Genomic DNA, 72,089 nt, shown 5'->3' with positions numbered 1-72,089 from the left:
CTGTGCCACGCCGGGTCCTACGATGCAAGAGCGTTGGCAGTGCACTTTCCCGTGTCAGCGTCAGCAAGCTCAAGCGCTCATGCTGCATGGCATATGCTCTCTATGTGTGTGCTGGGTGCCAGCAGGTGCTCATGTAGTGCCCTGCCTGCTTCTGCCTTGTAGCACAATGCAATTATTGGCTTCTATCCTTGTCTGTACAATCCAACAGAACCTGAATCATGGCAAATAACATTGCATTCTGATGAGTAGAATGGCGCTAATGATGACAGCAATTTTCATGCTAGCGAATGAAGAAGAACAGTGTTCCTCCTTGGGTGCATACCACTGCCCATGCTGTTGTGAAATTTTCCTATTCTACTTCTTTTTTGAAGTAACTTTAATATCGGTATAATTGTATTGCACAGACCCAACTTGAGCGTTGTGCATGTAGAGATGTGTGTACATCTGTGGTGGCAACTGAAATGTGACCCCTGTATTTTACGTACGCTTGGTACCGAGCTAAAACGAATTGTAGCGAGTAGTGTGCATGCCAGCAAAGCGTGAAGATCGCTTTTCTGGGCATTTGCTTTCTGGTCTTGTGTCTGCCTGTGCACTACTGCATGTGTACTGTTGTATTGCGAACTACCCGGGCCGCATTGTTTCTGGCGTAAGTGCAAGCTACGGCATCTGTACTGTACAGTTGCAGATATGAAGGCATGCACTGCCCTTGCTTTGAGGCCGGTGCGGCCCTGCACTATGTTGGTGCAGAGCGAGCGCACCGCTCCTGGGGTAGGATTTCACGCACAACCACTCTAGTATCTTTGACTGAAGAAATATTGGTGGGGCCATCGTACGTTGGGAATCAGGTCTTGATGGTTGCTTTGTATAATGAAGCGCCAAAGCTGTGGCAGTGGCACACAACAGTGCTGCTTTGCCACTCAATACAAATTTGCCATTCAAATCTCAATACACTGTATAAAACTAGCACTGCAGTCTGCTTTCCACTCCACGTACACCGTGCAAAGCATATGCAATGACCTCATTCGCATAGCCTCTTATACACATCTCACTGAAACGATCTGTAGACAACTGTCCTGGCCAGCGAATTGAACACGAAATCCCACGGGATAGTTTAATATAGCAACCTTGGCACAAAGTGAAACGAAAAATATAGGCGACCAGCGCTAAAATAACCGGAGTTTTTTTTAAATCGGCGTGAAATTTTTAAAGACGGTGCAACAGCACCTGTTGAAGCTAGGAATGCTAAACTAGAGCACGCAATCTACACAGCAGTACGGTGCCACCGAGACTGGCACATCAAGCCACTTTGATCTACAAAGCCGCCCAAATTATGAGAGAGCCAAGTTAATTCGTCACGGGGACGACAACTTTGATTCGTCGAATCATGCTACTGCTTGAACACCATTTGGTGAGTGTTTCCAGATCTTCACGACTCCATCCATGGCAGAAGATACCAGCACGTCGAGCTCTGGGGAATAAGACACATCCCTTAGCATACCGGTGTGCCCGACTAAGCGCGCAACTTCTCGCTGAGTCGCCACCTCCCATACAATGATGCACTTGTCTTGCGAAGTGCAGTAGATATACATACCGCTTGGGTGCCAGCAGTGGCGTGGTTGTGAGTACTCATCATTGCTGCATCCATACAGATTGGCAAGCTGCTTGCCACTGGTAGCGTGGACAAGAATGACACGGTCTTTGTCTGTCGCTACCGACAGCAGGTTGCCGCTGGGATCGAATGTGATGTCGAGCGCCGTGAAACTGACATAGTTGTCCCCCAGCGCATTGAGATTCAGCTCACTGTCCTTGCTGATCGCATCATCGCTGCAGCTGAACGTGTGAAGCATGTGATCGTTGCGGACTGCCACGACAAGAAGTGGCTTCGTTGGATGCCAGCACAGAGTCTCGGCTGAGCCGCGGAATGAGGTCTGTTTTCGTAGCTGGAAGAACGTAAAGTCGTCGCTGTCAGCACTGTAGATACACACTGTGTGATCATATGATGCAGTAGCTAGCCATCGACCACATGCAGAAAACACGGCCTTTACAACATACTTAGAATGATCGGACAGCACCTGCAAGTCCTTTACGTCGTCCACTTCACCCGAGCCCTCTTCGGCAAACAGAGCCGTCATGTCCATAAGGCGGCATGATTTATCCATGCTATTGGAAAGCACCAAGTTTGCCTTCTTCGGGTGCTGGGCAACGCCTAGAACGCCTCCACCATGTCGCAGCATCTTTGACGGTATCCCAGCTGCAGAAGACCCGATGGGCAGCTTGAGCTGGCCAAAGAATTGCAGCTTGCGCGCGCAGGACAGAAGCAGCCATCCTTGCGGTGTCAGGCGAGAGCACAGAACAGGAACGCCTCCCGTCCACGAGTCCAGTGACAAGCACTCCTGGTTGGTGTGTACACCGTCGCCATTCTGCACATAGTCCACAACTTTCTCCTCTGAACGTAAATGAGATACCTCAGCCTCGGCGTGAAGATCGAAAATTTCGTCCAGTGCTCCTGTCTTGGCAGTTGTTGAGTCTACATTCAGCGTGCACTCTGCCTTCAAGCTCTCTGCTGTCTGCTTGTATCCATGTTCCTTTAGCCACTGGAGAATGAGTTGGGCTTTCCTGCTGTTGTCCATTGTGCTTGTGGCGATCTTCTATTTCAAATAATTCCACCCACGGGGACCAATGCTAGATACCGCTAGAACCAACGTATCCAGAGAGAAACACTCCTGTGTGCGATGGGACTTCACGCACCACTTCCCCTCCAAAGCAGCAGAGCAGAGAGAGATATAAGTGGCATCGGTCATCTAGTATCAATCGTTATGTACTCTTCCCGATCTCCCACACAACGTTTTCAACGTTGCAGATTTTTGTTTTGTTTTGTTTGATGGCTTTTTTTCTTTTTTTGACACCAACGAAGTGACGCCATTTTCGCGTTCATTGGAAACCATGTTGTTGCTATGCACGTGCATGGCTTGGGAGACTAGACTGGGAGTGGGAGTTCCCCTGCTATGCTGTCATCAGTTGAGTTCGAGTGGCGTTGATCTGATTACTGGAATACCGGCACATGTCATGATAGAGCCTTAGACTAGAGGTTCCGCATAACGTAATTACGTTTAATGTAAAAAACGTAGTCGATCTACGGAAACACCCCAGCTAGTCAGGGAAATGACGCACGCAACCGTTCGCATCACTGATCACTGCAGGGAAGACCGGTACGGCGGTAGGGCCTTCCCTATCAAAATAATAAATTCTACTACTACTACTACTACTACCGGAGCAGCGGTTCGAATGCTGATGGCCAAGAATCATCCACGGGCTCGCACTCCCTGAACGACATCATTGACGGTCAATCAGTCCGAGAGGTCCTCATCTCCAAGCACCCTCCGGGTGAGCCACTCCATGAGGCAGTGCTTATACCGGGAATACCTCCCGAACAACCACATGCCATCATGTTCTCAGCCATCACGAGAGACTGGCCATCATGAAATGAGTCCTCAATACCAACGGTGCGGCCGGACCCTCAGGCATGGACGCCAATGGCTGGCGAAGAATCTGTTCGTCCTTCCATAGTGCCTCTGATGCTCTCTGCGATGCGCTCGCCCCGTGTGCCCGTCGCATAGCGACCACTGCCATCGACCCTTCCTCCCTTGAGGCCTATACCGCCTGCAGGCTGATCCTATTAGACAAGCAACCCGGAGTTCGGCCCATCGGAATTGGTGAGGTCGTTCGACGTGTTATCGGCAAGGCCATATTGATGGTAGTAGGCCCAGCAATTCAGCAAGCCACAGGGTGCCTCCAACTGTGTGCAGGCCAACAGAGCGGCATCGAAGCAGCCATCCACGCTATGCGATCCGCATTCGCGCAAGACGATACTGAGGCCGTGCTCCTAGCCGATGCATCAAATGCGTTCAATCGTATCAACCGCAACGTATGCATTCGCAACATCCAGCATCTGTGCCCAGAATTCTCCACCACCATCGTCAATACGTACCGGTCCCCATCCCGGCTGTTCGTCGGTGGCGAGACCATTCTCTCCTGTGAAGGAACTACACAAGGCGATCCGCTCGCAATGGCGATGTATGCGTTGGGCACCGTGCCTCTCATCCGTCGTGCTGCCTCTAGCCAAGCCGTACAAGCGTGGTTCGCAGATGATTCCACAGCAGCAAGCACTCTCACCAGGCCACTTCATAAGTGGTGGTCCATCCTGGAAGAAGAAGGTCCATCCTGTGGATACTACATCAACGCCAAAAAGTCGATACTTTTGGTGAAGCCCGAGTGCTTAGATCGAGCCAGGGAAATCTTCCAGGACTCCAGCATAGACATCCGGTCGGATGGGTGTCGCCACCTAGGTGCCGTCCTCGGATCACCAACATTCTGTTCGGCATATGTGTCAGGCAAGGTGCAAGGTGGATGAGTCGGGTGTCGCGAAGTGGATGTTCTGGCTGAGGTTCGCCCGCACCCAACCACAAGCGGCATTTGCTGCCCTCGGCCAGGGAGTTCGCCATAAGTGGTCCTTTGTCGCCCGGACAGTGCCAAATACGGCCGACCTGCTCGCACCCTTGGAGGAAAGAATCCGTAGCAAATTCATCCCTGCCATCACCAACCGCGTCCCGCCAGGAGACATCGAGCGTGCCATGCTGGCCCTACCGTGCAGGGACGGAGGGCTGGGGATCGTCAACCCATCCTCCCTTGCCTCCCAGTTCCAGGACTCTATGCATATTACCAAGTCTCTCGTGCAGAAGATCCTCCAGCAAGATCAGTCAGCAGAAGGCGTCCCAGCTGCCACCATCACAGCGAAGGCAGAGAATCTGATTGTTTCCCAGTCCCGGCGCCTGGCGAAGGAAGCTGTTGCCTCGGTCATTGCCACCTCCACCAGCACCACAGAGCGCACCCTGAATCTTGCTGCTGAAAAGGGCGCCTCCAGCTGGTTGACCTGTCAGCCCCTTCGTCAGTATGGTTTCAACCTACACAAGCAGGCGTTCTGGGACGCTCTCTGCCTACGGTATGGTTGGACCCCTCCAGGCCTGCCAACAGAATGTGTGTGCGGCAAAGCGTTTTCACCGGAACACGCGCTGTCTTGCCCAACTGGTGGCTACCCCGCCATGCGGCATAATGACCTTCGGGATCTCACCGCATCTCTCCTGCGTGAAGTGGCCCATGATGTCCAGGTCGAGCCACATCTCCACTGGCCGCTAACCGGTGAGACCTTCCGTCACCGCTCCGCCATCTCCGAGGATGGTGCCCGCCTGGATGTGGCCGCATCGGGTGTCTGGGGTGGACGTTTCGAACGGGCACTACTGGACATCCGGGTGTTCAACCCGCACGCCCGCTCCAACCGCCAGCAGTCCATCACGGCCACCTCAAGCATGAGGCCGAGAAAAGGCGCGCGTACGAAGAACGCGTCCGGGAAGTTGAACACGCGTCTTTTTCTCCCATTGTGTTCAGCGCTTCCGGCGGCTACGGCAAGTCCGCATCCGCTTTTTTCAAGCGTGTCGCCTCTATGCTCGCCGACAAGAGAAAGGAGCCCTTCTCCTCACTTCTTGCCTTTATGTCAAGGGTTTCCTTTTCTCTTGTTCGTGCCTCCAATGCCAGCCTCCGTGGTCACCGCAGGCCACGGTCTCAAGATGCCCGCCAGAGAGTCATTGACTCTGATGCTTCTGTGGTCCTTGCTGCTGCAGAGTGCTTTCGGTAACTATCCGTGGTGTGTTTGGCTACTGTTCTGCTTCATTCCCCCCCCCCTTTTTTCATGATTTTGCATGTTATCATTTTCTCGGATTCCGGTTTTCCACTCTGTTATGTTCGAATCCATAGTCTGTCTGTACATGATTTGTACGCAACTTCTCATTGTTTTTTGTTTTTTTGTTTTTGTTTTGTTTTGATCTACGGAAAGTCTTACGTAAACCAGGGAGCCCTACACGTATGTGTAGGGCTCCCTGACGTAAACTGCATGCGCATTCTGGGTTCCGCCATACGGCCTTGGCAACTCCGAACGCGGCAGTGTACGACCAGATCGACCTGGGGAGAGAGTCATAAATTTGTACCCCTATCCACTTACGGACCAGCTACGTTTTTTTGTTTTTTTTGGCGGAGGATTGGAAAACAAATCACTTAAAATGATGACGTCACATGTGATCAGAGAGCAAGAGAACTTGAGAAGCATAGCACAGTCCGCACAATCACGGGCAAGGCTCAACGGGACACCCTAGCCTCCACGACAGCCAGGGAGGCACAGCCATCCATTGGAGGCTGCCAAACTCGGCGAGCCCCACGCAGACACATGACACTCGAACGCAGCAGGGCGAAAGACAGCCTGCAGCGGAGGTGGGCGCCTCCCTCCCACGTAGCGACTGGAGATGTGCAATCCGGCTCACCAGTGCAGCGGCACCCTTGCCGCATCCTCCGGTGGAAGAGAGCACAAAGGGGAGAAAAGTGGATCGCTCCACTTCTCAGGCGGGCTCTCCGATCGTATCAACGGCGTTTCTCTTGCTCGTGGTGCCGGTAGCAGGCGGAGAGAGAGGAGGAGGTGCGGTTCGAAGACACATAAGGGTTGAACACCCGTACATCAATAAAAGTGCGTTCGAACCGACCCCCCGACCCCCCCCCCCCCCCCCAAACTCCACTGGCCACCACATCCAAACGAGCTTGATCCTCGGTTGATGCAGATCGGAGCTGAAACTGCTCCCCAGTCAGGGGTTGGAGATGTGGCTCCACTGCGACGTTGTGGGCGACACCCTTCAATGAGCTTGCCAGTATGTCGCGCACCTCGTTGTGGCGGATCGAGGGGAACCCACCGAAAGGACAGGACAAGGCGTGAGCAGTGGTGAATGCCTTCTCGCAAACACAGGTGGTGGGCAGGCGAGAAGGCGTCCAACCGTAACGGAGGCAGAGGCCATCCCGGAATTCCCCCTTCGACAAAGCGAAGCCATGGCGAGCGATGGGTCGGCAGGTGAGCCAGCTTGATGCTCCCTTCTCCTCTGCCAGACTGATAGCGAGATCGAGTTCGCTGTGCTCGGTGCGGAACGTATCGGCAGCTATCTTCATTGCCTTTCTGGCCTCAGAGCGAGCCTGACTCTTGGCTCTGCGGACACAGGCAAGAGCATCATCGAGGTGCTCCTCTTGCGCCATGATCTTGTCGTACAGGGCAGTGGTGATTAGCCTGGAGGTGCCGTACTGTGAGCCAAAAATGGTAGGGTTGGCCACGCCGAGGCCTCGATGCCGGCAGGGGAAAGTGAGCAAAATGCGCTCAGCTTCACTGGGCGCCGTCCGTCCACTAATGGCAGGGAGTAGGCGGCGGTGGATGATGTCCTCCAGGGGTGCCAGCTGTTCTGCAGCACCATCGAGAACCCGACACAGGAAGGACCAGCGGTGTTGGAGGCTGTTCACCAGTGCAGAGTAAGCTGCTTGAGGCTGTGACCGGGCGAAATCTGTCAGCTTGCACAGCTCCTGCGACCAGGTGGCCACCTTGGAAGCCACAAACTCCTGCACAAACTGATCAGTTCCGATGGCTGATCCAAGGTGGCGGCACCCGTCAGAGGTGATAGACACACCCGTGCCGGCAAAGATGGTCTCGGCTGCCTCTAGCTTGTCCCGCTTGACGACGAGGACGGACTTGCTGGGGTTAATGAAATACCCGAACGCCGGCCCATCCCCGACGAGTCCCAGCTACGTTATCAGAGCCCTATCTACGTACTCTCCGTAGACAACTTTCCGTAAGTTTATTTTATTTTATTTTACTTGAAAAAGCACATAACCACCAGGAAAGCTGACAAAGAAAAAAGAGTAAGAAAAGACAGATAAAAAGAGAGCTGAGAGAGAGCGTTGGGGTACGGCTAGGGGAGGACGAGACATTGAATGGTGGTCGCCACAGTCACAGATAGCAGCAGTGCTGGTGAGGCTACAGGCACTTCACTGACCATTACAACATGTAGGTCTCAGTATCGCCATGCCGGTAACGCACCAAGAGACAAAAACGGAAGAAAATCTGAAGCGCAACACATGAATGGTAATTACAATATAGGTAATAGGGAGAGTGGTGACCAAGAGAGGACAGTATAGACCGTTAGTATGGGGTGCTTCAATGCACATCCCCAAACCGAGAGGTGCGATCTGGAGAGAACAGTGAGGCGATCAACATTATGGGCTTCAAAGCACGTCCCAAGACCATGGCTGGTCTGAGATGTGTTTGTTGACACCTTTTTTTAAAGCTGTGAGTGGAGAGTGATTGGCCAGACGGGGAAAGACGTCCTCGGGGAGGCTGTTCCACAATTTAAGGAAACAGTACGGGAAGGAACGTCGAAGGTAATCGGGACTGGTGCCGGGGGGGGGGGGTGTTTAAGAGCTGTTCCCGGTGCTGGCGCTGAGCATAATGCTGCTGGCGGGTTCGAACAGTATCGGCCCGTGGTTTTGGGGGAGGGCGCATGCGTGTCAGACGGGGTGGGCCCTTGCAGTTAACTACCTTGTAGAGATAGGACAGCCCTGCGACCGTCCGTCTGGCCCGCAGACTCTGGAGGACGGTGGTGGGTCCAATCATCTGCATAGCCTTGCGCTGTGCTGTGTCCAACTTCCCAAGGTGGGTCTGGGCAGCACCAAGCCAGGCTAGTGGGGCATACTCAAGTATGGGCCTTACAAAGCCCTTATAGACGGTTAGACGTCCAGCAGCGTCCAGGATGGGGGCTGCCTTCCGCATGAAATGGAGGCGTTGATGTGCGCGCACAGAAAGCTGGTGGAGGTGGGCCGCCTGAAGTTGAGCTTCTCGTCGAACACCACCCCAAGGAGCTTCAACTGGCTGCTGACAGGAACAGGGGTGCCAAGGAATTGGACAGGGGGGAAGTCTGGAGGGGCCCAGCTTCCTGGTCACGGACATCAGCTGTGACTTAGAGGGCTCAAAGGTAACCCTCCAAGTACTTCCCCAGGCTTTCAGCTGGTTTACGGCTGTCTGAAGTACAGCTGCGGCGGCCTCTGTGGTCTGTCCAGGCATGACAGACGTGTATAACGTAGTATCATCAGCATACACGGCAATGGAGACGCTGGCAGGTAGCTGATCTTCGACGTCGTTTATGTATACTAGAAACAGTGTGGGCCCTAGGATGCTGCCCTGAGGGACGCCTGACCGGATGGTAGAGGGGGTAGAGGTCTGTCCCCCAACAAGAGCTTGCAGCTTCCGGTTCTGGAGGTACGATGTTAACCAGGCCAGCAGTTGCCCACCAATGCCATAGCCTCGAAGCTTGCAGAGGAGCCCAGGGTGTGAAACCCGGTCAAACGCGCCTGCTATGTCTATGGCGAGGGCCTTAATGGTTCCGCCCTTGCTAGTGGTTAAAGCCCATTCATGCTGAAGTGACGTTAGTAGGTCAGCTGTGCCGATTGATTTCCGAAAGCCAAACTGGTTGGCAGACAGGAGGGTATTGCTGTTGAGATGGTTGACAGGCGCGTGCCCCGTATGGGTAACTGGGTGCCCGGAACCCCCCTTTTTTCGCTCAAAATGCCGGATTTTGCTTCATTTTTTGAAAATCTTCCCGGGGGAGGACCCCCTTGAAGGCCACCGGCGCACGCGCCTGCAGTGCGTACTACTACTGCTAGAATTACTGAGTCACTACGAGGTGGTTTGGCTTTTTTTTAACATGGTTGTAAAATGACGTTTTTCAGTCACTTCTAGACAAGCTACGTCCAAATGAATTATTGCAAGTGGAAGTGTTATCCTTCATGCCGGTTGTGTCCAAAAATGGGAATGATCCCACTTTGGAAAGTGTCTTGAATCATGTCCTACATTCATAGTATTCTCAGGATTCAAATAATTGGTGTGTCATTTTTTAACAAATTTGTAAAATGGCATCACAAACTGGGATATTCGGTCATCAATGTTCTGAAGTTGATAGATATCACTTCAAGGACTGCTAGTGGATAAAATTAATCTATCAACAGAGGAGTGAACTGCATTGTATGCTGCGAAAGCCGTGTTTTTGTATTTGTAACTAGTGGCTGTGTTATACGGTGGAATTGGATAGGTAGCATAGCATCGCAGCCATGTTTTCGTTCTCACAGAGTGTATTCCGTGACCTACTGTTCTTCATTACTGTCTTTATTGATGGCAAGACGGCCTGATGTCGTCCAAAGGCCCTGCGGAAGCAATTCACTGCCCTCCTCGTCCATTCAGGGGCTCATTTTACACATTTTACACAAAATGGCAAAGCACCAACCACTAGTTATACCGACATGGCAGGGGGAATTAAATTATATGCACCAAATTTTCTGGTCAATGTTGATCTACGATAAACTGGCTCTCATTTGCCACCACCCATGTTTCGATACAGCCATCCGGAGCAGAGAAACAGCCAGAAGAAAAGCAATATTTACACATTTGTTAAAAAATGCCAAATGTTAAAAAAAGCCAAATCACCTCGTACTCACTAGCACTCGAAGTGCGTTAGTGAAAGCAGCAAATAGAATAGCAACAGCACGGTATGCAAAAGGCTCTCCTAAAGATGTTGATGTGTTCCCCTCCCTTTCTCTCCCTCCCCCGCCTGAGCCCTCACGCCGAGTACCTACATGTACCTGAGTACAGGCACAAGGCCGGGAATACTTGAGAACGGGTTTATTCACAACACCAATCGGGCCAATCGCGTGAAACCATGAGGTAAGAACCAAAGCAAAAAGAAAGCCCAAATTCGGAGATTAGTAGAAATTGAAATGTAAGATTGAACACAAGAGAATACTACTCCTACACTACAATAACTCCCTGTCTACAAGTAGCCCTCAAGCTATGGTCTAGGGCAAACCAGGTGAACATTATCATTATCAGGAAGTTCTTGTGCGTGTGTGTGTGGATCTACATGACATCCTACATTAGTTCGAATCATTACAGCGCTAAAAGTCACAACACTCAACAGCCATAATGAACGTAAGGAAGCTTCATAATCATAATCATAATCATAATTATCATCCGCATCAGAGAAGCACTTCATTTTCATTTCTTTAGTGTTAAAAGAGGCTTATCGCTACTGCACCCTGTCAGAGAAGCACTTGACTCTTGAGTCGAGGAATGCAGCCATTTCAGGATCTAGGACTAGGAGCATGCAGTTTCAAGTAGCACTGTGTCTTGGAGTTGGAACGCATGGCCACAGCTAGTAGTACAGCTGGCATATTCCCTAGTAATACTAAAGTTTGCGTGGCTGTCATTTTCCCATCACAGATTTGTATTCAATGGCCGCATAAATTAATCATGCACTCATGACATTGTATAATCCACGGCCTCCAGTATTAAACTGAACAAGTACTAGTCTGTACAACAAGTCCAGTGTACGTACTGTAGATAAAGCTGTGAAGTGTGATTACATGTACATAATATATCTGATCGGATGCCACTGCATGGATTACGGGGGCCGGGGAGGGGACGTACATGTATTTAAAAAATGTATGCTTCGGCGATAAAATACCACGAGTAAGAAGAGATTACATGTATAGAGGTTTGCGAATCTTCTACACAGGCATTCACACTGTGTTTGTACTAGCCAGTTACATGTATATTCAACTTATATGCTGGAAATGCACAGCAGTTTTCCTGAAGTAGTCATGATGTACACTGTACATGTATCTGGGCACAGCTGGCACGTGCATTCGGTCTTCTGATGGAGAATCCAACAGGAACTACATGTAATTGCATTACCTCTCTCGAACGGCAGGCACACATTATGTCATCATTCTTATCTATCTTATAGGTCTGGACCTTAGTGCGAACAGATGGGTACTATACAACTAAGTTACTTACGTAACACTGTATGTACATGATTACATGATTACATGGGTTTTTTACTTTTAGTGCAGGCAGCACAGCATTGTTCCGAAATGTATCTCTTATCACCAGTACTCAGTAGAATCACTGGCAGGTACAGATCGGCATTGCAGCATAATTATGGGTATGCAATGTAGTTGCAGAGAGGAGGGGAAAGACCCCCGCCCTCAAGCCCAAGCCTCAGCCGTGGATATCACCCGGCACGGTTTACCAGTGCCAGTGGCTACACTGTATGTGTACATGTAGATAATTCTACATTGTGAAATACTCAACACTGTGACAGAAACACAATATACAATGTACATGCGTGACCGATCCTTTCAATGTTCTAATCTTTCAAGTGACTTTTCCTTTTCTACCTGGACTCCTCCTTGGTTTCCCTTTTCTCTCTAGCTCTTCTCCTGTACCTTCTTGCTATTATTCACTTTAATATGGGGCTTTGAATAAAACAAGTCAAACAAGTCAAACATACAAACACCCCACCCAACAACATCATGCGCCCAGGCCCAGGCCTGCAGACCAGGGAGAGCTGGCACAGACCGTGATCATGTCTCCAACTTAGCTAGGCATTAAATCTCAACTGGCACCACAACTGCCGCGTATTGCTCCCCGACCGGTCCACCGTAGAGAGTGCTGGAGACACAGAGAAAGGGAGATCACAAAAGCACTCATATCAATCCAAAGCCTAAGTAAGGGGCAAGTCCCAGGAATCAACTCCAGTACAGCTTAATCATCATGATTGCACTTGTGGTTAGATGTGCTCTTTGGCACACCCATTCTCTAATGACATTACGCTACATATCGGGTGAGTGAGTGCTGGCAGTTAGCCCAGGCAAGGAGCTGTGAAAACTCAACCGGTTTGGGTTTGAGTCTTAGCAAGAGGTGCCAAGACCAAATTAGCTCTTCTTCTGTCCGCTTGCATGGATTATTGGATAATAGTTACAACGCGGTATACTAGTGTTACTGAGGCGCTGAGCTGTATGTATCACTAACATAATGGGACTAGACAGGCCTGAGGGCCAGGCATTGAATACATGTAGGTACTACTTGTACATAATCATTAAGTTAATTAAACGTCTTTGCACCACTGAAAGTTGAAACTGAAAACAGCTACAGTCACTGAATGGCGGGCTTACCATGGAAGAACTACATCGTAAGTCCACCGCAAAGTGTGAATCTCGCCCAGCTCAGCAGCTGCTTGCATGCGCCGCGAATGTCGCCGGGGCATTCAGCCAGGTGACTGAGCAGCCGCGGAGCTAGCGAAGGAAACTAGTCAGTGCATGTCCACGAACTATGCCTATCAGTATGAACCTCATCAGCTCATTGTTTATTCATTGCCTGGATAGTGTAGTGCTAGTAGTAGCTAGCGGTAGCGGTAGCGGTAGACCATGGACCATGGTAGACATCACAGCGATATTTCACTTTTCAGCATTCCTACACTAGTGAACACGCGTGCTAGTGGTTTCCCTCTTAGATAATAATCATGGTTGTTTTATTTCGCAAATCCACTTCATTCAACCAACGTTTATATATACCCCTCAGAATTTCCCACCACAGAGGGAGAGGGAGAGGGAGAGGGAGAGGGAAAGGGAAGAGAGAGAGAGAGAGAGAGAGAGAGAGAGAGAGAGAGTAAGTTTCATTTATAAAGACAGGTAAGTCTAACAAATGAGGACTGAGACCTCTACAACAGGGTTTTTACGCCTGAAAGCAGGTGCATGATTTAACAAGCAGGTTGTCAGTCTAGATTTTATGCGCAGATGGAGAAAAATGCGCAGAATTTTTGTAATGAGATGAAAAGCAGAAATAATAAGAAAAGATGAAATGAAAGCCTGCTCACAACCCCGCCCAGCCTTGCGAACTGGGTATGGTGGATTAAGAACCCGGTTCAACGCTCAAGCAAGCGCTCTCCACTCAAGGTATTCACAGCAACTGATAGGAACTCATATGGGGAAACTATAGACAAGACTGTGACTAATAAGATAAAGAGAATAAATTTCAACGCACCTCAATAAACGAGAGAGAGAGAGAGAGAGAGAGAGAGAGAGAGAGAGAGAGAGAGAGAGAGAGAGAGAGAGAGAGAGAGAGAGAGAGAGAGAGAGAGAGAGAGAGAGAGAGAGAGAGAGAGAGAGAGAGAGAGAGAGAGAGAGAGAGAGAGAGAGAGAGAGAGAGAGAGAGAGAGAGAGAGAGAGAGAGAGAGAGAGAGAGAGAGAGAGAGAGAGAGAGAGAGAGAGAGAGAGAGAGAGAGAGAGAGAGAGAGAGAGAGAGAGAGAGAGAGAGGGAGGGAGAGAGAGGGGAGAGAGGGGAGAGAGAGAGAGGGAGAGACAGATAGATAGATAGAGATAGATAGATAGATAGATAGAGAGAGAGAGAGAGAGAGAGAGAGAGAGAGAGAGAGAGAGAGAGAGAGAGAGAGAGAGAGAAAGAGAGAGAGAGCGAGCGAGAGAGCGAGAGAGAGACAAAGAGGCAGAGAGAGAGACACATACACACACACACACACACAGAGAAAAAATATGAAGAGAGAGAGAGAGTGTGTGTGTGTGTGTGTGTGTGTGTGTGTGTGTGTGTGTGTGTGTGTGTGTGTGTGTGTGTGTGTGTGTGTGTGTGTGAGAGAGAGAGAGAGAGAGAGAGAGAGAGAGAGAGTCGTGACTACGTTTCCTGCTTTGACGTGTTTGTTAATATTTACGGTGTCTTCATGACTGTATTGACTGGCCTACACGGTCACTCAGCTGGTGCTGCTGCAGATATGAATTACTCAAGGGGCCATCCGGAAAATAATATAGATATTTATTTAGAAACGAAAACTGGTCGTATAGCCTATAGGGCCGGGGTTGAGCGCCAATACGCGAAAAATATCGATGCACAGTTTGTATGTAGGGTACGTCCAGAAAAATGTCGATATTATGAAGAGTACATAACCCTCTTGATACTATGTACCGTTTGTAGTACATCATATACATGTATGACAGTATGTGTTCGTTTATCAGGGATGGGGGGGGGGGGGGGGTTGAAGATAAATAACTAGTTTTCGTTTCTAAATAAATATCGGTATTCAAGGATGGCCCCCAAGAAGTATGCAGTATGTCAGCTTTTATGGTCTATGACTGTTCGGCGACCTGATGGCGATTCGTTACGTACACATGACGTGTAGCGCGCACTCATTCCGCAGGCCAGAGAGAAAAGTAACACGAATAGTTGGGAGAACGTGCACCGCGGCGTGATGGGCGTCTGCTTTCAGCCGACGTTCCGACGGCCCCGGGTGTCGTGACATCCTCCACAGCAAAGGCGGGACACGACCGAGCAGCTGATACTGTGATACCAGTCCTGTTCATCATGGATACTGTGGCTGCTGCAGCACCCAACGGCAACGTCCCAAGCTCCGAGCTACACATAAGCCCGCTCCAGTATCAGTGAGCTCGAAGCCTCGTTTATACCGGTGCTAACCTGTAATGGCTATGGCCAACACGACGAACTGTACACACACATACATTCCGATAGTTGTAGTGTGGCCGAACGTAGGGAAGCCAGTGATAAGCCTAAATCCACGTCGGCCATGCAGAGATTATCACTGCGACGAAAGATGTAATACGGGTACCGGTGTTCAAACTTCACTTTGACCCGACACTGCGACAGGCCTACGTCATCTTCCACCCTTCAAATCCGTGATGTCCATGTTCAACCTTTTCTTACCTTACCATAACACTAACACTAGTAACAGAGTTGCTCGCTTGTTGGAACATGACAAAAATAGAACATCTCAAACGAGAACGTCGCTATTTCCCAAAACTCGCAAAAGCGATCCGAGTAGAGTATTCCAACTCATGTATTCGGGTCGGGGAGCTCGCCTGACCTTGGCTCGCGTGCGGCCAAAGCCTCAACACAAAAAGTCAAGATGGGTTCAACCTCAAGGTGAGAGTTCAAAGTGTTATGCTTGTGGCGTGCACTGCCGGATGCCACTGCATCTGACTGTCATAGCGCTGTCTGCGCGGCGCTGGTGCAGCGCAAGCTTGCAAGGTCGTCATAATCATCATCGGTGCGATAGGTCACAGGTGCGCGCGCGCTCAGTCGCTGAAGATCTATGTGTGCAATTATTTGCATACATCTTTAGAAGTTTTAGTACGTACATTGGTGATCTACAGGGTCTAGCACTAGTAGCAGTGTATGCAATGCATGGTATCAAAATCAGCGAGTTCACGACTCCCTGAAACAGTGAAAATACATGACTGCAGTAAAACTCACACCACAATTGGCAGTATCGCAAGTATCACAAGCATACTCATACTTCATAGTGTGAGTAGGGAGAGTGAAACAGACTGAAGCTTGCACTGCAAGTACATGATTGTACAATGTAGTTGTAGTTGTAGTGAGCCGGGAAGAAATAGGAGCGAGGCCAACAAAGTTACTTCGATGTACATGATGTGATCGTCTACGGATGGGCACCATCATTGACCGTGATTTAGCTGTGGCCAAACCAGATGAGGATAAAGGATGATGAGATCGGCGAGAATATCGATGGTGAGCATCACAGCCAACACCTGGGCGCGCAGCTGAGCTAGATAGCAATGCAAGACGTAGTAGGTCTACGGAGTGGAGCGCTAGCAGGGAAAGGGACGATGCACGAGCTCGGAGCGGACGCATTGGGAAGCGTGCTGCTACTAGTTGGCCGGTTGCCCTACCGCCGATGGCCGTCGAGATAGGGAGATGGTTGTGATAAGCTAATGTAGAGCTGAGGCAGCACTAGCTATGGCGGCTTCGCGCCGTATCACCTTGCTACTCATACTGCTAGCGCTGCTCTGCAAGTTGAACGTAGATGGAAGAAAAACAGCAGTTCGTCGAACTTCTTCGTTTATTCGTGCGTTGCTGCTGCTGGAAGCGCTCCAACTAACCTTGCGTTGATCTGGAAAGAAAAGAACACAGTAACGGGTAGTTTGACCGCCAAGGGATACCTCTGCTGCTGCAGCGTCTGTTGGTGGATTTGGCAGCCACTGTTGCTGCACGTTATTACTGAATGAGGACGGCACAGAAGAACATCATGTGCCAGCTGATACTGGCAATGGCGCTGATGTTCAGCGCCAATGCCTATGCACAGATGCCGCAAATGCCCAACGGGATGATGAACTTCTTCCCACCAGGCTTCCAGTTCCCAGGGGGGTTCCCTGGCGTTGGACCAATGCCACAGTTTCCAGGACAGCCAGCAGGACAGCCAGCCGGACAGCCAGCCGGACAGCCAGCAGCTCAGCCCCCGCCGCAAAACAAGCAGCCTGTACCAATTGGACCAGGTCCTCAGCGACCAGGGATGGCAAAGCCAGGAGCGGGAGCATCACAGCCCGTGCCGGGAGCGCGCCCTGCTATGCTGCCAGGTGGCCAGGTACCACCGGGGTACAAGGACTGTGCTGGCACACCGTACGACACGGCCAAGCAGGTCTGCTGCGGTGGCTATGTCATGAACGCCGATCCAAAGCAGGTGAAGTGCTGTGGCATGGAGCTGATCGAGACCAACAAATCACGCTGCTGCAATAACCAGCCGTACGACTTCACCACGCAGGTGTGCTGTGCGGATACGGGTGAGCTCTCTTTCCTGCCCGGTGGCGAGAAGCGGTGGGTGTGCTGCGGCACGACCACCATCTCCCTGATCAGCGACACGCAGGCGTGCTGCGGGGTGCGCCGCATCTACGACCCCAGCACGCACTACTGCTGCGAGGGCAAACGCACCAAGCTGGACAGTCTCAAGTACAAGTGCTGCAACACGAAGGGCACGGCGCCGGGTGGCGAGACGCGCTTCCAGTTCTCCACGCACAGCTGCTGTAACTCCGGCACTGAGGTCACCCTCGGCCAGAGCTGCCCGAAGGGTGAGCAGCCGTTCGACCACATTCAGGACATGCACAAGCCACCGCCGACAGCCGGTGAGAAGAGCACAGGTTCAAAGTACTGCGATGGAGCGGCATATAATGCTGAGACGCAGTTCTGCTGCAATGCCAAGGTGGGCGACAAGGAAACTCATGAGTGTTGCGGCGACAAGCACCTCATCTCCAAGGAGACTCAGCGCTGCTGCAACAGCCACGACCCATACAAGTTCCAGTATCAGGTATGCTGCCCGGACAATGGTCAAATCCAGAACATGCCAGGTGGTGAGAATGACTGGGTGTGCTGTGGCACCACCACATTCCTACGCAACAGCAAGACGCAGGCATGCTGTGGAACACGCCGTATCTTTGACCCGTCGACACACTTCTGCTGTGAGGGCAAGCGCACACGCATCCAAAGCATGAAGTACAAATGCTGCAACACGACTGGAACGGAGAAGCGCTACAAGTATGCCGAGGAAGTTTGCTGCCATAGCGACACAACCATATTCAGTGGTTCGACATGTCCACCAGATCCAAATGCGGCCAGGAAGGCTCAAGAGGCAGCAGCAAAGAAGGCAGCTGAAGACAAGCTTCGACAAGAGGAGCAACGCAAGAAGGAGGGAGAGCAAAGAGGGCAGCAGCCCCAGTTTCCTGGTGGCATGCCTGGAGGAATGCCGGGTGGTGGTGGTATGCCGGGTGGAATGAACCAGCTCCAGTTCTTCATGTGGCTTATGCAAATGCAGCAGCAAATGCGACAGGCTCAGCAGCAACAGCAGACTCCAGTACCACAGCAGCCACCAGCACAACAGAAACCACCAGCGCAACAGCAGCCCCAAACACCAGCTGGCGGTTTCCCGGCTCCGGGTGGCATGCCGTTTATGATGCCGGGAGCTGGAATGATGGGACCTGGGATGATGCCAGGGATGATGCCTGGAATGATGCCTGGAATGATGCCTGGTTTCCCTGGGAAGAGGAAGAAGAAATAGACTCAAGCCTGCCGAACAACAGTTTGCAAATCATTAATTTGAGAGAGGGAGATGCATGTGTGGAAGTGAGAATGATAGCATATGCCACAATAGTGTTATTGCATGCACGACGGAGCATTCTGAAGTCCGCATATTGATTATTGGAAAACATGGCACACGCGTTATCAAATTGACCTATCGATACAGAAGTATAATTATTATCAGTTTCAACTTTTTTTTATTCAATAATTTGAAGGAGTTACAAAACTTGTATCTAATTCTGTATCCTAATTCTGGCCATGGCAAGATTTAAACCTATCTATATAATTATGTCTATGATGAAACATGTCTTTTACTTCGAACGTGCATGCGGTTGGTGATCCGGCGGCATCGAGGCACATGCAAAACAGTTCATTGTTTAGCTTTCCAAACCAAAGCACACCTACAGCTTTGTGAACATTTAGATCACCTGGCTCGGGATCGAAGCACCGATGCAGAGTGTTTGTGTGCTCCACTCTCACAACAAGAACACGTCCAGAAGTCTGCTGTGAGCATGGTGGCTCAGTAACAGGGTCCGGCGGATTCTGCCGGCAGAAAAATTGGCAGAATTCGGTACTTTTTCTGGTAAGTTTCATGCATGTTTGGTATGTGGATAAAGAAATGGAGCAGAATTCGAGGAATTGCCTGCCATAAGGTTTGTATGGTTTTGCCAATTTCACTGCTTTTCGAGCAGAATCTGCCAACTTTTCGAGCAGAATCCCCCGGACCCTACATGTAGTACTGAGTAAAGGCAGGAAGAAAGGCAAAGTGACAGGAATGCGGTCAAGGCACTGCATTTTGCTGAACAAAATCAGGAACGGAAACCCCAAAATATTGCATGTAGTCTGAGCACAAACATTTTTATAAGTTACACATGATCTAGTATGGACACAAGCTTTCCAGGTCTCTCCAGCGGGTGGAAAGCCCACATTTCCAGGTCTCTCCAGCGGGTGGAAAGCCCACATTTCCAGGTCTCTCCAGCGGGTGGAAAGCCCACATTTCCAGGTCTCTCCAGCGGGTGGAAAGCCCACATTTCCAGGGAGTACAAATTTTGCTAACACAACACTTGTCGTGGCCAATGACTACCGGTATACTTTGTTCAACTTTTCACAAAGCCAAAGTTCACTGCATGACAAATCCACATGCAATTTATTATGGTAGTGAACTTGTTTTACTTTGAGACTAAAGAGCTGTACGAACTCTTTGCTTACCAACTCATATCGCACGAGCTCACAATAAAAGCATTGGTTCACAAAGGAACCATGCATCGGATGCAAGCAAACAATTACTTCGAAGTAATTTTTGTGTCATGGTATGCAACATGACCTGCATTATACATGTGTGTGAGGTGCAACTGCCCAGCGAGCGGATTGCTTGCACTGTTATACACAGGCTACATGGCCACCACTTCACTAAGAACCTCTACATCAGTCAAAGCAATATTCACGAGACTAAAGAAAGCATGAGTTTTATGCTCAAGTGGATGGTTTTACCTGGCAAGAGGATCATAGGATCATGATGATGATAAATAAAATAACGTTATCAGAGCGAACAAATGTATAACTGGAGGGCAGCTCCTACTTGGTTGGTCTTGTTTCATGAGTTTCGATGTGTAAGCAAAAAATAAAAAGCACAAGAACTCCAAGCAGCTCAGTGAGTAATAAAAAAAGGTAGGCAGTGAAATCAGTGATTCCACTAGCCAATTACCTATCTAGCTGGTCTAACGTCGGTCAGAGAAAATGTTTCTCGGTTGCTGCCAAGGTATCCATCACATGCTAGTCAGCATGCACACGTTCGCACTAACCAAAGTGCAGTGATGTGCAATGCTGGCATGCCGCTGTCCTACGCATACACTCACAGTATAGCTAAAGTGCAATGCTGGCGCATAGCTGTGGCATAGCACACATTCACACCAGCTGACGTGCAATACTGGCGCACGTCACTGTGGCATAGCACACACTCTAACTATCTGATGTAAAAAAGCTAGCGCGCCGCTGTAGCACAGCACTACGAACCCAGCCAGAGGCAATCCCACAGCAACGGGGCAGATCAGATCAATGACAATAACACAGCAACGAGGCAGATCAGATCAATGACAATCCCAAAACAGTGGGGCAGATCAGATCATAGGCCGATGCGGTGCGGAGTACGGCGAGGTGTCTGACTGTGACCTGGTGTGTCGATGCGTACCCTGCAAAGCACACAAGCATGCAACAATGTCAAAGTCATTTCCCACTGTCTTGTCGCAAGTCAAAGTCTGTCAGAATTAGCAGTGAGACTACATAGCACACTGTACTGACCCTCTCCTCACGATCCTGACAAACTGAAATGAAGCTGAGCTCTACATACTACTCAGAGTACAATCAGTACAAGTACAAGTACATACATGGGGATGGGCACATGCAACAGTTGCGCAGTGCACATGACACCGCTAAGTATATTACTGTCACACGCCTTCTTTTAGGTAAGCAATATGATTGTACCAAAATTTCGGTGTCACAGGCATGAGTGGCTACACAGTGCATACTCCAATGCCTTTTAGGTTTTAGCAATAGTTAGGTGCCTGGTTTCACTACCGGGATAACTGAAAGTGAAGGGCTACACAATAATTGGACATAGATGTCTGGCACATCTGTAATACCTGTACTGAAGGTCGAATATTACTGGCCAGCACTATACAACGATCAAGCTACAGTCTGCAGCACTTAGGACATCTCAGCGCAGTACCAACTGCCAAAACAAGACCATGGCTTACGATGGTCCGACGGACGGGGGTGCATCTTCCTCCTCCTTGCGTGCCTGCAACCGTTCAGAAGCATCCTTCATCTCCTGCTCCATTGAGCGGACAGTGTCCTTGGCTTCTTTCTTCTTATCCTGTACCCAACAATTGGTCAACCCACCGAGAGTATTCAAGAGCAAGCATTGCAACTTCATGAAGACAATGACGCACACCAGTCGATGAGGATTCTGGTGGGGTGAAGGCTTACCCATGGCCGCACCGGAAATTCACCATCTTCATTGACAGTGAGCACCTTCCTGAGCCGTGCCATTCACACAGAGCAACTATGCCTTACGCTGTGTTTACATGAGAAATTTCAACCTGGGTCGAGTTCAGCCCGGGTTGAAAGTCTGTACGATAGACAAAATAGGGGAGCGTTTACATGAAGACAGTTGACCCGGGTCAAATACTGATATGCCGCCAAAAGTCCACTTCTAGAGTCCTATATGGTCACGTGAATCCTTTCGCGCGAAATTTGCATGTGCAGTGCTGTTCAAACCTGGCGCGAGATACGCACAGAAGTACGTTAGTGTGCATGTCCTCGTGGACGTTGAGATGACGCCGGCGAGAGAACGTCTTCTGGCAGATCTTGCAACCCGGGTCAAGCGTAATGATGCGTCATGTAAACGTGCCAGTCAAACTGTGTTCATGGCGGGTTGAGACTTGACCCGGGTCGAAACGCCTCATGTAAACACAGCCTTAGCAGTTAGCACTTTACTATGCCTTGGCACTCGTCTCCAGTATCACTATCGGGAAGTTGGTAAACTTCCCTAGCACCATACCAACATGACTCACGCTCTACTGCTACACATAGTTAGCAATCATTTCGAAACCACGTGAGAGAAAGAAGGGGTGAACAGGTGGGAGGATCTTACAGCACGCGATCGATTAGACTCCTTGATGCTGAAGAACATTGGACCGAGCTCAGCCAGCCATTCGCCATCCACCGCGGTGACACACTGCATGTATTCCTGGACATGAGCAAGAGAGAGAGAGAGAGAGAGAGAGAGAGAGAGAGAGAGAGAGAGAGAGAGAGAGAGAGAGAGAGAGAGAGAGAGAGAGAGAGATAGAAGGGGGGGGGGGCTGCTAAGAGACAACTAATGATGACAATCTACTCAGAAATAGTGATATTTTCTGCATTGCCGACCATGTAAGAGCATATCGGAAGTATCATTCGGACACCGTTTCGTAAGGGCCTGGGTGCTAAAGGGGTCAAAGTTACTTACTTTTGAGGTCATGATCAACTCGTGATAGACAATGTAGTCCGGTGTGAAGCCCATACCATACAATGCACTGGTCGGGTGCAAGTGACATGGCATTCCTGTCCGGCAGTTGACATATTCACCGATGCCCTACACATCACACAAGCACAGCAGCGAGCAATGAAGTGAGAAGCCCGTACTGTAGTGTAATCAAGTACAGAACATGGCACTGTACGTGTACCGGTGAATAGAAAATCATCACATCACAAATTCAACAGAAGAACAGTCTCACTAGGACAGAGACTAACCTTCAGCCTTGCAGCCTGGAAGAAGTACGCCGAGCTAATGCACTTGCGCACAATGTCCCACTGTGTGTTGCACGAGATCAGCTCCAGTTTCTGTTTGTCCATGATGTCGTGAAGTTGCTGGCGCACCTCGCGCACCTGCAGCACATCACAATGGCACCAACAACGACAACATGAGTCTGAACCAAGCCATTGCTTGTCTCATGCTGGCGGGCACTGCATGTCCAATACCAATGGCATTATGTATACACCTCAACGTGGGCAATGAGCGGCGGGCAGTGAAATCTGGACCAGCCGTTGTCATAGTGCAAGCGTTCACAGTACAGTGTACGTTGTACATGCAAATAACGCAATGGACTGTATAGGTGTGCTTAGCAACCTACCTTGCGCATCGCCTTGGCGTGTATGAAGTGATCGTTGCAGTAGCGTGCACTGTACCTGTGACAGCAGCAGCAACAGCAGCAACAGTAGCAGCAACAGCAACAACAGCAATAGCAGCAGCAACAGCAGCAGCAACAGCAGCAGCAACAGCAGCAACAACAGCAACAGCAGCATCAAGCACAGCCAACACAGTTTTTAACTACGTACATGATCGTATAAGTACACAGCTCACAACTATCCCAATGTGCATTGAATACACAACAAAAGCTTTTTTTCATATCGCAACTCTTGGTCTAGCCGTTGAGTGTGTGACAGTGCAGACGCATAAAAGCATTACACTACCAATTACAGTGGTGCATGTACATTAGGTATGTTGCAAGACGGAAAAGAGAGAAACGGAGTGTCAGCGATTCAGCAACCAAGCACACACACACAATACATGAACAGAACAATATGGACAAGCTTACGTATTTGACTTCCACTGTTGGTAGACGTGCAGCAAGGTGAGATGGTCACTCTCCGGAACTTGGAACTTCTCTCTCGCTGCATCACTTTCCTCTTCGCGTCCCTTCGGACGGTAGAAGATTGCTGGCACGGACAGCATCGACACAATGATCTACCAAAAACACATGCACAGAACACATGCAAACCAAGTAAGGGAGATGCACAAACAAGAGAATAGAGGAAGCCATGCAACTGTGTGCAATAAAGACAAATTTCGCGGCTCGCACGAGAGTCTGTCAGACTGACTTTCCGCATCCGCAGGAACGCCACCACCCACAGGCATCAAAGCACTGGCGCAGCTCTTACTTGCAACGTGGTGGGTGGTGAGTAGATCAGATACACCGCAAAATGGTATAGAATGTCAAAACAATATACCTCCGGCAAAATCTGCTGCGGCATATGCAGAAGGCTGCACGGCACTTGCTTCAAAACCCCTCAACATGTAAGGCAGAGAACCAAAAAACAAAGAGGAGAAAGGAGAGAAAGCGAGGATAGACAGGCATCACTACATGCGCCTTACCAGGATTTCCTCACTACAGCCCATATCCGTGGCGAAGATCAACATTTTGCTAAGAGCTGGGTCCAGCGGGAACTCCACCATCTGGCGGCCGAGCGGAGTCAAGTCACCAGTATTGTCCAATGCACCAAGGATCCACAACTGGTACATACTGTTCAAGATGTTGTCCTGTATGGCCACAAAACAGAGAAGACAAAGCAGGTACATGTACATGCACATCTGTATTGTATTCGGGACAGGGCTTAAAGGCAGTGAACGATACGCCATCCGCTCCAGGTGGTTAGGCTGTAACACTTGTAAAAACCCACCAACCGTGCTTTGATAGCAATGAAAAAGAGTGCAAAGTTGTTGAATGACAGTATATTGTACATGTATAGTAATGGCATAGGCTGGACCCTCTTCACCGGTCTTCAGCTGACAGGAGCAGCTCTACCACAAATACTATAATAGTATGCCAGATGGTAATCATGAACTGACACAAGTTTTCGGCAAGAGAGCGGTCACGTGTGTACATGCAGTGACTGCAGTTGGGCTAGAGGTACTTCAGTGTAGCTTGAGCTATGCTTGGAAGTAGCTAGCGTCGCCCTGCCTACCTGTGGAGGTGGGTCCATGAAGTGGAACTGCAGCAGGTCATGCACATGCAGACTCTTCAGAAGCAGCACAACGTTGGCCAGGTTGGTTCGCTGGATCTCCGGCACAGTCATGGCCAGCAGGTCGCGCTTGTAGCAGTTCTCCGAATAGAGGCGATAGCATTGACTGCGAAACGACAAACAAGAAACACAGTATCCACAGGATTGGTCTAGAGTAACTTTAGACCGACCCACTTTCAATCAACAGTATTCTGAGGCCCGCTTTTTGTGTGTGATAATAAACTAGTACTATCTACATGAAAGTAAAGGAAACAAGAGTTTGTGTCTCTAGCCCTATAATTTACTTACCTCGAAGTACTACCTACAAGTTTTTGTAATTGACTGTAACCTGGCACATGTATTGTTACATGACACACGATGCCTATGGGCACACAATGGAAACACTATGGGCACATGGCCACTTCTCTTACCCTGCTCCGGTACGTCCCGCACGGCCTGATCGCTGATTGGCGTTGGCCTGGCAACAAGAACCGGCAAAGATTCAAATACACACACACACACACGCATGTGCACATAGACGTTATGCCATGACAATGACCTGCAAATCTAGACTTTGTTGTATGGTGTGTGTGTGTGTGTGTGTGTGTGTGTGTGTGTGTGTGTGTGTGTGTGTGTGTGTGTGTGTGTGTGTGTGTTGTGCGTGTGTGAGTGCGTGCGTGCGTGTGTGTATATATGCTCATCCAGCTGTACAGGGCTCTGAACTGTTACATCACATGTCATGGACGAATTGCAAAACAATATACACATGTTCAGTACATATAGTCGCTCAACATCCAGAATTCGATAGAATTTCACGTCACTAACCAACGAAAATCCGGAGATTGCTAAGTTTCAGTGACGTCAAAATAAGTGGCCTTTAATTAATACAGTAAGTCAGTATACACTATGGGAGAGAAATGTCAGTGCACTGATTCTTGATGATAAAATCAGATTGATCAATAGCAGCAGCAGCAGCAGCAGCAGCCTCCTTACCTGGCTAATTGGGTAAACCTGCAGAGCGTCCATACCAATGCGGGGATTATAGACTTTCAGCTTGCAATAGCCGGAATCCACGACGAACATGATACCATCAACTGGACAGACACAGCAGCACTAACCATGTGTCAGGAATCTCATCTCCAAGGCAACCTACCCGTAATTTCCCCCTGGATTAAGACGCATCCAATTGTAAGTTGCACGCCCATCTTCAGGTCTCTGACGTGTACATTCAACGTGTGCACTTGAGTGATAAAGCACAATCGATTGTAAGTCGCATCCCCTTCTTTATACTAACCATGGGGTTCATTGTAAAAAGTATGTGCAACCAACATTCGGGGAAATCCAGCAAGCCTAAAACGGTTTGTATTTATTATATTAACAAAGTGCTCATGAAGTTGCCTGATAAGTGCTTTTTCGGATAAAAAACTTGGGAGTAGGAATAAAGTTCCAGTGGAACGTGTTGTTCTCCTTTGAATGCTAGTCTAGGATTGTATGTGAACAAAGGGCTCAATGACCTTCCTGATAGTAAAGTGTGCAAGAACCAGAGCAGAGCGATACAGTCACGGCCAGCTGCAATACAATCGACACACGGCCGAGGCTAAACAAGCCTCGTCACCGTTGATACCAAATCACAATGGAGCTCACCTGTGAGTGAGGTTTCAGCAATGTTGGTTGCCACCACACACTTGCGCACGCCATCCGGTGCTTTCTGGAAGATCTTAGCCTGCAGATCGCTGGGCAACTGAGAGTAGATTGGCAGAATAGCAAGTGGAGGTGATTCTTCCAGGCTCTCCAGACGGTCTGAGAACAAGACAAGAACAGAGTGAAATACAAAAAGCACACACATGTACTTTCAGTACACGACACTGCATGGTCAGTTGCTCAATACAAGGAAAGACAGTTGTTGTGGACTGCGTTTATAAGGACTTGCAGTCACTTCCACTTCAAACAACTTCAAACTACAGTGTTTGGATGTCAAAGAGATTGCAAGGCAAATAGGAATTTACTGCAGAGAATAGTAGCAATGGCATTAAGGATAGTGCTCCCCTGAGTCCACCACACGATACATGAAAACAGGTGTGCTCGTCTGAGCGCACATACCAGCAATTGTCTCGCAAGTTACTTCAATCTCTTCTTGGCCAGGCATAAAGATCAGAATATCACCTACGGACAACATGCAAACAAACATCACAAATACATTGTAATTAAACACTTGCATGACAGAAGAACAGATATACACTGTAGGAGCACAGCATCAACCCTGCACACACTTCGCAATGTAGTCACGTCTGATTGAGCTTGGAGAAGTTGCATGACCCAGGCACAGTTCAACGTCCCCCCCTCATGTACATATCCATCTAACCCTCATGTGCCTACCCACCAGCACTCCCTGTGTACCTACCCATCAGCACTCCCTGTGTAACTACCCACCCATCATGTACCTATCGTGACCCGAGGTCGACGACGCGCAGCAATTGTGACCAGCTTGGCAGGCGAGTAATCGGCACCAGCTGACAAGCGTTCGGCAAACTGATGAGTCGCGCCAGCACCACTGCAGTACGGTAACTCACTACATCATTATGACTTCATATAAGTACATAGCCTTGCTCACTTACAACATTATATAACTGCTATGAAACTGCAGCAATCTGGCGCCCTATTCTCCAACTGTAATGCAATCTACTAGTATCTTCTACCGTTCTTACATTCTCTTATCCCGCCGTTATGAGGTGCTCAATTATGAAACTAGCGCTTTACCGTTACTTCTCCCCTTGTCCCGCCGTCTAATATGACTAGTGAGTACAGTATGTGTGCTCTGATTGGCTGTTGTTATCAATATAAGTCCCTGCTTTGTTACATTCGTTCTCTCGCTCCGGCACTGCTTCCTGGCTGTTATCTCCTCTATCTTATACTACTTCTGACCTATCTACAAGGTAGGTCCTTGGAAATGGAACTCTTGGTGGGCTGTTGAGTGATGGCGTGCATATATTGTGCACTTGGGATTCTGGGTCTTGCTCACACTTCGTGGCGGCCCTACTTAGTGTTGTTCGCAACGCAGGCTTTTGACTGACCCTTGGCCTTGGGGTCGGGTCATGACATTTGGTGCTGTGACCAGGATCCGTCACTCAATGTGGACTAATCCTCGGTTCTTTTCTGGCGTGACGTTTTGTCTTATCCAGAATGGCACAGGAAATGATCGAGGAGATCAACTCCCTCACCCAGGAAGCAGGCCAGGGGCGAGAGACCCCAACGATGCAGTGCCTCGAGAGGGCTATTGTATTGTTCGAAGGCGTTGGGCGGCCAGATCAAGGACGGCATGTCCGAAAACTGAAATTGGACTTGGATTTTCTGGCACTCATATCCTTCCGGATATTGGGCTGGCATGCCGGCCATCGCACAGAGGAGGAGAAGGAGGAACCACCGAGAAAGAAAACTCGTAAAAACTCACGTTAACCCAAGAAGGATAAGACCCCGAAACCGAAGGACACAGAAGAGATGCCGGTAGACTTGCCGACTACCCCGGACAAGTAACTAAGTAGGCGGAATCTTTATTGAACACAATTGATAATAATTATTGTTGATTCAATAAAAGTGGCTTATATCTAAACTAGGGCTGAGTCGGGTAGCATTTTCTTCGGGTATCTGGTTGTTTTCCACGGGTAGTGTAGCAAGAAGGACCCATGAGTGTGTGTGATTCCCGGTAGCCTAATCGGTAGGGCACTGTCCCGGAAAGACAGGGGTGCTGGGTTCGAATCCCGCTCGTGGATCCTTCTTTTGCAACATTGGCGCCTGGCAATGGCTCGAACCCACGACTCATCGGACCCCCCGCGAGTAGGTACGGCGTGAGGACACAGCCTATTGGAGCGGGGGAGCAGTGTAGCAAGAAGGACCCATGAGTGTGTGTGATCCCCGGTAGCCTAATCGGTAGGGCACTGTCCCGGAAAGACAGGGGTGCTGGGTTCGAATCCCGCTCGTGGATCCTTCTTTTGCAACAGTAGCACGGGTACTCGATCGGGTAATGTTTCCATGGTAACACCACAATGCACCCCTTCCCTTACATACTGGGTAGACATGCGGAATATTACATGAATTTGTACACATGCACTGCACATGATGTCATCTGCGACTTCGGGTTTTCGGGTACTATTCTGCACCCGTCTACCCGTGGTCCTCGCGGGTACCCGACTACCCGTGCACACCACTAATCTAAACCTGTTTGCGCTCTGATCGCGTGTATGGTGAGGAATGGAGGCTAGGACCAAAACTGTGAGGTAGTCTCATTTCTTGAGATTGTTTGGTCAAGAACCTGGCGGCATGTATAAGCCTATGATACGTGGAACGAGGAACCTGGGCATATATCTAGAACCAACGGGTCATGACATACCTATCCACCACCCCCTCATGTACCTATCCACCCAACCCCTCATGAACCTATCCGCCCACCCCTCATGTACCGTAATGTCGCGTGCATTAGCCGGGGCTTATATGCCTATAAGCCGGTGATGGAGTCAGGCTTGTACACAAGACAGGCTTATACACGAGACAGGCTTATATGACAAGCACCACTCAATGACCAGGCTTGTATGCGCAAACTGCTGACTTGCTGGTGTTGATTTCCGCATCTTCCCACGTTTTCCGCGTGTGCAAGTGTACGGTACCATGCAAACATGAACATGTAAAAGGCGCGCTCACCAGTCTTGCGTAGTAGCCCGGCTTACGCACGCGACACGTGGCGCGTCTCGTGTACTGGCCCGGCTTATGCATGCGACAGGCCTGTACGCGAAAAGCTGTTGCAGATTTCATGCTTCTACACGAGACAGGCTTATGCACAAATCCGGCTTATGCACGCGACATTACGGTACCTATCCACCCACCCCCTCATGTACCTATCCACCCACCCCTCACGTACCTATCTACCCACCCATCATGTACCTATCCACCCACCCCCTCATGTACCTATCCACCCACCCCTCATGTACCTATCCACCCACCCCTCATGTACCTATCCACCACCCCCTCATGTATCTATCCATCTACCCCTCATGTACCTATCCACCCACTCCCTCATGTACCTATCCACCCACCCTGCATGTACCTATCCACCCACCCTGCGTGTACCTATCCACCCACCCTGCGTGTACCTATCCACCCACCCTGCATGTACCTATCGACCCACCCCCTCATGTACCTACCCATCCACCCTTCATGTACCTACTTCAGTACATGTACCTATCAGCCCCCTCATGTACCTATCCACTTGCCCATGCAGTGCATCAACCCAGCTATCATCATGCACACCTACCTCTCCACACGTGTACGCGTGCACCTGCATACGTGATACGTATCCTTCTCTGTAACCATTAGTCCGTCCGCCATATGCACGCACGCATGTACGTATCTTCCATTGACGTGTGTATCCATCTGCCACTTGTGTACCTATTCATCCACCCATCTATACAGCCAGCGTTGCAACTGGTCACCCATGCACTCACCTTTGCTGGGAGTCAAGTGTAGCTGCATGGCTTGTCTGACTGCACTCTCAATGTAGTCTTCCACGGATGTCTTTGTATACATGATGTCCACTGGAAATGTTCGACCAGGGATCTACCACACACAAAGGCAACAACAACAATACAACGAAACACCACCAATACCATTATCAGCACTAGCACCACTCAGAAAATAATGCCCACTGAAAGTGCATGCTCAACACGCATGCCCACGCAAGCATGCACACGCAAGCATGCACACGCAAGCATGCCCACGCAAGCATGCACCCGCAAGCATGCACACGAGCGGCACATCCATAGCATGCTCACAGGGTCCAGTGTGCAATTGCTATGGACAGCAACCATCATGTGTACTGCTCCTTACCCAGACACACACGTTACTCTCATGTTAGAGTCATACTGTTAGGGTACCCCGTAAGAAGACCTTGAGTCTGTGGGGACTGCCCTATTAAAATATGAATAAATAATAATAATAATAATAATAATACTAGGGCTTGAATTATGAAAATGCTACATTACAGCCAGGCCAGAGTCCTGGCAACGCCGTCCTCTGGATCTACTTCAATCCAGTTATTTATACCGATCCGTACACGTTAGGGTGGTTTTCCTTGGCACATCTACCAGGAGTGACTGGACAGTGCCCTCCCGGTCAGGGACCTACTCCTGGTACAGAAAGATTCAGACCTGCATGCGACGTGAGGGGCCTACTGTACACACCGCATACTGGTACCGTACTTCGCAAGGGGCAGAGTGGACCCAGAACGGTCCTTATTCGTCGTTATTGGTTGACTTCTGAAGTCATCACTTTCTAGCTTTATCTGTATGGAGTAAGTGCTAAGCATACTCAGCATCCCGGAGATAGAGCCATACAGCAGAGAATACAATACCGGTAGCACCTATTTGCCCACCCCCACGTTGTGTTGCTTCTAGGCCTAGCTGCTTCCCAGCTGCTTTTAGGGCAGGGAGTGGGAATTAGAGCAAGCTTGTCAAGTGAAGTACGATGCACAACGGTGCGAAAGGTCAGACATGCGGTGCTGGATTGTGCAGAGTTAGATCCACAGGAATGCCTGCACTTCCCATATACTACAGTGCCGCTCAATGAAATCCAGCCGCATCACTCAAGTTTGCGCCTTGCACCATTTCGCAGCCCAGTGTACGCAGGTCTACTAGGGCTGCGCAACGCCCGGCGCTTACTTGAGTGACGCGGCTGGATTTCATTGAGCAGTGCTGTAGTAGTGTGGACTGCAATGCATGCATCAGCTCAACGCTGCCCCCTTGACATATAGCATACTATACTATACACTGAAGTCATTTCCCACTGGTACGTAGACAGCCGACAGGGAGAGCAGAGGGAGCAGATCAACAGTACTTTACGGTACAAGTATTACATGCAATGCAGCCTGTGTGCAGGATGAACACAATCAGTACATGAACATGCAAGGACAAGTAGAGGGAGAAGTGGTTCTAATTCCTAAACGACAAACACTCTGCTACTGCCCTACTTGCCAAAGGAAAATTCTCCTCGTGCAGTATATGTGACTATAAGGGGGGGGGGGGGGGGGGTGAATTCTAACCTTGAAGATTGGCACGTTTCCAAAGAATGTCGAAAACTTGCCAGCATCCATAGTGGCCGAGGTGACGATCAGTTTCAAATCGTTACGCCGCGCGATCACCTCTCTCAACAGACCGAACAGCACATCAGTGTTGAGTGAGCGCTCGTGAGCTTCGTCCATGATGACCACAGAGTACATGTCGATATCAGCATCTCGAAGAGACTCACGCAGCAGAATACCGTCCGTCATGTACTTGATCTTGGTCTTCTTTGTTGTGACGTCTTCAAACCGGATAGAGTAGCCGACTTGGTCCCCGAGTGGCACGCCTTGCTCGTCGGATACACGCTTAGCTACAGACATAGCGGCCACACGACGCGGTTGTGTGCACCCGATCATGCCTCGATCACCGTACCCCTCTTCTAGCATGTACTGTACGCAGCATAATCACAGGACGCATAGACACCCCACGTGAGCACACACACACACGCACACGCGCACACACACACACACACACACACACACACACACACACACACACACACACACCAAATGACACGGATGGTCTAAAAACCAGTCAAAGAGGGAGACATAGAGAGAATGCATACGTACAGACAGGTGTGCAGAGCAAGGGATACATGCACGAGCTGCTGGGCAGTACCACTGTCTGGCATGATTCCCTCATGCATGTAACTAATTACTTATAGACCGTGTGTACAATGTCACAGTGAGGTCATACACATACATTTTCTGGATGAAATGGGTGCTTTCAAAGAGAACTGTAGTGCTGGTGCTTTCGAAGATATAAAAACAGCCCTGCACCCACTTCGTCCAGCAGATTTGTACGCACTTTGTACACACTTTGTCATTGTGCCCCCGGTCTAAAGAGCACCCTGGCCATAAAGTAGAGATTCCCATGGCCCTTGGCAGCTTGCTACCGATATACTGAACGTGCTACTGTGTCAAAGTATGGATATCAGACTATCAGTACCACAATGGCCTACCTGTGTTAGCTGAGTGGTCTTGCCAGAGCCTGTCTCGCCCACAATGACAACAATGCTGTTGTCGCGGATGATGCTCAGCAGCTCACTGCGAACAGCAAAGATGGGCAGGAACTCGCGCTGCTCCCGGATTGATTTCTTCTTGGCAAACTCACTGGAGGCACCCTGCCTGCCTTTCATGTGATCTGCAAACTGAGAATCGGACTTGTAGTTGACTTCCTTGGCCCCTAGAGACTTGGAGTCCTGTACACAACGCAAAGAAGACAGGAATCACAAGAGAGTGATCACGCCAGGTGCCAGGAATGGTACAACAGCCGAGTGATCACAGAGAAAGAGAGGTCTTGTATCAGCAACAGCACCAGCATCAGCAGTTGCCAAGAATGATACAACAGCAGATTGATCAGAGAGAAAGAGAGGTCTTGTATCAGCAACAGCACCAGCATCAGCAGTTGCCAAGAATGATACAACAGCAGATTGATCAGAGAGAAAGAGAGCGTCTTATATCGACAACAGCATTAGCATCAGCAGTAGTCAACACGTGAAGTGCAGGAAACAACACAGATGACACGGACAGCTCACATCATCCTCCTTGTCTTTGACGCCAAGCAGACCGCCTAGTTTAGTGCCCGCCAACTCCCAGTGCTTCTGCTGGGCTTTGACGCGCTCCTTCATCTCGCGACGTCGTCGAAGTAACTGACTGCCTTTGCGTGCCATCACAGCAATGTCCGCTGATAGGTCCTAAACATTCAAGGCCAGCACAGAGGAGAGACATACTAACTATCACTTGTGTTGTAATTGGAGCCATAGCTCGAAAGCAGATTAAACCGTCTCCTGCTACACATTAGTCCAACTTTTAGTGAAACTTCTGTGTAGTGTAACTCCAAGAACCATAACACTTCACAGCCAAGGTACTGTGTATCCATGGTCAAATGACTGATATAACATATATATGTAGGGCCCTCTGAAACAGTACACAATGTCCCGTACTATGTGATACCCAGAGTGCAAGTGTCGCTGTACAAGCCATCTGGCAAAGCACACCCTGGTACTGTTCCATACAACTACAGCCGTGGCAAGCCATAAAATTAATATGACCTATAAGTATGACCTCATGAATATCAATATCTCTACAGTCTGTTTCAAAAAGATTAGCAATCAAGTTTAGGTCTTAAAAAGTATGAAGATAAGGGAAATCTGGACAACAAAGTACATAAAACGGCTTGTTAGGGCACGGCAAATTGTTCTGTGAAGGTTTCGGAACAATTGGACCAACCGTTAAGGAGTTAGTATTTCGGCCAGGTTTCTGGCCTTTTCCCATGGTTTATAATTTGCCCTGGAAGCCAGTATCGATTTGTTATCAAAACCCACGATTTATCCCTTCCTTTTTGGCCTAGTGGTTATGAATGCTGTCTGCTGACCATGAAGTTGTGAGTTCAAATCCCAACAAATCTTCAAGTCAAACATTTTTTCTTCATTTTTTTCATTGTTTTGGTACAAGACAAAGAAGGTGGCTGCGCCAAGCGACTTGTTGTTGGAGCTCGCGTTTCCTGCCGAACTGACTGACACTTGAATGACTGGCTCACGCCATGTGAAGTTGTGAACACACACAACACTGAAACCGTGTGAGTGAACACGGAAGTCATTGCGCTGTAGCTACGTGTTGTTGAATAAACCGGCACATCGCGATCGATCGATTTCTGTTTGAGAATTATTTTAGTATTTGAAGATCGCCAATTTATTTGAATTTAGGAGTCAACGCCGTCTTCTATCAGCTTTCACAGGCGTCTGCTTTCTCAAAATGTCGTCGAAGTCACACGGATAACTTTGCCACTTCAAGGCCTTGGGAATGAGTCTGTGTCGATGCCGTTTTCGTCACATCGTGAGAGTAAATTGCATCCGCGGCAGCTCAAAGAATCTATTTGGTCACAAAACAGACGCATCCCGCTCGTCAAAATTTACCACACTTTCGACATGTCCTCTCTGACTCCACATCGATGCGAGGAAGATCGTCAGTGAGTTGTCATTTTTCATGCTTTCGCGCGGAATATTTCTTCGAGTTCACAGTGAGTTTTCCAGGCAGCGCTCGAGCGCTCATACGGTAAGACGGCAAACTCCCCGGGCGATCACCAGGATTGCTAATCTTTTTGAAACTGACTATAGGTCTGGCAAAGACGTATAGACTGCGCATAGCACGCCTGCTCCCTGTCACCGTGGAAACAACTGCACGTGGCCACAACGACATCCCAAATCAAGTTGGTATGATGTCTGTAAAGTGGCCATCTCTACACACCGGATATACCGGTAGATGCCTGGTCCCTGTGCTGTACACAACTCAGGGGCTCCACTGGTGAGTATACTACAGTTGCGCTCGGTGAAATCCGACCCAGAGTGAACACTTGGCGCCCTCATTTTGCACGGCGCTTGGCGCCCTGGAAGTGGCACGAATGCGGCTGGACGTACACATGTTCAAATACAATGATGTAATCAAAACTGGTACAGGGCGCCAGTTTTGCACTTTGGGTCAGATTCCACCGAGCACAACTGTAGTACGAAGTAGTACTGTATACTGTAAGCAGAAATATTCGTCTGGAATTTAATTTCGTCTTTTTCATCCAAGGAGCTTTTGGACTAAATTAAATGCCGGACTAATGTCGATTTGTCCAGCTTTTCAATACACTCTTATGATCCAATGGCGAAATTTACAACCGGACGAACTTCCGTTCTTTGGAGTTGGACGAAATTATTGACCGACGAAATGTTCTGCCTGTACAGTATACAATACTGCAGCTGAGGCATAGGGTTGTTGATGTTGACTTAGATTTAGATTGTGGAGTTGTATACACAGGCAAAGCTGCATTCTAATTCTGACATGAAGGGTTGCAGAAATGTACGTAATAAAATGTAAAGGGATGACTTGCCTTGATTGGAACAACGGGCTCGGGTTGCTTGGTAAACACGATGCGGCCGTCCAGGAACGGCGGCACTATGTTGTGAACCAGAAGGTGCACACGAGCTGCCTGCTCGTCTTCAAAGTCTTCATCCACGTTGGTGCGCATCACAACACCGCTGGTCAACATGCGGTTTTCCTCCCACTTCTCCAAGTCCTGTGTAAAATGAACACGAGCAAACCAGTCAAGGCACACATGGTGATCAATACACAGGAGTGCCATGTATAAAGGTGCACATGGTTTAATACACAGGAGTGCCATGTATAAAGGCACACATGGTTTAATACACAGGAGTGCCATGTATAAAGGCGAACATGGCTTTGATACACAGGAGTGCCATGTATAAAGGCGAACATGGCTTTGATACACAGGAGTACCACACAAGGCAGAACAACAGAGACCCAAAACTTGCTCGTGACTCAGAGTTTCGTGTTCAAAAACACTCATCAGACGAACAGGAGTACCATGTATAAAGACGCACATGGTTTGAAACACAGCAGTACCATGTACAGGGTCTAATAAAAAGGCAGTTGTAATGGGACAAGACACGTCATTAGACGCCTGGCCACATGACTCGGGCCTGGCAGCCCAGCACCATCCTGTTGCACCATGCACGCTCAATCAACCTCTGCCACAGTGGTGCAGTGTTCACTGTTCAGTGATATCACCAGACCCTCATGGTACCACAGCCGGTTCCAAGCAGAAATAATTGAACTACTGTTCAAGTATTGCTCCTGGGAATACTCCCCACTTCCACTGGACATCTTCCACAGGTAAGACGAAAGCACACCCATGAACTGAGCTAGACAGAAAGACAGGGAGTGGAGGTGCACGTGGCAAAAAAAGAAAAGAAAAGAAAAGAGAACAGACTAACCCGATTAATCTGGCGGCGCTGAGCAGATATTCTCTTCTTCATCTGCTGGGCCAGCTGCTCCTCCTTGCGTTTGGTGTACTCCTCGGATTCGCCTGCAAACGGATTGTTTGTGTCATCGTACCCACTGTCCATGTTGTACCAGAGACGGTCAAGTTTCTATGTGCACACACAGAGAAATGCAAACCCGGCGTAGAATGAATACCCAAGGCCTCTAACAAACCCCTTGAAACCTCCTGCATTCTCACAAGTAAAAAAACTGAACATTTCGACAATCCAGGAAAGATTGACACAGAACACAGAATCCCATTTGCAACGTTCCCTCGAAATAATGAAGATAGAACACAAGCTAAATCATCATATGTATTCCACTGGCTCCCAGCGAGGATCGTAGCCCAGAACAGGAGAGGAAATATATAACAATGTTCGTCTCCCAGTTTATTTCAATAAAATGAATTGAAATGGGTATGTCATATGCTAAACTAGGTGTCAAAAATGATTGACGCTGCTGCTAAAAGTGGCACACCTACACTTGACACCAGGCAAGTCGCTGTCAGAATTCATTTGGTGTGGACAAACTACAACTAAACTCGCCCGTTGCACGTTAGTAAAATTCACTACACTGTAGTAATACACTGATTGGTGTGGAAATCTACCTTGCTCACTGTTAGTGGAAAACACTTGAAGCTATTGGGAGTGTGAGCAGTCAATACACCATGACTGGGAATAACCTGTACACAATGTAGAGCCATGATCTGTGCCAATATAGTGTGAAACTAGTATCTACCCTCCACTCTAGCACACACATGATGACATGCACTGTGAAGTGTGAACTACACGATCTACCTACCTTCTGCTCTGCCTCCCAAAGCTCCTTATCAGCCGAGTCACTCACAACATGACGTTCAGCTGTGTACAGAGAAACAGAGTGAGAAGCATTACAAAGTAGTAGAACTCCACACCCCCTTCGCTTGCACACGTGCATGCACACAGAGCACACAGGACATATCAATATGACTTGAGCATTACAACTGGTATTGGAGGTCAGGTTGATATCCTCCCCCCAGACCAGAGACAACGCAAAACCCACTATCTACCTACCCCCCCCCCCCCCCCAAAAAAACACGCATAGACATAGACACAGACACATATACGTGCAGACACACAGCCAGACACAGACGAACGCACGCAGAGACATATGCAGACAGACAGACAAACACGCACATGCACACACACACACACACACACACACACGCTCGCGCATGCACATATCTGAACAGACTGATCACCTACAGCGTTCACTAGCTGAAGATGCAAGTTTAGGCGTTGCACCGGTCTTGTGACGATTGCGCTCCCAGGCATTGGTCTTGTGGCTTGGAGTTGGGAGGGGAGTACCGAAGCTGCAGTGAACACACAAGCAAGTTTAGACAGACCATATGTTGAGTATGCAAAGAAAGATTAGAATCATACAAAAATATGTGCATACAATGCGCCCAAATGCTTGCGCACCAAACACAGGCTCGCTCGCACGTACGCATGCACGCACATACACATACACATACACATACAGTTACACACACACACACACACACACATACACACGTGCATGCATATACACACACACACACACACACACACATACACACGTGCATGCATACACACGCATACACACATACATGTACAATGAAGCTCAATGAAATTCGATCGCGTGAATCAAGTCTGTGCCCTGTACTAGTTCACATATCCCAGTGTTCACCGGTCTGGGGCTACACAGCGCCTGGCGGCCATTGACTCTCTTGATCGGATTTCATTGAGCAGCACTGTACATACAAGTGCACACATGACAAAGGAGCTAGAGCAATGGTCACACACACTGCGCACTCCACACATGACAAAGGAGCTAGAGTAATGGCCACACACTGCGCACTCCGTACATGACAAAGGAGCTAGAGTAATGGTCACACACACTGCGCACTCCACACATGACAAAGGAGCTAGAGTAATGGCCACACACACCGCACTCCACACATGACAAAGGAGCTAGAGTAATGGCCACACACACTGCACACTCCACACATGACAAAGGAGCTAGAGTAATGGCCACACACTGCACACTCCACACATGACAAAGGAGCTACAGTAATGGTCACACTGCAGTGCACACAGACACAGGAAACCTACTCTGCTCCGGAATCACGCGCCGAACGTGGCGTGCCACCGGGTGTGTCCCATGCATTCCTGGACGGTGTGCCACCATCGTCGATGTCCCAGGATGAGCGAGACGGAGTCCTTTCATCTGCATCAACACAAGAAACACAAGAGGAAACTGTCTGAACGACTATTCCATTTCCGCTTCATGAAAGACTCTATGCCGCTACACCCAGCCTGGTGACTTCCATTTGAGAGATATGAGTAGGAAGCAAGACGTGACTTGGTCATAATGTAAATACAATGACCACTCGGAAAAAGGCTGCTGTGCTGGGCTAAGAAAGCTGAAAGCATAATACGTCTGCGTGCATGACTGGGGTCTATTTTGTAGAATTCATCTTCGACGGGCCGAGTCGAATGGCCTTGGTTAGGACGTAATAAAACTCAAGAAAAGAACAAGGTTATGGCTCCTCACAAGCAACATCCTCAAAGCTCTTCTACTAGTACTTCCACTGCCTTCTCATCAGGTGGAATACGGGCAAAAATAAACTGACCCAGCACAATGAATTATAAACAGTAGTGATGTGAAAACTTATAATTATCTGTGTATACGGAGTCATTATCTGTGTATACGGAGTCATTATCTGTGTATACGGAGTCATTATCTGTGTATACGGAGTCATTATCTGTGTATACGGAGTCAGACGGTTTTGGCATGCAGCACTGTTACAAGCTCGACCGTTTTACATTAAAAATTGTATGCGGCGGGCTGGCTGGATTCAGCGGTGCCATCAGTAGGAAGGGAAGCTGTATGGCGCATGTTCAATTGGGGAAACCTAACGAACAATACTTTGCAGCCCCCTCGGACAAAGATCATTCGACTCCACTTGTTGAACTCTATGAAACAGTCCCCAGTCCTACATTTACCAAACTTAACAATTATTCTAGAGCCGGTATGAAAGAGAGCGGTTCAAATATGGCGTGCTGTTAGAGAAGGATACGGTGTGTGTGTGTGTGTGTGTGTGTGTGTGTGTGTGTGTGTGTGTGTGTGTGTGGTGTGTGTGCGTGTGTGTACATGTGTGTGTGTGTGTGTGTGTGTGTGTGTGTGTGTGTGTGTGTGTGTGTGTGTGTGTGTGTGTGTGTGTGTGTGTGTGTGTGTGTGTGTGTGCATGTGTGTGTGTGTGTGTGTGTGTGCAAGACGTACCTTTAGATCGGTGCCTAGGTGTAGGTGTATCGTACCACTTGCCACTACGTCTCTCACTACCAGGTGTGTCTCTCATGTCACCACGACTAGAGCCCATTCCACTGTCTGCCCAACGACGTGAACTTCGGCCATGTTCGTGCCTTGACGAATACGATGCCTTAGGAGCAGGCTCGTGGCTGGATCGAGGCTCTTGTTCACGCTCCGCTCTCCTTTTCTCTGCTAATTGCTGCAGCCCAAGCACAGACCCTTTGCTGTCAGGCTTCTGAAAGACGTGAGATTCCCCACTAGAAGAAGCAGCTTGCTTTTTGCGAATGAACAATCCTCCTTTGCCAGATCCTGATCCTTCCAGACGATCTACTTTACGACCATCGAATTCAGACATGACTGCACCTCATAGTACGAAGCACTAGAATAGAAATTCACACCGTATAGTAGCTCGAACATCCAACAGCTATTACTTCTTACTTTGTGTTACAGGCATACTATTCGAGAGTCACTAGTTCAATATCACTTGGTGCAAACTGTAGTAGTATTAGTAATAACACTTGTAATTCATTGGGGAAATATACTTCAGATCAGATGTTGAAAATCAAATCTATCGAATGCTTTTTGAGTTGCACAAAATTAAATTATTTACGTTCAGTGATCGATCGCCGCCTGACGTCATGCATGATTATGATGATGACACCGCACTTCGTTGCCATGCATGCATTATTTTTACAACCAGTGCATGCACTTGCAGGGTGTCAACTGTCACACTAATAATAGTAGTGATAAACAAACCTTTTCTTGGCGTTCTTCTACTGTGCCTGTTCTTCTATGAAGTGTGCTTGTGTTTCTCTCTTGTGCTTTTTGAAAGCAGGGAGTAGCTTAGTTTACTACTCCCTGGTCGAAAGGCAATGCTGAAAGTGAAAGGTACTTGTAGCTATCCGTCAATTTATAAGGAAAGTTAGGATACTCTGAGCCAAGGACGGTTGGAGAGAGAGAGAGAGAGAGAGAGAGAGAGAGAGAGACACACACACACACACACACACACACACACACACACACACACACACCGACAGCGGTGTTTCCGATGTGGACACACTCGGCATATTCTGGCTCTTCCCCAGTAGAGCAGACCAAAACAAAAGATGCGGACCGGTAATACGTTCAACAACTGTCAAACAGACTCACTATTTCAGTATTTGTCATCCACATAGCTAGTGAAGACAATCATACAATTTAAAAAGAAAACAAGAAAAATGGAGAGAGAGCAAAAAAAAGAAGAGCAGAGAGCAGCATAGCAGCCAGATTTATATAACTGACTACAAAGGGGTGAATACTGTGGTATGGCACAAACTTCATACTGCTGAATAAAGAGTTGAACATGAGTTGGTTAAAAAATGTCATGAACTTAACCTTCACTAGTAGTGATACTATTGCATACCTTCTACAATGGCAAAAGAAAACAAGAAAAAAGGCGAAATTGAAAGAACATGAAATAGAACTCGACGCCCACAACAGAGGGCACATTAGAGGCGAGTAACCATTTCAATTATCCTAGGAGTGATATGATCGGATGTGGGAAAATACAAATACTCAAATGCAACACATTAGAACAACGGAAAAGTAAAGGACTATAGTCTGTACGAAAGATAAAATTACTGGACACAGGAGGAGGAGGAGGAGGAGAACGAAAGACAACTATAGGCAAAAGACAAGTCAATATACACGTCTTTCTAGCAAAGTCCTGCTGCCGCTGCTGCTTCTGCCGCTGCGGCTGCGCACAGGCAGGAATCAATAAAAACAATACAATAATGTTACATGTTACCCGTTACCGCTGGTTACCTGTGTGTTTTAGGAGGTAGCTGAGGTACTTTTCTGCAGTAGTCTCGAGAGGGTAGTACGGGAGGACCAGCTGCATCACCAGATGGCAAAGGCGACGAAGAGTCCTTTGGTCGAGAAGCAGGTGGTGGTACTCCGCCACCTGATTGTCCCGGGCGAGGGGGCAGGGTAGGGCCAGATGAAGTTTTCGGCGGCAGAACAGGGGCCGGCTGTTGAAGACTAGTTGGCGTCAGCGGAGGCCGTTCGTTGCGCTGCACTGGCGGCGGTTGATCTCGGTCATCGTTACTAGAGGACGCGGTGGTGAGTGTGGACAGGCGACGGATGTCACTGCTACTCGAACCGGAAATACTTGGCTTGGGAGTTGGACGTGACGGGCCTCGTGAGCTAATCCGCGGCTTATCTCTCAACCAGCTGTCCTTGATAGCAGGATTACGCGGCTGAAAGCATCACACACACACAACAGAAGCACAGCATAACAGCAGGACACAAGTCATTGGGGGTTATTCACGAGCTTATTCAAAAGCGTGTGACATCACGTCGAGGCGTAGCCTGTCAAGGGAAGCTAGGGTTCAGTAACCAGTGCCCTCTAGTGCGAGGACGACCCCACAAGCGATGGGTCAACAATGTCAAAGAAGACATCAAGCGCCTGAATGTGCCGATTCACGAATGTCTCAATCTCTTTCGGGGCAAGGCATGACGAGGGTGTGCGAGTGTGCATAAAAATGGTATGCACATCTATTCCAGGTGTCAGGCACACAGAAGATAACTACTGGCAGGCTTAACAAACAACAGAGGTTTATGGGTGTACCGGATGTGGGCATGGGAGAGAGAGAGAGAGAGAGAGAGAGAGAGAGAGAGAGAGAGAGAGAGAGAGAGAGAAGAGAAGAGAAGAGAAGAGAAGAGAAGAGAAAGAGGAGAGAAAGAGGAGAGAAAGAGGAGAGAAAGAGGAGAGAAAGAGGAGAGAAAGAGGAGAGAAAGAGGAGAGAAATAGAAAGAGAGAGAAAGAGAAAGAGAGAGAAAGAGAAGAGGAGAAAGAAGAGAGACACGCACACAGCATAAGCTTACAAATTTTGCTGGTGGCTGCTGCCTTGGCTCAATTTCAAGTGACGCCTTGTGTAGCTTCGTCGCAAGAATGTGTGAATCACCGTCAACACATTTCAGTGGATCTTGTGACAGCAGGAAGGCCTACAAGTGCACATGCACACACAGAGGGTATATACACATGATGACATGAACACGCATATACAAATACACACGACCAGTCCTAGACTAAAGGAACAGAATGCCTACCCAAGTGAAATATCTTTTGAACGGTACTGAACAAATCAGTGCAATACAGCCAATAAGCATAGCTACACCGCGGACACAGGGTCCAGGGTGTTAGGGATGGAATTGTACACACATTCACTGTTACATTTCGGTACATTTCGGAGTAACGTCAGTCAGGTGGACAAGTTGGTTAGAGTATCGGCCTTCCAAACATGAAGTAGTGGTTCGATCCCCAATTTGTACGACGAAAAAATTCCACTCATCTGGGATTGAGCACCTAGCAACAAGAGTACAAGTCAAGTTAATCACTAATCACTATTTCTTCCTACTTTCATCGTTTTATTGCAGATAGTCTCCACCATTTTACACTGCAAGTACATATATACAAATATGTACATTCAGCTTGTCTGATTGACTGCGGAACTAAAATTGTTGTCTCCTCGCCGTTTATACTAAATAAGTACAATCATGTACAATCATGTATGCTGTTGTCATACCATACCTGAATAACAGGCTCGATGATGAGGTTGTACGGTTGATTCTGGTACTGTTGGATTTCACCTGTTACTTCCGCCACTTTCCGCCTAACAGAACACAAGCAGAACAAGCAAAGATGAGCACAAAACAAGTTAAAATACAAAAGCACTCGGGACATAAACACACACGAGCACACGAACGCTCGCACACACACACACAGATGCACCCCCACACACACATACTTCAGGGGCGTCGGAAGGTAATTTTAGGGTGGTTTTGCTAGGTCAGGTGAGGTACAATTTACTGGGGGGGGGGGGGGGGGGGGGGGGGCGCTCCGTTAATTTTTTGTTCGAAATTTAGCGCTCAAATCAATGCATCCTATTAATTTGCGGGCATCTGAAGGTAAAGAGGGATACAGTCAATATTGTAGTGAATGTACGCTCGTAGCATGCCCAATGCCCCTGCACATGCTCATTGCCAGGAACTGATCACAAGGGTCTCCTTGGGAGAGGTGAGAGATATTTAAAAGGAATCTTGGAGAAATGACTCAATTGGCCATTGAACCGCCCCAAAGTCAACACCCCCAAACACTCTGGGTGGACTTGGAGAAATAATCCCAATTGTGGGCTCACCATACAACTGGAAGTGGGTCAGGGCAAGGCGCACAAAAAGGATTGGCGGCATCAGTGCACACATCCCAAGATCCAATAGCACACACCCCAGTGGGATACAAACGCACGCGCGTGTGCATGCATGTACACTTGTACTTCACAATTTTTTTTAAATGCTTCTATTCAGACACACAGCACATTGCTGAGGAGCTCAACAGGCTACATACTACATAGCCTAGTGAAGCATGGGGACTTACCGTTTACTGAAGTTGATACACTCCGAGTTGGGAATCATATCTTTCAGACCTTGCTCAATGAACAGAATTTGAGTCAAATAGTCACCTATAGACAGCCAGTGTCAAAAACCAAATACACAAGCTAGGTAAATCACCTGTTCGTGAAGTCAAATTGCTTCAGCGCAATTTCGTACCTGCAGCCATTTTGAAAGTTTGATGTAAGCCAAGAACGTATAACCCTCGGTGAGCTCTTCATGCCAAACACTAAGAACAAGTCAAGTTCAGAATGCTGCACAAATTATCATTATTGTACATGTGTATGACAATGTATGCACACACCGACACCCCTACACGCACAACACGAATATAAACGCAGTCTGAAGATAAGAACAAGCCAGCCGGTGGTGGAAGGAAGAGGTTACGTTCTTGCCGTGCTGCACACAAGCCAGTGCCGTCTGCAGTGGCCAGTAGAAGGAGGCCGCGGCAACAGACGGCCAGCGTAGCGCTACACCAGCAACAGACAGCCAGCGTACCACCACCGCAGCAACAGACAGCCAGGGTAGCACCACACCAGCAACATACAGCCAGTGTAGCACCACACCAGCAACAGACAGCCAGTGTAGTGCTACACCAGCAACACACAGCCAGGGTAGCAACACACAGCCAGGGTAGCACCACACCAGCAACAGACAGCCAGGGTAGCAGCAGCACAGCAACACACAGCCAGGGTAGCAGCAGCACACCAGCAACAGACAGCCAGTGTACCACCACACCAGCAACACACAGCCAGGGTAGCAGCAGCACAGCAACACACAGCCAGGGCAGCAGCAGCACACCAGTTACTTGAGTAGTAAAGAAACATTTCACCCCACTTACCCATAAATGGCACACACGGCGGGTTGATGGCCTTGAGCTTTTCCTTGTACTTTTTCATGTGATTAGCAGCAAGCTCATTGGCGCTGGCCTTGGCCTGCTCTAGCCGACGGGGAAGCTCCTACACCACAAGACAAAGAGAGAGAGAAACCCATGACCAATTAGATTGGTTCGAATATTCGCAATATTCACATATTCGAAATATGCAGGGCAGAAAGGATATTCTTCGCTAAAGTAGGGATTCGGGTGAATGTGGTCATCCAAAAAGTCGCCTTTTATATCGATTAGGCTCGTGCTGTGCAGAATATGAGTAGGAGTGCCTTCTTGTATGCGCTGTCATCTGCAAGCCAGATGACACTATTGTCCTTTTCACATGTCTCCCTTGAAGTACATGCCAGTTGATGGTCTATGGTTACCACGGATACAGCTATGTATCCATGGATAGAGTATGGCTGAGAATAATCGGAATATTCTTCGTTTCACATGTCGATGCATTCGAAAAAGAATATTTTGCCCGCACCATTGAGCATTTGTTTGAGCTCGAACAGTTAGGTGGATATAGTTAGTTCACACCATAACAGGCATAAGATAGAACATGGCGACCAAATGTACTCACCATAGGCATCACATACGGTTATATTTTCCCAGGAGCAAAGCAGATGGACACTATAAACTATCAACTCACCATGAATGTGTGATCCAGTCGATGCACTGCAGAACTATTCAGGGCTGAAAGGATCTCAATCATGCCGTTGAAATTGTTCAGTTCCATCAGTGTCTAAGACAGCAGATAGCCACACAGAGTGTATAGAACAGTGCAGGTGAACAAGCCATAAGAACAACACAGACAGACAGACACATGCACACACACACGTACACCCCCCCCCCCACCCCCCCCCAACACACACACACCTCAGACACACACACCTCAGACACACACACCTCAGACACACACACCTCAGACACACACACCTCAGACACACACACCTCAGACACACACACCTCAGACACACACACCTCAGACACACACACCTCAGACACACACACCTCAGACACACACACCTCAGACACACACACCTCAGACACACACACCTCAGACACACACACCTCAGACACACACACCTCAGACACACACACCTCAGACACACACACCTCAGACACACACACCTCAGACACACACACCTCAGACACACACACCTCAGACACACACACCTCAGACACACACACCTCAGACACACACACCTCAGACACACACACCTCAGACACACACACACCTCAGACACACACACACCTCAGACACACACACCTCAGACACACACACCTCAGACACACACACCTCAGACACACACACCTCAGACACACACACCTCAGACACACACACCTCAGACACACACACCTCAGACACACACACCTCAGACACACACACCTCAGACACACACACCTCAGACACACACACCTCAGACACACACACCTCAGACACACACACCTCAGACACACACACCTCAGACACACACACCTCAGACACACACACCTCAGACACACACACCTCAGACACACACACCTCAGACACACACACCTCAGACACACACACCTCAGACACACACACCTCAGACACACACACCTCAGACACACACACCTCAGACACACACACACACACACACACACACACACACACACACACACACACACACACACACACACACACACACACACACACACACACACACACACACACACACACACACACACACACACACACACACACACACACACACACACACACACACACACACACACACACACACACACACACACACACACACACACACACACACACACACACACACACACACACACACACACACACACACACACACACACACACACACACACACACACACACACACACACAAATGCAAACCTCCCCTAGCATGAAGATTAAAAAAAACCCAAATCACAGGAAGTACTAGCATTGCAACAGTAACACCAGTTATTCAAAAATTTCAAAACATTGCAAGAAGCCAAAGGAACTTACGGCCATAATGTCAATGAAACGTTGCGCAGCCACGCGCCGCTCTTCCAAGTTTTCCGACTCCACAATTGTACAATTCACCCAGGATGTGATCTGCAAACGAACGAAAGCAAACCAAAATGTAATACTAGTATACAAGTATGCACGCAGACAATATCACCTACTGACATTGCAGTACTTCTAGGAAGAAGAAAACAAACAGGGACACATTACCACCGTTGACAACCAAAAATTATGAACAACACTACGAGAAGAATCGGCCAACAGTAAATATTCAGATCCCCACAGAAGAATCTAAACACAACTACTGTAGGCCTGCAGTCACTACAATCGTAGATGTAGACGTCAGTACCGTACAACAGGTATGAAGCATACCGTAAGCCATGTAAATTGATGTGTAGTATAATTTTGGTGTCAGGGACCTGCCGGGTTTCAGGTATAATGTAGAACTAGGTGACCGGCGTTCCCTGCACATACAGTGCATACTCCAGCGCCATTTAGGTGCCTGTATTTAAGTTACACCGAAAATAACGTGTTATACAGTACCCGGGACACACATGCCCCGCAGCTACATGTACTAGGCACGTGTGCTGGGTTCAGCTTCCTACGTCTTCGACTGATCGCCACCCTGGACTAATCTCACCAATATCAGACACCATGCATGCGTGCACATAACCCCGGTCAGGTTGGCGTGGGCGCTATCCTTACATTTGTGGAGTGACGGATGAAGCGCAGCACGTTTGGCGACAACGTCTCCTTGTCTTCACTCGTCCATTTGCTTCCGACGAGTTCAGAAGGCCGAACAGCACTGCAACGACACAACGGAAATGTCCCGAACTACATCACTCTACAGCTCAACGTTAGGTAAAGCAAGATTCAGCCATACTACAAGTATGTGATCGTACTGATCAAGCAATGCAGGCAGTGACTAGGCCTACGACTTACCGATACATCTCGGACTCGATGAGAGTCAACTGCCTAGCAATTTCAATAGGATGAGTCTGTGAGCAATGAGAAGAAGAAAAGCCATCACACAATCAATGTGGGTTCCACAGAATGCTAGTAGGGTGTGGCAGAATCAAGTTGGAATATACACTCAGACGTCTCTTATCCGGGCACTGCCCGTATCTCAGATTTGCTCGTATCTCAGGATAACTCGTCTACCATGTATCATTATCATTTTTGAAGAAGTTTTTTTGGTGCATATTGCACATGTTCACGTTACAAAAATAATCCATGGACAAAAATGTATGGATTACACAGGTTGGCAGTGACAAATAAGTACTTGTGCATTCGGAAAAAAGTTCAATCCCCCAAATTCGAAGCATTTTGCCATAGGAACTCAAGCTGAGGGTGGCCGGTAGAGAGACGTGCCCGTATCTGAGGCGTCCAGATAAGAGGCGTTTGAGTGTACAGGCAACATTTGTATTTGTTTGTATTCGTATTTATGGATTCTCCACAGGCAACATAATTGCACTAAAACTGAAGAAAGAAAACTATCCGGTTGACCAGGATAATAATTATTTCCCGCCAAATCAGTGATTTGTCACACACCACAAAGCATACCGGTATCTGAAATCACACAGCAGATGCAGCCAACACCTGAAAGATATTTCCAGTCACACTACATCCCATCAAACCACGGCGGTACAAGCAAAAGCACGTGTAGAATACTCGTCAGTAGAACACATTCTTTCACTTAGCCAGCAGCCAGTTCAACGCTATATGCTTGCTTCACACTGACTTACTGTGTAGATGTTCAGATCACCAGGTTCCCGAGCTATGTGATACTCGAGAGGGGCAGGATCTACATCAAACACATGCGGTTGCTGCACGGACATCTGTGTGGACGGAGAATGAAAGGGAGACAAAGAGAGGAATGAAGATAGGCAAACAGTCAGACAGGAAGAATCAAGAGTCCAAACGAAAGGCAACAGAGAAGACTGGTTGTGCAAGACATGGGAGGAAAGGCTGTCCACTCAAGCAAGGTGTATGTTTGACTGGTGCTTTTCTTCGTGTTGTTCAATTATCAGAAAGCCAGATGAAAACACTGGGCTATGACGTGATTCTTGCACAAACCAATGTGAGGGCCAGGGTTCTGCAAGCAAACTATTCTTCAAGGCACAGAGACTGGGCAAGCACTTCCAAATGTAGCCCCGCATATACAGCCAGAATCCCCTAAGGCTCGTATCACTTACGCCTCCTCTTTCCAGAAGTCGCTCGACCGACTCGGACCACTTGCGCATCCGCTGCTTGCCATGAAGCTCCTTGAGAAACTCACGAAGAGTTGCTGACATGTCAGCGTCGAAATCATACAAGTGGTGTTCCACCCAGTGGCGCAGTACATTCATGATTCTGTCAATCAAGAGCACAGGAACCAGCAAAGAACGGCATAACGTTACAATGTCAGAATGAACAACGACGACAAATAAAGCGACGACGACAACAACATCAACACCACCACCACCAACAACAACATCTCTTATTGGCGGCCACTGGCAATCGCGAGAATAAAGATTTCAAAATTTAAAAACAACAGCAACAAAGATAACAATGGCAACAACGACAATTGTCAAAAGCAAGACTTGACAGATATCTAAAAATGCACATATAGTGGCATACATACTGTAAAGCGACAAACTTTCGCGGCGCGCAAATTTAGCGTTTTTATAAATTGGGCTGGTTTACGATGCGAAACTTTTGCGATTCAATCTCTTCAGTCGGATCTTGTACTGTCCACAATTAATGTACGGAGGGGTTTGCGGCGTTTTATATTCGCGAATGTGTGATGGTCGCGAAAATAGCGAAATTTAATCTCCAGCGAAAGTTTCTCACTTTACAGTACATGTACATGCCACGCAGAGCATCACTGAGTTCCTCAACAGCCAAACAAAATGTTGGTGCCTAAAGCCAACCAGGCACAATGAGAACCGTTGCCAGATCTAGCTTGTTGTTGCCGAACACACCGTCCAGGCGGGTTCAATGAGGCTGAATCCATTTTTGATCTGCCAGAAATAAATTTTAAGAACGAGGCCCCCAAAGATAACGGCATGTTGCTCATTGAATTACAATGTAACTAGTATTGCATATTATAATCAAATGTACACGCAGTCCTTACCGGAGCTGGACGGGCTGCACGTATTCCGTGCGGAAGCGCTTCATCCATGGCCGAGACTTACCACCGGCCATGAAGACTTCTTCCTCCTCCTTGGTGGTCGGTGGGTCAGGTATCCGGAACGTGCACACACACACAGAGTCAAGGAAACTAGCAAGAGGACCAATGAAGCGGCAAAGCAATGCAGCAAGCCGCCTTGGCAAAGCAGACCAGGCAGCGGGTCCTAACTCAGTGAGTGACTGTCAATTTACAACAACACTGGCTATGTACCAGTACTTCTACATCATGGGAGTATACGGTGGTCCGGCACAGGACAGCGACCATACCACAGCACCAACCTTTGTTCAATGGAACATGCATGAGAGGAAAGGATTGCCTGGTCACACATTGTTATAACTTACAAGACACATTCGTTCGCACGGTGTATGAGAAATGCTATGATGGGCTAGGAGAGTGGAGTGGGACTACAAGGCATTCCCATAACTGTATACACTGTACTTGAAGTACTAGTAACACCTCCACCTGGTGGAGGACTTGTTTAGACAATCCACTTCAAGTCTTCAACACAACTATCCAGGACTAATTTATGGAAAGTCAGGCAAAACACACCGCAGCAGCTCTAAAGACAAGAAAAAAAAACAAGAAGGATATCTTTCAACCAGCAGGCTCAGGAACTTGGGTGGGTCACAGAACGACCGGTACGTTGTCAGGAAGATTCGCACAAAGCCGGGATCTGAAGGGCAGATGGATAAAGTAAAACAAGAGTTTACAAAACACACACACACACCAGTACTGAGAGCCAGTGTGGTGGGTGAGATGCAGATATCTCACAATGTGAGCACATGATACCATCTCTATCCGCAGTGGTTACACAGTAACTTAGCCCCCCCCCCCCCCACACACACACACACCTCCCGACAAAGAAGACACACTAAAAGACAGCAGGGGTACCAAGCTTACCAGCAAATCTGTGATAGGTCAAGCGCTCAACTAGTTTATGTAACGTTCCTCCCTTGACAAGCGGAACACCAGTGCTACTGGTAGCTCCCTCCTCAAACATAATATTCACACCTTCTACGTCCTCTTCAGCAAACCTGTGGACAATGACAATGATAGCAATGGTGACAACAGCACACAAATAGCCGCAGCAGTGAATGTCACAACGAAGCTAGGCAGACCGAAAAAATCAAATGCAACATGAAGCATGCAGCAGTCAAACAGTACAAGCACACATTATCACAAATATTCACCAAATACAGTGAGACAAAAACAACATGGAATTGATATTGATAGCAAAGTAAATACATTCAAAGCTTCAACACAGGTCCAACAATGTATGCACACCATGGTGTGTGGCCAGTACAAAGGAGGTGGTCTTTCAACACAGGTCAAGCAATGAATGCACACCATGGTGAGTAGCCTGTATAAAGGAGGTGGTCTTTCAACACAGGTCAAACAATGTATGCACACCATGGTGAGTAGCCTGTATAAAGGAGGTGGTCTTTCAACACAGGTCAAGCAATGTATGCACAGTGCACACCATGGTGAGTAGCCTGTATAAAGGAGGTGGTCTTTCAACACAGGTCAAACAATGTATGCACACCATGGTGAGTAGCCTGTATAAAGGAGGTGGTCTTTCAACACAGGTCAAGCAATGTATGCACAGTGCACACCATGGTGAGTAGCCTGTATAAAGGAGGTGGTCTTTCAACACAGGGCAAGCAATGTATGCAGCAAAAAGGCGCAGGTGTGAAATCACCAGTTTGATAGCATAGCTGGTCTCTTATCACACAGCGTTTTCTAAAAACTGGGTTTCACTGTACTGCCCAGCAGCACAGGGGAGAAGCGCGCTGCAGACTTACTTGTACACGACTGGGTCGGGCAGGCGAAGTGGAATACGCCGCTGCTCATCACGTATCGCAGAGTCCAGTAGCCGATCAAATGTCCTGCAGCAGATTTTTTTTAAAGAAAAAAATGTGAACATCAACACGTCAACACATTATCACTGCCATCTGCTTTCTATGTAACGTTAATCACTTGGACTAGTTGGAGTAGATGGAGCCCGGTTCCAAACCCATGCTACACAGCGGTTCATTTCCATGTACATTCTTCGTATGCATGACACTGCACAAATAAACCTTCTTCTTTTGTTAGGTTTCACTGTGCATGTGCGATTCGAGAACAACGACATTGAACACGAAGGAATCGTACAGGTAACTACTACAACACAGCACCTACCCTTTCGTTGTCAAGCCCGTCAGCAGGGCCATCCATTCTCTCTTGTCATTTTCAGTCTTGGCCACCAGGATGAGCCGCTTCTGGTTTTCGACGACTTCAAATGCATTTCGATACTCTAGCAAGGGAAACACACAGGATTCGGAAAAAGACGGCAAGCGCTGTGATTATCACAAAGTCCATGGCATGAGAAGAGCAACACGCCGTGTGGTCAGCATGCAGGGTACAGGGTAGGACCATACATACAACTATATACTGGCAAGCGAAATACAGTTGCGACCCAAAGTGCAAAGCTGGCACCCTCAACTTCCACGGCCCTTGACGCCCTGGGAGTGGAACGAATGCGGCTGGACGTACACATGTACAAATACAATGATGTAATCGGAACTGGTCCAGGGCGCAAGCTTTGCACTTTGGGTTGGATTTCAGTGAGCGCAACTGTACATCTCCACATCAGGGTTATTTCACATGGGCTGAATTCCGGCACTGACGATGACCAAGGAAGAGGAAGTTGATCTTTCATCCTCTCTCTCAGCAGACACAACCAGTTTCTTTCCCTCTTGGGTGGCCCAGTGTCTGCTACATAGTAGAGACGCATACAAAGCCATCTGGGAGTGTTTGCATGAAGAGTATCACCCAATGCCATCAAAACGGTGGTCTACTTCAAGTCCGATCATACTCTCTCTCTCTCTCTCTCTCTCTCTCTCTCTCTCTCTCTCTCTCTCTCTCTCTCTCTCTCTCTCTCTCTCTCTCTCTCTCTAAGTGAGACTTCCCAAAAGCACTTGGGTGCCCTTGACGGGAAGCATGTTACCATGGAATGTCACAGGTTCGGTGGCAGCACCTTTTACAAGTACAAGAGCTAGCACAGCATTGTACTCATGAATCCGTTTGATGCAGACTACACTTCTACAACGGTTGACATTGGTGGGTATGGAAAGGACAATGAAACAACAATTTTCTCCGCTTCCACGATGAACTCAGCGTTGGAAAGCAACGCCATTGGTATTCCGCCAGCCACAGACATTGTCAGTCATGGTACAGTCAAATCTGTCGTAAGCGACCGCCCCTTGGTGCAAGAAAAAGCGGTCGCTTACGGCAGATGGTCTCTTACGGCAGATGTATGGTAAATCCGGCATACCAGGTATATACTTCCATGTACTCAAATCAACGAGAATAATGTGATTTTAATATCATTTTATTGGATATTCAACGACGACCATACCCGTATAGTACGCGTATGCGACACGGCAGTAGATCGACACTGCCTGGACTTGAGAGCTACAGCACAGCCTCAGTACAGGCCATGCGCCAGTCGATCGCACTTGCAAGACAGCGCATTTTCACACTTTGCAGTTGACAGTGCACTGGCAAGTACAGTTTCGCACCTTTCTGAACCTGGGTCGCGGTCGTTCACAGCAGATTTGAATGCAGCCACCGTGCATGAAATCGCGGTCGCTGGTCGCGCACTGCAGATGGTCGCCCTGGACAGATCAGTTTGTATGTGAAACCGTTGGTGCACGGAAAATCGGTCGCTAACGGTAGATGGTCGCCTACAGCAGAGGTCGCTAACGGCAGATTTGACTGTATGAACAATGATGTGTCAATATCTCCGCTTTCCAGATGGACACTTAGAAAACAACACCGCTGGCATTCCGCCTGCCAAGGGCATTGAGGGAAGCAGTGTGCAACGGCGATGTGCAAACTAATCCTCGCCTACACTACAGTGGTACCAAGTGAAACACAACAGCATGAATAAAGCAGAACCACATCCACTCGCATTGTCTGCAGTGCTAAGGGTGTGTAGCCCCAAGACTATTACATTCACGAGGTCGGGTTCTATTTGCCACAACTGCAGCGTGCGTGCTCTCTACAGCGCACAAAACATTGGTGTACCTTCACAGTCTTCGAGGTCGTTCAATTCCATTCTTCTCACGTTGAACTTCTCCTTCAGCCGAAACTCAATCTTTCGGCCGGCATTCTGCAGGAACGGACGACACACAACGCACAATGAGATTTGCGCCTTGATTCAAGACTTCACAAAGTACAACTATGAGAAGCAACACACCAAGCAAGAGGAGCTAGACATGGAATCACAGCGGGGCACACCGTATGGAAACTCACCGCCTTGCAAAAGATGAGAAGCGAGTCCAAGACGAAAATGTGACGCTCGGTGGATGTCTGCAGAGCCAGAGAGAAATAGTCCATAGAGATGTGAAGCAACAACAAAACCTCGCACAAAGACCTGCCAAGTCAAATTCTACCTCCACTGCATATCACCAATGTAAATCAAAACTAGATACATATACACAGCTGATCATTTCCATATGTACAGCACCAGAATCATTCAGACCAGCATGCAAAAATGATTAGCAGACCAGGACTTACTTTGCCAAAACCTTTGCCACGATGTACGTTGAGATCTCCCTCTACACACACCAACAAAGAACAACAGAAAAGAAGAAGAAGAAGAAGAGCAGCACTAGTTAAAATTTCACAAGTTATCAGAGTCAATCACCTGGTAGTGATGCCAGTAACAGCACAGTGATTCGGATGCACAATTGTGCACAGCATATCCATAAGGTTGGGTTACAGGCTCAAAAATCACCTGAACTTACCATGCAGTATTTCTGAGCACATGGCAGCAATATCGGTATCCTACACAACAGAAAGAGACAAAGGAAGTTAAAGAACAGATATGCCACATTACATATTATCAAGAGTAGATAACCAAGAGTGTGCAACTCGCGGATGGGTTGGCCCACGGCGGAATTTTTTGTTGACGTACTCTTTTCGACGACGCACGCGCTATGAGTCTTTTGGAAAGTTTTCCCTCGTGCACTTGGCCGCACTTGCACTACAAAGTCGGGGTGCCCAGCACGTGCTCTCACACTGCTCTGCAGCAAAATGCGCGTTCTTCTGAAAAAAGGTGACGTCAACAAAAAATTCCGCCGTGGGCGGGGGTATCTGCAGATTGTGCAGGAGAGATCTGGAGTTGCACACCCTTGTTTATCTACTCTTGATATTATGCAGGTAGGTCACAGTACAACAACAACAACAACAACAACAACAACAACAACAACAACAACAACAACAACAACAACAACAACAACAACAACAACAACAACAACAACAACAACAACAACAACAACAACAACAACAACACTGCCAAAAGGTCAGGACAGCTGAAATGAAAGCAGAAGAGATGAGGTGAATGGTTCTTATCTTACATCCCAAGGCTCAATGGACCGCTGAAGTTCATTCAACTGTTCTATGCTGGCGCGTGGCCCTCGCCGCCGATAACCAATCACTTGCTCATGGCTGAACAAAACAACAGTGTCACGCCAGGAAAAAAGAACAACCACATCATCAGAACATGGAATTCGTCCCAGAACTGTAGCAGATACACACAGACACACACGAGCAACCACAGACAGACACTGAACAGACGAGACGGATCACAAATGAAGTTGATAAACTACAGTACACAAGTGCATGCACATGCAACACGCTACACCAGCAATTACCCAGGTTTCGGTAAAATGTCGCGGCACAGCTTGTCCATGTTGCTCTTCAGCGCTATGAGAGCTGTATGAGCCTGGAGCAAGATGAACAGAATGAAAGCATCCACCAACATCGATGGTGAAACCAGAGGCAACAACAACCAACAACAGGAGCTAACATTCATGCCTGCAGAGTTCAAGTAGTTTGGTATGTGACGGCCAGTCACACCCATGCCCACACCAACACACACACCAACACACACTAACACACACGCGCGCGCGCGCGCGCACACACACACACACACACACACGCGCACACACACACGCACACACACACACACACACACACACACACACACACACACACACACACACACACACACATACACACATACATATATACACACACACACACACACACACACACGCATGCACGTGCACCAACCCAAACCCAAACCCAAAGTGTGCCAAGACACCACTGTAAGCAGAGCACAGAGGGGAGGACAATAGCACTCACCTCACTGAAACAGGTGCGGTCGCCGACATCTGGCGATGTCTTGAAAAAGTACTGCAATGAACACACACAAACACACACCCATACATCAGACAACAATCAATTTACCTGGAATACAAATTACGTCGATAATAGACGATTGGTACGTTCGGGCCTGGTTTAAATCTGGCTTTGGAAAATTTATTTTTCATGGCTATCAGGTTCGGCCTCATTTCCTCTGTGCTGCGCTGATGAGTCCACAAAGGACGAAACAGTTCTGTCCGCAGATTGAGTGTGGATAATAGAGGATAGATATGTTACCAATAATTGGGAATGCATCACCTTCGCAGAGCACACGCCATAGTTTGCCTTGAAGGCAAAGTACACGTATCAGATCATTTCTAATGGCAGATTTCAGCAGGGGTAATGCGAGCTTCATGAGAAATCGGCTGAATACTACCAATCTGGAAGTCGAGTACCCGCTTTAACGAGATCTGATAGATTTAGCAAGTCCCGCGAAGCCTGGGTCCAGTGACCATTAGTGTGTGTGTGTGCGCGCGCGCGTGAGGGAGAGAGAGAGGGAGAGAGAGAGAGAGAGAGAGAGAGAGAGAGAGAGAGAGAGAGAGAGAGATAGAGATAGAGAGAAGAGAGAGAGAGAGAGAGAGAGAGAGAGAGAGAGAGAGAGAGAGAGAGAGAGAGAGAGAGAGAGAGAGAGAGAGAGAGAGAGAGAGAGAGAGAGAGAGAGAGAGAGAGAGAGAGAGAGAGAGAGAGAGGGAGGATTGGTTTCTTTGCATAGAAGACATGACCACATTTTGTAGATGACCGGTGAGCTGCAGTTTCCTATATGTTCCGTAACACTGCACAAACACTGTAGAGATCCTCATGGACGGGAACACGGCCAGTAAAGCGAGGGACCACGAGCACATAACTCTGTTGTTATACGACTTGAAGCAACGACAATGAACCAAAGTACAGTTGCGCTCACTGAAATCCGACACGAAGTGCAAAACTGACGCCCTGGACCAGTTCCGATTACATCCGCATTCGTACCACGTCCAGGGTGTCAAGGGTGCCAAACATGCAATTTGGTTCAGATTTCACCGAGCACAACTGTCCAATCATGTACATCAAAGAAGTAAAAAGATTAAGTTTCGGATTCTGTGCTCTACTTTGGGGGGCATGCGTGTGCTTTCCCAGTCGCAATCTCGGGTAGAGAACCTCAGCTACGAAGTACAGCTATGTAATAGTCGGTGGTGGTACACCACGCTGAAATTTCACCATGTAATGCAATAGTGACAGGTGTCATGTGACATCACAATGCAGGACACCACTCAAACCAGTTCTCAGCAGAACCTACCTGTGTCAAATCAAAATACTGGAAGCAGTGCAGAATGGGCTCAAGAAGAAGCTTGGGCAGCACATAGTACACTGCCTCCTTGAAATTAGTGCAAACCGTGTTGGCAGAGTTCTAGCAACAAAAACAGAAAGTCAGGACGCAAGTGAACGCACACACATGAACACACACACACATACACACACACACACACACATACAAACACACACACACGCACATACACACACACACACACACACACACACACACACACACACACACACACACACACACACACACACAAGAACACAAGGTAACCCAAGTTAAACCAGCTAAGTTCGACACCTGACACTGCTCGCATCTACAGGACAGCAAACGACTACTTGAATGAGCAATTCCATCTATAACCCAATGCATAATACGTACACAGACACAAGTCATACATATGCCATGAGGCATCAGACAATCTATTACACAGCACAGACCGCAATCAATCTTACCTTTACATATGTAGCAACCTCAGGCCTGGCCAAAAACTCCTCAAGCCGGTCTTGCGCAGTGCGGTAACCTTCAGCGTACGATTCATACACACTGAACTCCCAGTCCTAGGAGACAGAGAAAGGACAACGAAATGTCAGCATTTAATTTCTCCGGATACAAGATTTTCTGTGCATTGGAAATTACCTTGAAAGTGTTGCCAAAACTCTTTCCACTCACATGTGTACTAACACTTACTATTTTACGACTACGTTGTGGAAATGTTCATCAATGTGTGCATCCACTTTGTGTTATTAGCCTGTGTTACCATGACATTCAGCCCTGGCGGAAATACTCAATTTCATCCTGGGTCAAGCCCAAGGCATTATGTAAGTGCTCTAGGCAATCTGTGTATGTGGCAGGCTGACATTTCACCAAGACAGAACTCAACCCGAGTTGAAAGTTCTCACGCAAGTACAGCCTGCGTGTCCAAGCCCTGAATTATGATGTATCTCCGAGTTCATAGAAAAAAAGCAGCGGACACCACTTACCTACCATTACAGCAAGAATAACAGTGCACACGACTCTCCCCAACACCTCAAGAAAGAATCTCAATTATCAAAGGCATGCAGTTACCCTGACGAGAAGACAAGAAAAGCCTTTGGTACCTGGTATCATAAGCCGAGGGCGTCGAGAGTCACATTCGTTGTTGCTGGGGGGTTTTTCAACACAAAAGCTGTCTTGGCCTAGTTTCCACTTACCAACGCTGGCTCCTCAAAGCAGGCTCCAATGAGCGGCACTTTACTGCTCTCCTCCGAGTCTCCACTCTCGCCAAACATTTCCAACATGTCCTCAATGCTGCCAAGAAGCTGTGTGGCCATGTTCTCGACCGCCTGCACATTCTCAAAGATGTCGTCAATGATCTACAACGAAAGGAAAAACAAGCCAGCAAAGCGAAAGGTGTCTATCACTTCTTGACACTAGCTATATACTAGTACACTGTAGAGGTACAATGCAAGCCACACCAATCCACTGTATGCATATAGCTAGCTGACCCCACTTGCTCAGACTACTTGATCCCCTTTCAAAAATTTGCAGAAAATCAAATACTAGTAGATGAAATGTTTCTCACCGACCATCATCAGTGAACTGTTTGAACAAATAGCTGTAAACCCAATAGGTACCTCAACACATAACAGGAAATAGCGCTATAAGTTGAATGACACACAAGGTCAACGCTACACCATTTGGCCACCCACCACCAGATAGTGAATCGCTCTCACGCAAGATTGGTGTTGCAAAGGTCCCTTCACTGGGCACAGTTTTAGCAGCAGCATCAACAGCACTGAGACTGGGCCAGAGTGTGGATATGAGACCACGGGTATAGTTTGCTGTTGAAAATATAAACCTTACAGCAACCTGACCTGACTAGCACCTGGAAATCACACACAGCCTGCCTACTATACTTGACATTTGAAGTTCTTTGTTTGCATGTGAGAACGGCTGCTCATATGGCCAGTGCCTCAAAGCAACGAGACAACAGCCAGTGCAAGCAGGAAAGGTAGAGTAGGAACCTGTCACACCACCTCACCGCAGAGAGCACACACACACACACACACACACACGCACACACACACACACACACACACACACACACACACACACACACACGCACGCACGCACGCACACACACACACACACACACACACTTGTGGACACGGGAACTGACTGACCTCTTGTTTCTCATCCTTTGCAACGGCATCGCAGCAATCCTCAAGAAACTTTTGGAAGACCTGGCACAAGGAGTACCATCATTAAAAAAACAAACAACAATGGCTCACGGACGTGGTGATACTACAAAGCACTTGCACCTCCTTCAGCCACAACAGATACAGTGTACACTTCTTCTACAGCAGCAGCATGGAGACTAGTGTTTCAGTTTCCCATAGTGCAATAGAATACTTATATATATGGACGAGAAAACCAACCTTAATGATCAAAGCCAGATCACGCGTGTACTGGGCTTCGTCAGCAAGTACGTCCTTGACCAGTTCATCATATGACATGTGCGCCCGGTCGGTCCATTTCTGATACAAACAGAAAGTCACGCCAACACGCACATGACGACATATATACAAAGATCACAAACGTACCACCGTGCATAACAAACAGCCCATCCGGGTCCTTCACGACTTCCTGATTTAAAAAAAGAAGATGCTCTGCTGCATGCATCATAGAGAGTGGTGCAAGTCCAACAAATCACACATGTTACCTATGACAAACCTGGGTGCCAGACAAACGTATGGCTGCTTATATGAGAGTTGGTTATACGGCGGTATTTCTTGGCTCCAGATCCTCTTGAAAAGCACACACATACAGTGTAGTACATACCACACATGTGGATATGTAACAATTCAGCGCGATGCAGGGGCACTTCATCAGCAACCCATTGCCGTAGTCAACTAGACCAAGCAACACATACCTCTTCGATACGGAGCGGCTGGGGATCTTGGTCAAAGAAATCCAGTAAAACCTAAGAGAGCAAAACAGAAGTGGGATATAGTGGTTAAAGGTGCCTGTGCTTTTAACAAACTGTAAGCCGTTCTATCATTATCCATTCCGTATGTACAAAAAACATACGCAGCACATCCGTGACCAGCAGGTTGGATTCAATTATCCAGGATATGCTAAGTGTGTGTGTGTGTGTGTGCATGTGCATGGGTGCATATGTGCATGCGTGTGCATGTGTGTGCATTTGCAGATTTGCGTGCTTCTCTTGCGACGGGCGTATACATGGTACCAAGAACACATAACCCCCCAGAGTGTGCAACTCCCACACACCCTGCTGTCCCAACAGAATTTCAAGTTGACGTCATTATTTATGATGCAATGCTCCTTGCACCAGTGATTTACAACATGTGTACAGGTGTCAACGCATCACACGTTTTTCGTTGCAATAATTTGTACAGGATCAGATAGGCTTTGGTCCACCACAGGTTCCGGATTCGATCTGATAATCCGTGTACAGTGCGCATTGCATCATCAAAATGACGTCAACTTGAAATTCTGTCGGGACAGCACCCATAGTCGAGTTGCACACTCTTGGGGGTTATGTACTCTTGATGGTAAAATGGTGTGTGTGCATGTGCGTGTGTGCATGTGCGTGTGTGCATGTGCGTGTGTGTATGTATGTGTGTGTATGTGCATGTGTGTGTGTGTGTCTTACTGTGTGTGTGTGTGTGTGTGTGTGTGTGTGTGTGTGCATGAGTGTGTATGTGTGTGTGTACAGTCAACTTTGCGTATAACGACACGAGGCGGGGCATGAGAAAAGTGTCCTTATTCACGAAGTGTCCTTATACCCGAAGTCTCATTATGTATTACAGTTAGATGGGACTTTGCCCTGGACATGGAAATTCTGTCGTCATTTGCGAATTGTCGTTAAATCCGAAGTCGTTATAAGCGAAGTTGACTGTATGTGTGGGTGTGTGCATGTGTGTGTGCGTGTGGGTGTCTGTGAGTGTGTGTATGTGTGTGTGTGTGTGTGTGCGTGTCTGTGTGTATGTGCGTGTCTGTGTGTATGTGTGTGTATGTATGTATATATGTGTGTGTGTGTGTGTGTGTGTGTGTGTGTGTGTGTGTGTGTGTGTGTGTGTGTGTGTGTGTGTGTGTGTGTGTGTGTGTGTGTGTGTGTGTGTGTGTGTGTGTGTGTGCGTGTGCATGCGTGTGTATGCGTGTGTGTATGTGTGTGTGTATGTGTGTGTGTGTGTGTGTGTGTGTCAGCACAAGTTGCTATGTCTAACATACAATGTGACTTGTTCGTTATCATCGCTTCAGCGATGGGCAGGAGTATGAGTATGAGTGTGTGTACGTATGTGCGTGTGTGTGTGTGTGTTGTGTGTGCGTGTGCGTGTGCACAGATTCTAAGAATTTACTAACTTCAGGCACCGGGTCAACACTTTACGTCTTGTATACTAGTCATGTCCTCTCACCTTGTCAGCATTCATAGCAACTCTGACGGCCTCAGAAGAGATAACAGCTGCCTGCCGTGAATTGCGCACATAGTTTCCAGCAAGCTGCACACACCAAAATAACAGCACAAGAAGGTTGACAGACCCAAAAGGGTGCACAGAGACAGCGAGAGAGAAGACAGAGAGAGAGGGAGAGAGAGGGGGGAGAGAGAGAGAGAGAGAGAGAGAGAGAGAGAGAGAGAGAGAGAGAGAGAGAGAGAGAGAGAGAGAGAGAGAGAGGAGAGAGAGAGAGAGAGAGAGGCGAGAGCGAGAGAGCGAGCGAGAGCGAGAGAGAGAGAGAGAGAGAGAGAGAGAGAGAGAGAGAGAGAGAGAGAGAGAGAGAGAGAGAGAGAGAGAGAGAGAGAGAGAGAGAGAGAGTGAGAGAGAGAGAGGCACACACACACACGCATGCTTGCACTCGCAGGTATTGAGCGCTCCAAGGAAATCCAGAGTAGGAGCGGAAATATGCATTACACAGAAGAACTCTGCCAACACAAGATATTACTGGGACCATATACATTCAAGCCATATGCTGTTGGATCGTACGCACTGCTTGTCTGAAGAATGGATAGGACAAAGGTTCATAAATATTATCTCACATCCATTGCCGAGGATGTACCCCCCCCCCCCCCCCCACACCACACACACACCATGCACACACACACACCATTCACACACACACACACACACACACACGCGCGCGCGCGCGCACACACTCTCGCTCGCACCTCATACAAATACCACCACCCTCAGTCAGAATCTGAGCGTCTCGTAACGCCTGTTGCAACTACACACTCACCGGACTGCAACAGCAACAGTCAGGTCAGTGTGTAGACATACAGGAAGTAGGATGTGTCACTTACCACGACACATCTACACTGTATGTACAAACACATTGACCTTGCAATGCATAACACGCTGCATACACTGCATACAACATACCACAATGCGGCGAACGCTTCCACGAGCATGATCAATTGACTATCAGCCATCCGAAATCAAGAAAGCAGCAAACAACTACGCGATTACCATCTAAGCTCCACCGAACGTACAAAACTACTCAAAAACTTGCCTTCAAAATATCAGCTCCCATGTACTCCACGATACCAAGCATGTAGCAGGTAACTGTTGGCTCCATAGTGCGATATCCCAGGACATCCTTCAGCCACATACAATGAATACAGGATACTGCATGTTAGCAAACACGCACGTTTGTGATGCCAACTCAAATCATCCACAAGTGTGACATTACCCTGCATAGCGGTGGATGTACACGATCCACGGGCATATTCAGAGGCTTGGAGTGTCCATGAGAACCTCTGCCACGCTGCTTGGAGGCCACGTAGCTATCCATTCCCTCCCTGGCCTCCTTGTTGGCCCATCTTCCAACTTGAGGATCAAAAGTTCTTGTGACGTAATCTTCCACATCTTGAACTGTTCGAGGCTTCATTGCACAAAGTATGGCCAGAATTTTGTAGAGGAGTTCCTCCACAAATCGAACAGCATCCTGGTCGACCAGCAGCGAGGGCTGAACTTCCCGTGCCACCTAGCGACGTGAGGTGTAAATACGTTGACAAGGTTGAGAATCTAAATCTGGCTCTCAACAAGAAAAAACATCAATTCTTACCCTGTGTATGGCATCTGTGAACATGCCACGCCATTTCGGAGCATTCTCGTCACTCAGGAACTGATGATAGGTCCCACTAGCTCCAGTCGTGGTCATTGTGCACACAAGCTCACACTAAACATCACTCCTCTTTGGTCGTCGACGACACACCCATCAGTCAATCTTCAGTCCTTCACCACTACCGACAATCATTCCTGATCTTGTTGGTTTCGCCAGTTTGGCTTTATCGATAGATCTACGACTTTACGGTTTACCTCCACTTTCCCTGGCCTACGGCCATATCCCGACTGACCACTGTACGACTGGTCTACTGGCAGCAGTCTGTAGCTACGCTATGTACTACAATGTACAACCTGAACCAGTCAACACTCAACAGACTGTGTGAGTGGCAGGATGTGCATGCATGATGCCATCATCGATGCGATGCCTATCGTATTTTTTTTTTCTCTGCTCTGCGCCATGTTTCGACGTATTTTTTACAACCCCGGCAATGACGTAAGGCGCATCATAGCCTTGCAAGCTTGACGTACAGTGCTGGCAACTGAAATCCGACCTCCTGGGCGGCGCAGCGCGGGGGTCGGATTTCAGTTGCCAGCACTGCACGAACGTATGTACTGTATATCACCTTATTTTCGGTGTTGTAAAATTTCGGTAAAAGCCAGCCCCTGACCTTTCGGTATAAGGATAAATTCGGTATGCATGGCACCAAAAAAAAAAAAAAAAAAAAAAAAAAAAAAAAAAAAAAACGCTCTTGCACTACCGGTAATATCTCCGGCTAGGCTCCACATATCATTTTGTTACAGTATGTAGTATACCGGTACATGTACTATACCAGTATACAAGTAATAGTTGATTTTTTTAAATTTTATTAGTGCAATTAGGAGTATAATCGATGCAGACATGGCCAAACAACAACGAGTTCATGGAATTTTTAAGGATTTTTATGTTATTCAAAATCGATTTTCGTGTTCCGCTCATCAGTGAATAGTATCGGAACTGAGGGTACTGTGTACAAAAATAGAACATTTTTTTCCGCCCCCCTCCCTCCATATTGGCCTATATTCTCTGGCCACGGGAAGGTGAAATAAATAAATAAATAAAATAAATAAATAACAGCATAATTAATTAAAAGTGTGAACAACAAAGGAAGTGCTACAGCATTACATAATAGGTGTCAAACATAGTGCTAACGTATATAACTGAGTGCAGCCACAAAGCAAGAGGTGATACAGTGCAACATGACACAACATTTACATCTGATAACCAGCTACGAGAACAACTTTAGCGCGACTACATGCTTCTTTTGTTTACAAAGAACAGGATTATGCACACGAATACATACAGCTTCCAGAACCTTCAACTGCTTAACATAACTTGCACGGCACAAAACAGAAAAGTGAGAATCATCGTACACACTACGACAATCTGGACGTGATAACAAGTGACAAAATACAGCTGACTTTTTGCTCACGTCGCTCTCTTCCGTCTTATCCCGTTCCTTTCCTTCGATCTCCTCCGCCTTATCCTCGTCCTCCGTCTCATCTTCATCATCATCGTCCTCATCACCACCATCATCATCATCAGTCACTTCCTCATCATCCGTTTGATGCTCAGTCTCACTGCACTCCTTATCAGCCTCCAACATGGCTCCATCATCTCCACCAGCATCACAAGTCGTTTGACCGCTGCTCCGCGTCACTGTTGCTGGGTTCTCTGCTACTGCACACCCATTTCCACTGTCCATTTTGCGTGGGCCAAGTCCATTCCGTGCATAAATTTCAAGTGAATAGTTTGCTGTGCTTCTTCTGGGTCTATGGGTGAGGATATTCGTCCGTCCACGACTTTATGGCTTGCCAAAAATACATAAAACCAATTGTCCTTTGCGACCGATACTATCAATGGTTTCATCTCCACAGTACAGCATTTCTAAGTGGCTCTGTGTTATTCTCGGGGTCGTACAAAGTTATTACTGTACGCGCACAGTGAAAGACAGTTTCCAGTTTGTAGATATCTTGCGCTCTCATCAGGTTCCCGCTAGTGCTCATATGTGTTCATTTGACGTAGTATCATTGTTCACGAACGTACCATTGGATGAGACAATCGATATTTGTGCTGATGTACTGTATCGAAATGATTCGGTAGATACTCCTTGGTTGTCGGAGACAGCCTTCCGTAAGTTAATGTCCTTGGTCACTACTGGCGTAGAGTTCTCGTTCAACGACATAATGTATCGGCAGGTGGACGGTGTGGCCATGGGGTCCCCCCTTGGACCCGTTTTGGCAAATATATTCGTTGGATACTGTGAATCCTTGATCAATGAGTCGATGTGGCCTAAGGTATACGTTCGTTTCGTCGATGATTCTTTTACATATTTTGATTCCGTTGAGCAATGTGACACATTCTTTCATCATCTAAACAACCTACACCCAGCGCTTAGATACACATGTGAGCATGAGCATGACAACAAACTCGCCTTTCTGGATGTGCAGGTAGAAAAATCTAATAACAGTGTCGTAACATCAGTCTACCGAAAGCCCACTTTCACTGGGCAGTACATCGTCTATGATTCATATTGCTCACATCAATACAAGGTGAACCTGGTGCGTAACCTGGTGGGGAGAGCAAAGCGGCTCTGCTCTGAAACGAAGCTCAACGACGAGCTGGAATTTCTCAGATCAATATTCCTTAAGAATGGATACCCACATGACTTATTGAACAAAATACTGAAGCAAGAATCTAATAACAAAGATACATTCACAGGTCCTCGAAAGTGTCCTATCTACTTATGCCTGCCTTGGAAAGGCAACGCGTCTGTCAGCATGTCCAGAGCTATCAAGACCCTAGTCAATAAAACATACTTTGCTGCCCACTTCATCCCCGTGTTCACCACGGTACGTGCGTTCATGGTGAGGAAGGATGTCCTACCTCCCCAGCTTTCAAGCCATTTGGTTTATCTCTTTGAGTGCCGGAATTGTGCTGCCCGGTACGTTGGTAGGACTCTTCAACACCTGAACGCACGTATCAGACAACATGTGCCGTTGCACTTATTACCACCAGCAGCCAGAGCAAAGCGGCCAAAGCGTGGTAGGCCGTGTAAGAACCCAGTTAGCTTAGTAGACAAACACGCTGTGCCGACAGCGCCGGCTGTTCCCGTGCCACCACCGGCCCCACCACCTGGGGTGCCGTGGGTGGCTGGGGCTGGGGTGGGTTTGCCATCATTGACCTGGCCACCACTTCTCGACCCACTGCAAACGGCAGCGGAGCCTACTCTAGCACAACATCATCGTCCTGGAATGGAGGAGGGGCCACCGAGAGACACTGAACCTTCAAATCGGCAGTTGCCCTTGCCTCCGCCTGAGCCACCCCCTTTACCTTTGGTGACTACCGAGACGGTGGTCCCCCCGGTGCTGGGATCCACGGTGCCGACTGTGTCTGGACAGAGGGGGAGATCATCGACAAACCAAAATGAAACCAATATCCTCACCCATAGACCCAGAAGAAGCACAGCAAACTATTCACTTGAAATTTATGAACGGAATGGACTTGGCCCACGCAAAATGGACAGTGGAAATGGGTGTGCAGTAGCAGAGAACCCAGCAACGGTGACGCGGAGCAGCGGTCAAACGACTTGTGATGCTGGTGGAGATGATGGAGCCATGTTGGAGGCTGATAAGGAGTGCAGTGAGACTGAGCATCAAACGGATGATGAGGAAGTGACTGATGATGATGATGGTGGTGATGAGGACGATGATGATGAAGATGAGACGGAGGACGAGGATAAGGCGGAGGAGATCGAAGGAAAGGAACGGGATAAGACGGAAGAGAGCGACGTGAGCAAAAAGTCAGCTGTATTTTGTCACTTGTTATCACGTCCAGATTGTCGTAGTGTGTACGATGATTCTCACTTTTCTGTTTTGTGCCGTGCAAGTTATGTTAAGCAGTTGAAGGTTCTGGAAGCTGTATGTATTCGTGTGCATAATCCTGTTCTTTGTAAACAAAAGAAGCATGTAGTCGCGCTAAAGTTGTTCTCGTAGCTGGTTATCAGATGTAAATGTTGTGTCATGTTGCACTGTATCACCTCTTGCTTTGTGGCTGCACTCAGTTATATACGTTAGCACTATGTTTGACACCTATTATGTAATGCTGTAGCACTTCCTTTGTTGTTCACACTTTTAATTAATTATGCTGTTATAAAATGTTCTATTTTTGTACACAGTACCCTCAGTTCCGATACTATTCACTGATGAGCGGAACACGAAAATCGATTTTGAATAACATAAAAATCCTTAAAAATTCCATGAACTCGTTGTTGTTTGGCCATGTCTGCATCGATTATACTCCTAATTGCACTAATAAAATTGCTTTCTCCACGCCGACTCTTTTTTAAATTTGACAATGATTTTCATGATTTTTACATATTTTTGGTATTTCGGAAAATTTAGGTGTAATGTTAAATTAGGTGATCTAGGACCAGTACCGAAGTTACCGAAATTTAAATTACACCGAAATAAAGGTGTTATACAGTACTTACCTGTTACCATCAGGGAGTATTGTACTACTCCCTGCTTACCATCGTAGTTTGGTTATGTACGCAATGGCGATGATGCTTCTGCTTTTGTGGAATTATTTCTTGGAGTTTTCCACTGTATTCTATACTCAGGGAGTCGTCAAATACCGATATTTGACGGCTCCCTGATTCTACTCAAGTACTATTTTTTTTCTTTTCATGTTACAGTGGAGATTGGATATAGCGACACTCTTCAAGTTCGGGAGAAAACAAAATGTCGCTATATTCGATCTGCCACTAAACCCGATCTTCACTGGCATTAAAATGATTAAAATTATAATGTTCTGTCCCCGGGGAAAATTGCGGAAAAAAATCGCAAAAAACGCGGGGAAAAACGCGGCATAATATGGCATAATTTGCGGTGAATTTGTGGTAAATATGCGGTGAATAATATTGATGTGCGGCAATTTTCAGTGAGTATGTAGTGAAATCAATCAGTTACAAGTCGCTGGTGTAAGCACTCGTCATATTTGAGTAAAAAGCCGCCACGATGAGACGTTGCTGACCGAACAGTGCACTGTGTGTACGTGAAGTGCAACAAAAAAGTTCAAAAAACGCGGCCGCGGAATTGCAATTTTCCCCGGGGACAGAATGTTAGTATGCAATATGTACTTGTATATCAAAATGACAGAAATGTATTGCAGATATGCATGTGCATAATAATGATGCATGTGGATTTCAGATGTGTATGTACATGACGTACATGTACGTCATGGGTCTTGCACGCATATAGGTACAGTGCATTTCAAAACTATAGACGTGTAGGGTTTTTGAAGTATTTCAATTTTGGCTGGAACTTTTTGAGAATAGTTTTCGGAATATTGCTCAGGATCGCTCCACAATTACTCTCATATAGTTTCTAAAGGATTGGATAACCGACGCCCAATTTGGAAAAATTTATGCACAAAGTGATCACAGATTTTATGTGGTATAGATGCTGGCATAACGGTTTTTGCCTAGGTACGCGTCTATAGTTTTGAAATGGACTATAGCCTACGGTTCAAGCCAAAAATCGTGCATAGCAACTTGAACTACACCGCCGCACTGCGGCTACAATGTGCAATGACCAGCAAGCGTGGAGTGGCCCAGAGGTCCGGGCATGTGACACAGACATGTCGCATGTATGCCACTCCGCCTGATACAAGAGGAAAGTCCGACGGTTATATTCGATGCATTATCAGGTCACCAAAAGAGTGTCTGTATGGTAAATTTGATCTGTCGTTATTTTCGACTCTTGAAGTCGTTATACCCGATCTCTAATTATAATGCAGACTGCAGCTGAATGGTGTAATGATTGAAGGCAGCACACTACGTACCGCGCATCTGGCCCATAGAAAAGAGATCACAGCTGTACACTCTTTCTTGACACCACCGTATGTATTTGTCTCATGACGTTCACTTTCTCTGCATAACAGAGAAGTTAAGATGCACGTTATCAAGAGTATGCAACTCTGGTTATGGGTCAGTGTGCGGAGCGCTGCCTTTATTACGTACAGTAGAGTCGCGCGCCCAAGAACGTAGCCTCGGACGTGCTTATTTTTCAGCAATCTGGCTGCGTTCTTACAGCACGTTCTCAGAAACAATCCGTACTGGATCATAATCCCACAAGCTGCCAGAAAACCAACACCGCTGTTCTTAGCTTTAGGCTGTGGCGTTCTTAGAATTTCAGGCTGGACGTTCTTGGGCTCCATATTCTTCAGCGCGCGACTCTACTGTAACTTGCCTTCATCACGCGCTGAAAGCATGCATTCAAACTCACAATTTCTCGTACGAGCCCATCCGTTTTTGCTCGATTCGTTCCAGTACCTACGCGATCTCTAAATTCTGGTGCGTGAACTCCAGTTCCGTACGAAAGTTAATTTCAAACCAGAGGGAAAGTGCGGTGTTTGATTTTCCGCAGTGCGCGGACTGCAGCTGAATGATGTAATGAAGCCAGTGCGCCACGCATCTGGCCCATAGAAAAGAGATCACAGTTGCATACAGTCGTTCCTCTCTAATCCGGCACCTTTTGCAACGGCATTTTCTGCTGGATAAACAAGGGTGCTGGATTATCAAACCCTGCCCTCCAACCCGGCCCACCTGTTAACGTACATGTTTGTGTCGTACGCCAAAACGTAGGGATTTTCTGTGTCAATCCAAGTACATGTACTTTGTGGAATGCATGTCTTCAACATACACTTGGGAATATCCTATGCACTGGCATAGGATATTCCCAAGTGTATGTTACATGTGTTGGGTATGTTACAATGCTCCCTGGCCGTATGCGATGTACAACTGCTGGATTAGAAAATCGAATTATGTACAGTTTGAGTGATTTGTTGCAGAAGATCGCTGCTGGAGGCGGAACTCAAGTGCTGGATTAAAGCGTAGAAAATGAACTGAAAAAATCGGTTTTGCCAGAAAGTGTGCTGGTTTGCAAGGGTGCTGGATAAACAAGTGCCGGATTAGAGACGGACGACTGTACTCTTGTGTATGGGGTAGTCACACGACAGGCACTTGCACGTTTTACAGGGAGTGACATACGAGAAAAGTGACTGTGTGGATTCACACAGCTGCACTCGACGACAGGCACGTTTGCATTTTTGAATGCTTCACCGACCAGTAGCAATGGGTATTTCAAAACACGCATACTCTAAAGAGCCGCGTAAAAAATCAGGTCCTGTTTCGCGCTTTTTGGTGTAAATGTACTCGTGCACGCCACGTGATTTTCTTTGCTTTCTTCTCTCTCTTTGTTTACCACGGCGACCCCGTGTGCTGTACTACTTTTTATTTTTTCTCTTTTACGTTTACTTTATACCAGGGAGTCGTAAAATAAAGGTATTTACGACTCCCTGCTTTATACCAGGCGTGTACATACAATGTAGGTGCCACCATTTTTCTTTGTTTCAATAAAATCCACGTATTAAATTTAGAAAAAAATTACCGGTGTCTTTACGCTGAAAAAAAAAATTATCATGAAAGTGGGCCTCCAGCTCGCTTGCACTTTTCACGTTCACAGGTAAAATGCCATAGCAACTTTCCGGTGCAAGTGGATTTGCCTGTCGTGTGAATAGTATACCCCATTTATGGATTCTTGATGTTATTGCCGACGTGACATCATATTTGGCGTAAAACTCAAATTTTGAAGCGAGAGCTGAACTTTCACATCACGTCCGAAATAACAGTTTTTCTTCCCTGCTTGCATCACATGGTCATGGTGTTATCGAAACGCTTCACGTAACCACAGCCTCAA

General features: G+C 47.9%; 4 protein-coding genes and 1 long non-coding RNA gene across 5 annotated transcripts in view; 2 read left to right on the top strand and 3 right to left on the bottom strand.

The window, feature by feature from the left end:
• The window catches only part of LOC135814980 (uncharacterized), a 3,101-nt gene extending 2,593 nt beyond the window's left edge, over positions 1 to 508 (top strand). The window contains exon 2 of the long non-coding RNA XR_010553240.1: positions 1 to 508. This exon is cut by the window's left edge and continues 383 nt beyond it. This is a non-coding gene — a long non-coding RNA (uncharacterized LOC135814980).
• A 541-nt stretch (positions 509 to 1,049) lies between these two features.
• Positions 1,050 to 2,859, bottom strand: LOC135814979 (probable serine/threonine-protein kinase PkwA). Its single transcript, XM_065328189.1, has one exon. The coding sequence runs from the start codon at positions 2,628 to 2,630 to the stop codon at positions 1,383 to 1,385; it is 1,248 nt and encodes a 415-aa protein (XP_065184261.1). The 5' UTR covers positions 2,631 to 2,859; the 3' UTR covers positions 1,050 to 1,382.
• A 13,532-nt stretch (positions 2,860 to 16,391) lies between these two features.
• Positions 16,392 to 18,952, top strand: LOC135814978 (uncharacterized). The gene has a single exon (XM_065328188.1). It carries the CDS (start codon positions 16,788 to 16,790, stop codon positions 18,609 to 18,611), a length of 1,824 nt encoding a protein of 607 aa, XP_065184260.1. The 5' UTR covers positions 16,392 to 16,787; the 3' UTR covers positions 18,612 to 18,952.
• A 1,085-nt stretch (positions 18,953 to 20,037) lies between these two features.
• LOC135814977 (pre-mRNA-splicing factor ATP-dependent RNA helicase PRP16-like) lies at positions 20,038 to 40,746 on the bottom strand. Its single transcript, XM_065328186.1, has 23 exons — positions 40,179 to 40,746; positions 39,008 to 39,122; positions 38,120 to 38,226; positions 37,677 to 37,735; positions 36,830 to 36,985; positions 35,926 to 36,111; positions 33,587 to 33,745; positions 33,011 to 33,250; positions 32,031 to 32,438; positions 30,439 to 30,550; positions 27,047 to 27,109; positions 26,591 to 26,746; positions 25,940 to 26,040; positions 25,378 to 25,424; positions 24,911 to 25,073; positions 24,321 to 24,485; positions 23,764 to 23,912; positions 23,299 to 23,353; positions 22,919 to 23,053; positions 22,635 to 22,760; positions 22,284 to 22,379; positions 21,385 to 21,503; positions 20,038 to 20,820 (listed from the first exon to the last, which is right to left on the bottom strand). Exons 1-23 carry the CDS (start codon positions 40,558 to 40,560, stop codon positions 20,754 to 20,756), a joined length of 3,366 nt encoding a protein of 1,121 aa, XP_065184258.1. The 5' UTR covers positions 40,561 to 40,746; the 3' UTR covers positions 20,038 to 20,753.
• A 576-nt stretch (positions 40,747 to 41,322) lies between these two features.
• Positions 41,323 to 64,593, bottom strand: LOC135814976 (son of sevenless homolog 1-like). The gene is made up of 33 exons (XM_065328185.1): positions 64,291 to 64,593; positions 63,916 to 64,209; positions 63,736 to 63,822; positions 62,646 to 62,729; positions 61,139 to 61,189; positions 60,645 to 60,743; positions 60,390 to 60,449; positions 59,418 to 59,579; positions 58,680 to 58,784; positions 58,204 to 58,314; positions 56,871 to 56,921; positions 56,378 to 56,448; positions 56,081 to 56,171; positions 55,469 to 55,508; positions 55,239 to 55,279; positions 54,975 to 55,031; positions 54,747 to 54,831; positions 52,857 to 52,971; positions 52,481 to 52,564; positions 51,579 to 51,712; positions 51,270 to 51,351; positions 50,622 to 50,741; positions 49,702 to 49,858; positions 49,252 to 49,344; positions 48,449 to 48,504; positions 48,212 to 48,311; positions 47,507 to 47,596; positions 46,157 to 46,249; positions 45,475 to 45,592; positions 44,620 to 44,704; positions 43,777 to 43,858; positions 43,071 to 43,190; positions 41,323 to 42,442 (listed from the first exon to the last, which is right to left on the bottom strand). Exons 1-33 carry the CDS (start codon positions 64,384 to 64,386, stop codon positions 42,005 to 42,007), a joined length of 3,552 nt encoding a protein of 1,183 aa, XP_065184257.1. The 5' UTR covers positions 64,387 to 64,593; the 3' UTR covers positions 41,323 to 42,004.
• Between the last annotated feature and the right edge of the window lie 7,496 nt (positions 64,594 to 72,089).

This window comes from Sycon ciliatum, chromosome 4 (genome assembly GCF_964019385.1).
Source record: "Sycon ciliatum chromosome 4, ocSycCili1.1, whole genome shotgun sequence".
NCBI lineage: Eukaryota > Metazoa > Porifera > Calcarea > Leucosolenida > Sycettidae > Sycon > Sycon ciliatum.
This window is presented reverse-complemented; position numbering and strand designations above follow the sequence as displayed.

What these genes read in the sequence shown, in the direction of transcription:
- LOC135814977 (XM_065328186.1), bottom strand. Translation starts at nt 40,560, where the DNA reads ATGTCTGAATTCGATGGTCGTAAAGTAGATCGTCTGGAAGGATCAGGA. An exon ending in AGCCCGTTGTTCCAATCAAG is followed by an intron (nt 33,746 to 35,925) that starts GCAAGTCATCCC and finishes TTGAATGTTTAG; the next exon opens with GACCTATCAGCGGACATTGC. An exon ending in ACACTTGACTCCCAGCAAAG is followed by an intron (nt 27,110 to 30,438) that starts GTGAGTGCATGG and finishes TGTTGTCCGTAG; the next exon opens with GTGATATTCTGATCTTTATG.
- LOC135814978 (XM_065328188.1), top strand. Translation starts at nt 16,788, where the DNA reads ATGAGGACGGCACAGAAGAACATCATGTGCCAGCTGATACTGGCAATG.
- LOC135814976 (XM_065328185.1), bottom strand. Translation starts at nt 64,386, where the DNA reads ATGACCACGACTGGAGCTAGTGGGACCTATCATCAGTTCCTGAGTGAC. An exon ending in TGGGAGCTGATATTTTGAAG is followed by an intron (nt 62,730 to 63,735) that starts GCAAGTTTTTGA and finishes TGGTGTGTGCAG; the next exon opens with CTTGCTGGAAACTATGTGCG. An exon ending in CCCGACCCAGTCGTGTACAA is followed by an intron (nt 51,713 to 52,480) that starts GTAAGTCTGCAG and finishes CATTGTCCACAG; the next exon opens with GTTTGCTGAAGAGGACGTAG.
- LOC135814979 (XM_065328189.1), bottom strand. Translation starts at nt 2,630, where the DNA reads ATGGACAACAGCAGGAAAGCCCAACTCATTCTCCAGTGGCTAAAGGAA.